Below are 72,089 nucleotides of genomic sequence, written 5' to 3' on the forward strand. Positions count from 1 at the left end.
TACAACACCAAGTCACCCCACTTGACTCCTCGTGGTATATCAGAAAACATGGCGAAGTCTTCCTCCAACCTGGAGGACAACCTATCGATCTCTGCTGATGCTTCTTGTTGGTCTTGCTTCTCCTCCTTGTCCTTCTTCCTGAGAGGACATTGGGTACTGTAGTGACCAAGCTCACCAAATCTAAAGCACTTGACCTTTGGCAGGTCCTTCTTCTTCTTTTGTTGCTCCCTATGTCCCTGACTGGGACCCTTTGATGCAAGGGCCACATCCAACTCTTCCTTCACCTGCTTTGATCCACTGCTTCTACCACTGATGGAGTTCTTCACTAGGTCTTGTCTCAACTCCTCCTGCTGCAAATCAAACCACGTCTTTTCCCATCTTGGAAAGTTTTCTCTACCCAAGATACTTTGGAAAAATACCTACCAAGCCTCTGAGACACTGTTGAGTGTCAATCACACTAGCTCTGTGGGTTGAGGTGCTTCCCGAACAACTGACAACCGGTCCTGGATCTCCTAAATCCTTGTGAGGAAGGGGTCTATGTGTTCCCCTTTGTGCATCTAAGCTTCTCCTCTAAGTACATCTTTCGTTGCTCGGAATTTCCCTTGTACAATGTGGAAAGTGTATCCTACATCTCTTTGGCCGTTATGTGTGATACAACATGATCCCTGACACCATCTAGGATCAATCTCTTCACCTGTTCCATCTCCTTTCTGTACTCCTTCAACTGATCTACATCTGTAGGGATAAATACCACTACATCTATGAATGACTTCAGCTCATATTCATCCAAAAGGAAGGACATCCTTGTCTTCCAGATGACATAGTTGGAAGCACCATCCAACCTGTCATGATCTCATAGTCTGAGAGTGGCCATCTCAGATAATGTCGAAAATCTCCTCTTCTCTTCTGCTCAGTTGTTGTTAGGCTACTCGCACTCCCTTCTGGAGTGAGAAAATCTGCTCACAACGATTGTTGATCTGCAAGGGAAATCAAACTTCTTGAGACTAGAAGTTCCTTGAGGGAAATTTTCCCTTAGTGTGTGTTCTTCTTCCACCCAACGCTAGTTCTGCTCTAGCAAGTTGTTGCAAAACTGTAACAACCCTGGTGAAAAGTTCATGTAATAAAAGTTAATAAAGGCTAAATAAGACCACGGTTAAGGGACACTTATTCCAAGCTTAATGTTGGGCAAAGATATCCTAATGGGCATCACTCAATATGTGTTTTGGCTAAGGAAAACTGGCAAAGGCATTAAAAGGAAAAAAGGAATTTTTGGCACATTTATTAATGAAAATAAAAGAAAATAGGAGAAAAGTAAGGTGAAAGGTCACAGGTTGCATGTGAGGAGGAAATTGAAGGAAAATAATGGAAAATAAAGAAAATAGAGGCCTCATTAATAAAAAGGCTTATGAGGATCAGTTGGCAACCTTTTTATCAGTTCAAGTTTGGAGCTCTCTCATTATTATCTCTCTCTCTCTCTCACTCTTGGTCACTTAGAGTTTTCTTAGAGCACTCTAGCCTTGGATTAAAGAAGGAAAAGCAAGCAAAGAGAAAGGAAGGAAAGCAAGCATCAAGAAAAGGAAAGCAGGATTCAAGCAACTTCAGCAGGTATACTTGCAGGTAACCTTTTGCATGTGTAATTTCCTAGTTGCTTTGGACATGCATGGCTTTGCATGTTGCTGTATGGTTCTCTTGTTGTCAGTGGCATGGTTTTGTCAGGTTATGACAATGGTTTTCAGCCTAGCCTTGCCTTTTTCGGATGCCATGGTATGTTGGGATGTTTACCTTGGTTTTGAGCTTTGGTTTTTTGAATGGATTTCGGAATCCGTGGTAGAGGTGGTCTCAAGGTTCATTCCCAAAGGCCTAGGAATCCCTTGACTAGTTTTGGCAGGACACATGGTAAAGCCTAAGGGAGAAGTCTTGATTTAGGGCCTAGTGATCCAGGTTTGGATTGTGATAAATCCTGAGAGACTGGTCTCGGTTTAGGGCCTAGTGATCCGGGATTGGATTGCGATAAAGTCTGAGGGAAAAGGAGACGAAAAATTCGTCAAGGATAGTGATGGATTTCGGATGGCATTCCAAGTTTGGTTCGGTGGTGATCAGAGCACTAGTTTTGGTGTGATCACAGTTTGGTGAGGGTGGAGGTGGTTTAACCTCTGGATTCCCTTAGTTGTTCTTGGATTGGTTGTTTTATGAGATCCCGCATTCATGCTTGGAATATGGAACGGGGGTGACTAGCTAAAAGAGAGATTTGGTTTAGCCATGTCTATGGTCGGGTGGTACATGGAAGTCCAAAACCTGGTCAGATTTTCCTATAATTAATCAAAGCTAAGTTCTCTTACTTTTGCACTAATTTATATGTGGATTTAATGGCTATCATATCTCTGATACTTATATGGTTTTATGATGGTTATAAGCATGGTTAAATGACCGGTTCATGTCATGGTTATTTCATGTATTTACTTGTCATTGTTAAATGGATGGATGCAAGACCTAATTGATGATATAATAGTTCAATGGAGAAGGATGTGGTCCTTCTGGTTATGTTTCATAAGTTATTTCAGTCATTTATGCTTTGTCTTATATACTAGACCTGTAGGTTGCATTGATGCCAAGTGTTTGACTGAATGTCAGGCCCGGTTGGAGATGCTCAGGCCTAGTCTTGAGGTTGATTTTTTATTTATCAACATTGTTATCATGCCTTTGATGTATTCTGAAGGTTGTAGCAAGTTCTTGATAGAGGTCAAGATTCTAGGCTAGGAAAGTGGCTCAAATATTGGGGTAAATGGCATAGGTCTATTGAGAAAATTCCACAGTCACTGGGACATAGGCCTATGAGAGCGACTTTGGGTTGATAGATGTTGTCATGCCTATAGCACAAGAGCGACTAGGGGTTAAAAGGATTAAAATATCAATGGGACTCAGGAACAAGATGTCTGAGTGGTTGAAATGTCTCCTAAGGGTGTTGTTGTTGTTTTGGATGAGTTTGTTTGATATGTTATGTCGGTTCCATTTCCTTAAGGTCACCAAGGAATTTGAATCCGTTATAGTAGCCTCTCTCATTGCATGTTTACCCTGGTTGACAGGTTGCTTGGGTGGACCTGGGAGGAGTGGGTGTTACAGATTGGTATTAGAGCATGGTTGTGTTATCCTTGGGTGAAGGTGCTCAGTCATGCATGCATGTAAGTTTCATGTATGTCTCTTACACTTGCATTCCATGTGCTTGTTACATTGCATCATGTTGATCATGATTGTAGTAAGGTTGTCATGAGGAACTTGATGTGATTTTGTGGGATGCATCATCAAAAGTATATAACTGGTTGCATATGGTTATATGTCGCTTGACTACATCCTTGTATGTCAAGTGCATTCTTGAATGTTTTTATTACATGTATCAGTGTTGTAGGTTGGTTACAAGAATTGATCACTTATGCTCAAATAGATGCATTCATACGTATTTGTTGTTGATTAGGAATTTCTCATGCATGTTGATAGCTGCATGTGGCAATGTGTGCAATGGAGTAATGGTTTTCGTTATGCATTAGGTCATAACATGCATTGTTGATATGACCTTGCATTGATTACTGGACCCTAGCTAGAATGGTGTTTATGTGTTGATACACTTATTTGATATATGTCTATATGTTGTTATGATTATGTTATACATGTATCACGTTGATTTCATGACCTTGCAGGAAAGGTATCCTCTTTGAATTATACCAAGGTACGTTGGTTTATTTTGATTTGGTTTAGCTAACATAGCATGCCTTGCAGGAAAGAGATCAAATGGCTAGCAAGGTGGTAGACTACATATAATCTCCCTATGCATCATATGGGCAACGTGGTGTGGAGAACTCATCTGACTTGGCAAACACATTGAGAATCATGAAGGAAGAAATAAGGATTTTCAAAGTAGACAATGACAAAATCATGCAGGCACAAGAAAAACAAGCAGAGATGAATGCGATACTTCTTAAAAGTTTTTCAAAATTGGAGTGACAGGGACCACTTCAGATTAACCATGGACACGAGGAAAAAACTAATAGGGCATATGGAAGTAGGTCTGATAGATCTGACACGATCAAATATGGAAGACTGTTGGACACTCCGAATAGGAGAGGTGATCGGCACAGGTACTATTCTAGTTCTAGTTCTGATAGGCATCATGATTGTCATCGTTATCATCCTTACAGGAGGAGTGATAGGGGATACTTTCCGGGTGAGTTTAAGAAGGCAAAGCCACCTACCTTTGATGGAGAGAGGAAGAAATTAGAGGATGCAAAGGCATGGTTGTTGGGAATGAATAAATTCTTCTGATTACATGATTATTCAGAAAACATGAAAGCAAATATAGCCACTTTCAGTCTCAAAGGTAAAGCGGATATTTGGTGGGAAGACGTGAAGAATGTCAAATATATACATGAGGAAGATTTGACTTGGCATGCATTTGAAAGGATCTTTAAGAATAAGTACTTCTCGGAGAGGTACTACAATGACAGAGCTAAGGAGTTTTATGAGATACAGATGGGTTCTATGACAGATGATGAGTATACTAGCAGATTTTTGGAGTTGTTGAGATATGTGCCTTATCTCAGGGAGGAGAAGGCCAAGGTTCAGAGATTCATCAGTGGATTGTCAGTTGCATACAGAGACCATATTGAGTTTGATGAGCCTAGATTGTTGGAGGAGGCCATCTGAAAGTTGAATCATTTTTATGAGTAGTCAAAGCACAAAGTTGAGCCAAAGCATGACTAAAAACGAAATGAGAAAGCTAAAGGAAAATAGCCACCAAAGAAAGGAAGACCTCAAGATGCAAGTGAGAAAGAAAATGCAGTTCCTTACAAGAGATTCAATACAGCTAAGAAGGGACATGGAGAGCAGCAAGCTAGAGGCGGTGGTGGGGAACCATTGTAGTATTGGATATGTGGCAAGGATCATCATAAGAGAGATTATCTGCAATATCAGAGTGGTGGTAGACCCCGGATCTACAGTGCTCAAGAGGCGCATACAGATGGTGATGTTGGTCATAACATTCCTCGGATCTATGCAGCTGTGGACAATAGGCAGGCAGATCATCAGGCATTGATCATTGAGATGGACGGTAAGCTTTATGATAAATTTGTTTCTATTTGATTAATCCTAGATCTAACTATAGTTATATTAATCCAGATCTAGTTGATAAGTGTGGTTTGAGGAAAGAAGTGCATGCAGAATCTTGGTTGTTACAGTAGGCTACAAGTACAAAGAAGAAAGTTCACCATTGGGTGAAAGCTTGTGCATTTGAGCAGCACATTTGAATGTATTGCCATTGGGATCGTATAGTATGCTTTTGGGTATGGATTGGATATACCTTCACAAAACTAAAGTGGATTGCTTCAACAAGGCCATTGAGTGTGTGGATGATAGAGGGGAAAAGAATACTTTACAGGGGAAGAAGAAGCCTACATCAGTGATGATGGTTACCGCTATGCAGGCTAAGTGTAATTTCAAAAAGGGTTGTGTGATTTTTGCAGTACACATTTCTAGTGACAAGGGTAAGGAGTTGAGGATGCAGATGTGTTAAGTAGGTACCCAATTTTGCAGCAGTTTTAGGATGTATTTCCTAAGGACATCATAGAGTTACCACCTCACAAGGAAGTAGACTTTTATATTAAGTTGGTGCCAAGGGCAGACCCAACATCAAAAGCACCTTATAGGATGAGCACACCTGAGTTGGTTGAGTTAAAGTTGTAGCTGAAGGAAATGTTGGACAAGAGGTACATTAGGCTGAGTGTATCGCCTTGGGGTGCATTAGTGTTGTTCGTGAAGAAGAAAAATGGTACTCTTAGATTATGATTTTAGTACAGGCATCTGAACAAATTAACGATCAAGAATAGGTACCCATTGTCGAGGATTGATGATTTGTTTGATCAGTTGAAGGGAGAAGCAGTGTTCTCTAAGATCGACTTGAGATCGGGATACCATCAGGTACGCATCAAGGAAGAAGATATGTTCAAAACTGTGTTCAGAACTAGGTATGGGCATTATGAGTTTAATGTTGTTCCATTCGATTTGACTAATGCTCCAACTACATTTATGTGTTTGATCAAGTGGGTTACGTCCTTATCTAGACAAGTTTGTTATTGTATTCATTGATGACATACTGGTATATTCTAAGAATGAGGAAGAACATGTTGAGCATTTAGCAACAGTGTTGAGATTGCTAAGAGAGCATCAGTTGTATGCTAAACTTAGCAAGTGCAACTTCTTTCAGATTGAGGTACATTACTTGGGGCATGTTGTCTCCAAGGATGGCATAGCAGTAGATCCAAAAAAGATAAGGGCCATCATGGAGTGGGAAGCTCCTAAGAATGTGGATGAGGTGAGATCATTTATGGGATTGGTAGGTTACTACAGGAGGTTCATCAGGAACTTCTCATGCATTGCATATCCTATCACATCATTGCAGCGAAAAGGTAAGAAGTTCGAATGGACAGAAGAATGTGAGGCTAGTTTTGAGCAGCTTAAGCAGTTGTTGACACATGCACCAGTGCTAAAGATTGTGGATCTGGACAAGGAGTTTGTAGTGTGTACATATGCTTGCAAGAGAGGACTTGGTGGAGTTCTCATGCAAGAAGGACAGGTAGTGTGCTATGAATATGAAGCGAACAAAGTTCCTTCTTCAAAGTAATTACTCTAGAAGACTTGGAATATAAAGATATCCATGAGGATAAAAATATTATATATTAAATGTGTGAATAAGAATGATGCAATGAGAACGAGAGGCTTGCTTAAATACCAAGTAAGTGTCTCTTTATGGGGATTCATGTCTCATTTAGACATGCCTCTTCAACCTAATTACTAATTAACTAATAATTATTTATGATTATTTCCATTTACATTATTTCCTATATATTTATTCATAACATTGCCTTCCTCCTCAAAAAGATTTGTCCTCAAAGCTTGTTAATGAAAAAGGCTTGATCTGTTTTTCGGCTTCGAATGTCTTTCTGTCTCGGAACTGTCATCTTTGTCGATACATGTTGACATGATGTTCTAGGTGACAAACAGTACTGTTGCACTGAGAAGGGATTAGACCATCCTAGATTAATCTTTTGTTTAATATTCTAATCAATGGAATTTTGTAACGACTTGTCATCATAGGACTGGATTGAGGTTACATCACTATTCTCCGGAACATCAGTTTGTTGTTTCTGGTTTGAATGGTCCTGATATGTAGCTTGGTTGAGTTGTCTACTCTCATGATTCAGATGTCGATAGGGAACTTTTTTGGTTTTACATTCCCTTATTAAGTGTGTGGAAATTTTTTTATTTACTTCAGGGGACGATGTTGTTGATTTGGTTACAAAACCTTCACTCTGGATGTTAATCATCTGAACTGCAACATCTAAGTGTGTCGTTTTTTCAAATGACTTGTCTTCTTGAGTCATCATATTCATTGGATCGATATTCGTTCCCTTATCTTCAACTTGGACTGTTACGACTGGAGATTTCGATACTTCTTCTTGAGTGAATTGTTCTAACTTGTCTTTCAATGCTTTCTTATCATCCTTAAGTGATCTGAAAATGAGATCTTAGATTAATATTAAGGTATTACAGACTCAAGTGCAGGATTAGCCTATATTACTTAGTGCAATGGGTCGAAAAAATTGTAAATAATATAGACAATGAGCAGTTAGAGAAACATAACAGACACACACACATAACACAGCAAATAATCAAGGAGTTCACCCAAAACTCTTGGACTACATCTCCTGGTCCAGCTTTCAGTGCTGACCTCTCTATGATGTCTTCAAGAGCAGAGTTTTAACAAATGTGAGCTCAAATTGAGTCTCAACGCAACAAGAACAAACAACAGGTTTTTGCTTGAATCCCTCAAGTCTTTTGAGTACATAGACTCTCCCTCTCGCTCTTTGTCTCCGTTTTCTCTCTGTCTCAGCATTGTCTACCTCTGTCTCTATCATTCATGGCTTTTTAAGTCAACCGACGCTTGTCTGTTCGTTTTCCCTTTCAGGCTCTCTGGCTCCCGACCTCTATCTGTTCAAATCCCCTTTGAGCGTTAAACAATCATTGTTAAACGTCTCCAAGTATGGTGGCCACCTGTTTTGTAACGGAAGGGACCATTGGTGCGTTGAAATCCCAAAAATATCATTTCTCTGTTTACACAGAGAAATACACAGAAAATGCTGAAAAAACCGCATAAACGCCTCTTATTGGACTTCAAATAATATTAATTCCGCCTTATAATCCTATCAGGTCTGCCTTTGGGTTGCTATTGCATGCCCACCGTTGATCTGTGTGATCTTTGATCCAACAGTTGATATTCATTTCGGGCGGCTTATGCGTATGGAGATTACCCGCCCAAAAAGGCAGTTTTCTCAAGCCACGTGTCGACCAATGGATGGGATCGGGTGGAGCCCGTCCAATACCACTTACCGCCTGAGGCCTGCCCGAAATCCCACTCATTACAGAACTCAAATAAGATAAAACTACATGTATAATCCTTTCGGGTCCGTTTTATCGCTCCGGGTGCATTTCCTTTGTATTTCGTTTATTTAACGAAAATGCAAAAATACATAGAAAAACCCTTTTTACTGGAACTCAAAATATATATATTCGCATCCATAAAACCCGTCGGGTCCGGTCCTTTGTATCGCTACGATGCGATATATCGCAATCACATATCACATGGTCTTTGGGCCTCCGGTAAGTCTTCCCTTGTGTTTTAGCAATGCGATATTGCAATGTAATCTGGGTCGTTGATCTGCGCGCTTAATCAACAGTTCTCATTAAATCGTGTTGATCGCTATCACGATCTCCATAGGGATGCCTCCAATGTACTCCACTGGTCACCTCCGATTGCGATATGCCGATTAGATTTGGACCATTGATCGGCCAGATCCGGCGGCTCCTATGCGATGTTGCTTAAGCCTCCGATAGACTTTGTTTTCGCCATTTCTTCGTGTTTTTCTCGTCCGATAGTGTTTTCCGCCATTCTTGAAGGTTTATCCTTTGTGATAGTGTTTAAGTATATGAAGACTTTGAGGTTTTTAGGATCCATTTTGGATCATTAAGTTTCTTAATTTGAGTGAGTAGACTTTGATTAGGGTTTCTCAAACGTAAAAGTTCTTTGATTTCTGATTTATCAACCTTATTTTCAATGTTTTGACTTTTAAGTTTTTCATCTTTTAGATCTTTAATTTGTTCTAATAAATTTTTATTAAGGTTCTTTAAACGTAAATTTTCCTCTTCTTATTCTCGTAAGTGTTTCTTGAGTTCCTTCTTTGTAACTTTGATCTTCTTGACTTGTGCAATTAATTTTTCAACGTGTTCTTTGAGGCAAGAAATTTTTTCGTCTTTCTCCATTATTTCTTTGTAATGCATATCCATAAGATTTTTATGTTCATGTTGTAACACTTTCTTGTTTTGCCGAAGTTTGGCTATTTTGCCACTCTTGATCTTCTAGCTACAATTTCTTGGTACACTGGATTACATCGTTTGGTAGAAGTGATGATGGGCTTTCAACTTGCAATGTGGATTCTGTTTTCTTCATTTGTTTATATCTTGCCATTAACTGTCTCATATTTCTTGCTAATAATTGTTTATCTACATCACTTAGTAGTTCAACTAAGGTAAAAATTTTGTAACATTTTGTGCAAACAATGTTTTGATTTCTGAATGATTCTTGACAATTAGGGTATCCTTTAGAACGAAAAGGACATATTGCAAAGAAACCACTACTTTTGCTAGATGACATCTTTTTGTTTTTTTTCTCCACTTATTTTATCTCCCTTTTTTTCTTACCTTTTTAATAAATAAATAAATAAAATGTAATTTTTTTCATTTTTTTTCTTAATTATGAATATTTTTTTTTTTATTTGACATTTTTTCTAATATATATATATATATTCTTTTCTTTTTCTTTTTCTTTTTTAATTTGAGCTTTTTTTTTATTTTATTTTTATAGAGTAATCTTAGGCTATTTCTTTCCTTTATATGTATATATATACTTGGGCTTTCGAACTCTTTTTTTTTTTTTTATTAATTTTTTTTAGAATTATCCCAATAATCTTATTATAATTTGTTGTACCCTTTTCTAATTATATATATATATATATATATATATATATTAAATTGATTTAATAATTTTATATCATAACTTTGAAATAAATTTTCCAAAAAAAAAAAATATGATGAGATGTGATGGACAAAATTACGGCAAGGTCGAATGGTGGGGGATTGGATGGGGAAGACACGATCGTGATTGGAAAAAATGTGTCGGTTGGATGCGGGAAATCAATGAGAAGGTGGCAGTGGTGATGGTTTTTGAATGCAGATGAGGTTGGCCAAGTGGATGTGTCGTGGACGACGGATGTTCGCAGCAGAGAAATAGTTGAGTTAAGATGTTCTAGCGATCAGTGGATGCGATAGATAACAGCAGACAGTGACGTGTACAAGCGATTGTGTAGGAAGACGGGTAGCAGAAGGTATTAGAAAAGGGCGAGGAGGTGGTGCCGTTTGCTGGTGTGTGAGGATGACGACTATGCCAGCTAATGTGGTTGTAAACGGTTTCAAGAGGACACTGTGTGTGGGCACCAGGGCAGTGTTGTGGATGTCGTCGGGAGGTTAGTCAGCGAAGAGCGGTGGCGGGGGCAGCTATGAGTGGTGGACGACTTCTTGAGGTTGCAACGGATAGTTTGCAGGGGTTGTTGGTAATAGTATATCGGGTGGCACAACGTGTTGCAGCAACGAAGAAGTGGCATGCCGAAGTTGAGTGCGACAGGAGAGGCGGTGGTCAAGGCGAGCAACAGTGGTCACGACATTGTCAGGGAGTGGTTGTTATGGAGTCGGCATTTGTGTTTTTTCCCTTTTTTGTTATTTCTTTTGTATATATATAAATATGTTTTTTTGGTTATATATATATATATATATATTAGTTTCTTGATTTTTTATTTTTTTTTAAATATTTTTTTTTGTATTTTTTCATATATATTTTGATTTTTATTTTTTATATGGCCAAAAGCCTAGTAGCAACTGCAGAATGGAGAAGCTTCTCTTTGTAGTGAATGCTTGATTGACAACAACAAAGTTGTCGGGTGTTTGATGGCCAAAGTCCTGGTGATCAACCAACGTGGCTTTGATACCAAATGAAGCGAACAAAGTTCCTTCTTCATATTAATTACTCCAGAAGGCTTGGAACATAAAGATATACATGAGGATACAAATATTATATATTAAATGTGTGAATAAGAATGATATAATGAGAACGAGAGACTTGCTTATATACCAAGAAGGTGTCTCTTCATGGGAGCCATGTCTCATTTAAACATGTCTCTTCAACCTAATTACTAATTTACTAATAATTATTTATGATTATTGTCATTTACATTATTTCCTATATATTTGTTCATAACGGAATCATGGAAACTCAATGAGCACGAGCAAAACTATCAAACTCACGATCTTGAGCTAGCAGCGATTATACATGCATTGAAGATGTGGAGGCACTATCTCCTTGGCTGGAGGATTACATTGATGAGCGATCACGGTGGGTTGAGGTATTTGTTTGATCACCTAAATCTAAATGCCAGGCAAGCTAGATGGTTCGACTTCGAGATTAGATACATCAAAGAGAAGGAAAATCGGGTTGCAAATGCTCTTAACAGTAAGGTACAAGTAAATCATATAGCAACTATGAGCTCTTATGGGACAAAGTTACACGATAGGATCTTGTAGGCAGGACAGTTGGATGACAAATACATGGAGATTATGCATAGGTTACAACAGAGCACAAGTACAGGTACATGTGCAGGTAGAGTTATAGGTGATTGGGATGCAAACTATCGTCTCACGGCAAATGGTTTGGTGAGATTTAGACACAAGATCTATGTGTCGAATTGCAGTGAGATCAAGAATCTTATCTTGCGGGAATTTCACACCAATCCATACTCGGGTCATCCAGGATATCAAAAGACGTTGACATTAGTAAAGAAGTTCTACTATTGGCCAAATTTGAAGAAGGAAGTGACAGAGTTCGTGGCTAGATGTTTAGATTGTCACGAGGTGAAGGTGGAATATAAGCATCTAGGTGGTTTACTACAACCTATAGTGATTCCAAAATGGAAATGGGAAGTCATTTCCATGGATTTTATCACAGGTCTTCCGAGGACAGTAAAGCAACATGATTCTATTATGGTCGTGGTTGACAGGTTGAGCAAGGTAGCTCACTTCATTCCAGTAAAGACTACATATTCATCCAGTGAGGTAGCACAGGTGTTCATCAGAGAGATAATGAGACTGCATGGTGTTCCAAAGAAGATTGTGTTGGACAGGGATGCGAAGTTCACTTCCAAGTTTTGGAAGGAGCTATTTGCAGGCTTGGGCATAGAGTTGGCCTTCAGTACAACTTATCATCTACAGACAGATGGACAGACAGAGAGGGTCAACAGGATCTTGGAGGATATGTTGAGTATGTATGTGATGCACCAACAGAAGAAATGGGAGGGGTATTTTCCATTGGTTGAGTTCGCATACAACAATGACTATCAAGAGTCATTAAGGATGAGTCCTTTCAAGGCATTGTAATACTCCCATCAGCTAGAGTGATCCAGTGAATAGGGTACTTATTGGAACGGATATGTTGGCAGACATGGAATAGGAAATGTAGGTTATAAAGAAGAAACTAAAGGCAGTGTAATATAGACAAAAGAGATACGTGGATCAGCACAGGGTGTTCAAGGAATTTGAGGTTGGGGAGCATGTGTATTTGTGCATCAAGCCCAACAAAATCTCTTTGAGGATTGGTTCATGTGCCAAGTTGGCACCACAATATTGGAGGCCTTTCAAGATCCTTGAGAGGATTGGACCAGTGAAATTCCATTATGTTTGCCATATTTCATTGCTTAAGAAGTATATAAAGGATGTCGATCATGTTATTGATTGGTCTATATTGCAGGTGGAGAAAGGAGAGTTCCAGTAGGAGACTATGTGCATATTGCAGCGAAAACATCTCATGCTCAGGAAAAAATTGATAGAGCAAGTTAAAGTGTAGTGGAAGCACTTTGGCCCTGAAGAAGCTACATGGGAGATGGCGGATCAGATGTGGGCCCTGTATCCTTCATTGTTTTCCGGTTGAGGCAAAGCAATTTTGGTTTGATGTTGGTATATGTTTGGCATATGTTTTGTTGATGTTTTGGTATATGTATGTATATGTATATGAATGTAAATATTGCCATGAGCTAAGTTATAAAGTTCCAATAAGCGGTATGGGTGTCATATTATTATGGTTGTTATATTGTCATGTCATCATGATGTTTTGCTTTTGAGCAGGTATGTTGGGATGTTTATCTCAGTTTGAGCTTTGGTTTACCAGATGGATTTCAGAATCCGAGGCAGAGGTGGTCTCAAGGTTCATTCCCAAAGGCCTAGGAATCCCTTGACCGGTTTTGGCGGGATACAAGGTAAACTCTAAGGGAGAAGTCTCGACTTAGGGCCTAGTGATGCGGGTTTGGATTACGGTAAAGCCTGAGAGACTGGTCCCGATTTAGGGTCTAGTGATCCAAGATTGAATTGCGGTAAAGCCTAAGAGACAAGGAGATGGAAAATTCCTCAAGGATAATGATGGATTCCAAATGGCATTCCAAGTTCGATTCGATTGTGATCGAAGCACCGGTTTTGGTGTGATCACGGTTTGGTGAGGGTGGAGGTGGTTTAACCTCTGGATCCCCTTGGTTGTTCTTGGATTGGTTGTTCTATGAGATTCCACATTAATGCTTGGAATATGGCACGAGGGTGACTGGCTAAAAAAGAGATTTGGTTCAGCCACGTCTATGGTCGGGTGGTATGTGGAAGTCCTGAACCTGGTCGGATTTTCCTATGATTAATCAAAGTTAAGTTCTCTCACTTTTGCACCAATTTGTATGTGGATTTAATGGTTACCATATCTCTGATATTTATATGGTTTTATGTTGGTTATAAGCATGGTTAAATCATTGGTTCATGTCATGGTTATTTCATGTATTTGCTTGTAATTGCTAAATGGATGGATGCAAGACCTAATTGATGATATAATAGTTCAATGGAGAAGGAGGTAATCCTTCTGGTTATGTTTCATAAGTTTTTAAAGTCACTTATGCTCTATCTTGTATCCTAGATTTGTAGGTTTCATTGATGCCAAGTGTTTGACAGAATGTCAATCCCAGTTGGAGATGCTCAAGCCTAGTCCTAAGGTTGATTTTTTATTATCAGCATTGTTATCATGTCTTTGATAGATTCTGAAAGTTGTAGCAAGTTCTGGGTAGAGGCCGAGATTCTGGGCTAGGAAAGTGGCTCAAATTTCATAGTCGCTCTCACAAGTCTACTGAGAAAAGTCCACAGTCGCTGGCACATAGGCCTATGAGAGCGACTTTGGGTTGTTGGACATTGTCATGCTTATAGAATGAGAGCGACAAAGGGTTACAAGGCTTAAATCATCAATGGGACTCAGGACAGGATGTCCGAGTGCTGACATGTCTCCTGAGGGTGTTGTTGCTGATGTGGATGAGTTTGTTTGATATGTTTTGTCGGTTCCATTTCCTTAAGGTCACCAAGGAAATTGAATCCCTTATAGTAGCCTCTCTCGTCGCATGTTTACCCAGGCTGGCAGGTTGCTTGGGTGGACCTGGGAGGAGGGGGTGTTACAAAAACTATTGTGTCCAGATAGAAATCTACTCTGCAAAAAACATTGGTTGCTCCCTCTGCCTCTGGAATTCCTCAATCTAGAGAAATTGAATTTTTTTATCCCTTTCTTGGAAAAATCGATTCTCCTCAAGAAATTCGACCTCTTAGCCAAGAAAATTGCACTGCCTCTGGGGTTTTGACCTGCTGCCCCCCAATGAACAACGAAACTCCCTCTTCCTTCGCTACTGAGCTCTCTAACTGATCATCTGCACTCTAATACCATGTGAAAATTCAGTGACCTGAATCCTATTGCAACAACAAGAAATAATTCTCCTAATTGTTAAAAATAATTCTTAACAACTTATTTACTGTTTGCTACAACAAATAATGAATCAATCACACTGCAACCTACATAAATAAATTGTGGAAGAAATAAACACTGGAAGAAATACTAGCACTCACATAAAATGACAGTTATTTTTGGACCAATGTCCCCAGAAAACCCAACTCAGGAAAACCGAAGCAGCAACTGATGGTTTTATTATTATGCAACAGCGAAATAATCTTAGTACAATTGGATGTCGAACTGGCAATCCTACAGAGAAAATTTGGCAAGAAAAATATGGTGAGAAATTTCCTCACTCCAGAGGCAAATTCGGGCTCTGACCTCATCTTAAATTGAGCCATCCAAACTAGCTCTGCGCAGTCACAGCATCACCCTAGCGTAGTTGCTCCTGCACTCAAATTGGAACAACTTCTCAATTTGTCTGATCAGCTTTTGTATGGGAAAATGACTCTCCTGGCCTTTGGAACCTTTACCCATCTTCTAGCACTGAAATTCCGCTTCTCCCTAGTAAAATCGAAATTGCCTCTAGAGGCTACTATGTTGCTCTGTGTTAGCGTCACTGTGGCTCCTTTGTGTCTCTGGAAATGCATTCACCTGAACTGGAATCCTTCCTCCGACTTCACTGTCCATTCCCCTCTCTCACTGCTTCAATTTCTCTAGCTCTCTCCTGCAACTAAATGTTGCTACTCAGGAAATCGATCTGCTCATAAATCAAACTGCACAAGTGATTTGTCCAAGGCCATCAACTTCTTATATTCCTCTGTTGAGACTTCAATGGCCAAAATTAGATCTTAATCAATGGTTAGGATTAACTTGAAGTCGATCTGTGTGAGTTTACAGAACATTCAATTAATTCGGATTAATTAGTCATATTCTTTAAGTCTAGATTTAGGAAATATTTTAAAAATGACTAATAATCTAATTAGGTCATTTCTAGGTGGAATTTCCATAAATGATTTCAGGGTTTTGGAGATCTCATGTATTCTAGCCTCTCCACAAAATTTCAATGCTAGAACACATCTGATGCTACAAAAAAACTAACATACAAGACATTATATGGCTATGAACTCCCACTGCGCAAGGAAAGGGTCATTCAAAGCATCATCCCTATTGTAATGGATGCTCATAAGAAATTTAAAACATCTTCAACTTCCTTAAGGACATCTCATCCATAGAAAGCAAATTTCCTAAAGCAATATGTTGATCAACATCACTTTGGAAACCAATTCATAGTTGAAGATATGGCTTCCTCCCCTAAAACCATACAAGTAGACACCTCTGAAGCAATAGAGTAAGTACAAGCTTGAATGGTGATTCTATTGCCCATGCAAAGTGCAAGAAAATGTAGAAGAGGTTGATGCTTATGCATTCAACATTTCCAAACAAGGGAAACTTTGTGATGGCTTCCATGTTTTTGGCTAAAAAGGGAAGTTGTTCAATGAAGTGGCCACCCAAACAAAGATTCCCCTCATGGATGAGGAAGGGAAGCTCATATTGAATCTTGGGGGAATTCTTGTGTTAAAGGCAAGGAAAATTTGCATTAGACGAGTTATAAAGTACAAGATTAAATGAAAGGACCTCTTAAGAGAATAAAATACATGGGAGTCTAAAGAATATTTGGTAGAGCACCCAAATTTTCACATGTTGTAATTCACCTCTTCTCTCGATTAACCATTGACTAAACGAAAAAACAAGACAACTCTCTTTTCATACTTCATATATTGTTTTTTGGTATGCTTAGTTGAAGTAGATGATTTTGGAATAAGTGGCTTAGGATTAAAATTGTTGTCCTCGTTCTTCAAATGATTAAAATCACAAAGTGAATCCATCTTTTCTTTGCATGTACTCGTCAAAGATACTTGGGAAGCCAAAAAATGGTTTGAGCTCATAAATTTGGACCATATGATGTTGCAACAATATTCAAAGGCATTTTTTTCTTTTTCCAAGCTATTATACCATTTACATTGCATTGTCATTGGGGCAACAATGCATATTTCCATTATTTTCCTTCATTGGCCCTCATTGCTTGATTTTGAGGGACAAAACTAATTTAAGAGGAAGGGCATGTTGTGTACCTAACCACATCAACTTTAGTATGCATGAAAATCTATGTATATAGGCTATTTTGTGTCTATGCTCATGATTTTGTAATATTATTCTATTTGTAAAAATACCACTTTTATATGGTTGTTGGACATTGGATAAACCAATGCTCCCCGTTTGTTTCGTGACATGGACTAAACGCATCTCGTGGATCCTTATCTCTGGCGATGCGATCATTGACTAACACCTGCGGATTTTGGTCTAACGACAATCTTGATTCCCAACAAGTGGTATCAGAGCATATGTCACGAGTTCAATACACACCCGGCTCGCATTGAGGGGGATATTGTTGGACATTGGATAAACCAACGCTCCCTGTGTGTTCCGTGACATGGACTAACCATCTCTTGTGGATCCTTATCCATGGCAATGTGATCATTGACTAACACCTGCAGGTTTTAGTCTAACGGCAATCGTGATTCCCAACAATGGTAAGGGCTTAATGACTTTACTAGCTACTTAAATCTCAAGTGATGGTGTTTTTAGGATTATTGCATCATTAGTTTCTATAAATGGGAGTTTTCATGTTCTCCTATGCATACTTGTCAAGAATTTTGGTACAATCAACATATTACTTGTTTACTAAAGGTATCTTCATGCATTACTTAGAATTGTAAATGCAATCCACCCTTGACCGTGCAAGTGTCCCTATTATTTTCCTTGATTTTGGCTCTTAATTTCTGTTTTTAATTTTGCTTATTTCCATTATTGTAGTGCTAATTTCATTTTGGACATTGGAACACCATAATTTTGAATGGTTTGCATTTTTACTCTACCTCTATAAACCATTTGGATTTTATATTATTTCCTTGGTTTCTTTTTGGTCCATTGATTGATATTTCATCAAGTGTCTGTCTAGCATAACTAGAACACTAGAATGGTATTTTTCATAATGTATCATTATGCCCATTCAATGTCTTGGTTGTCTTTAAAAATGAACTTTAGAAAAGGCTTAGACAAGTTCATTAACACATATTTTGGCATAAGTTGTGTATTATTTGGTTTTGGTGATTCTAGAGGTCTTCATAAAGGCTCGCATTGAGGGGGATATTGTCGGACATTGGATAAACCAACGCTCCCTGTGTGTTCCGTGACATGGACTAACCACCTCTTGTGGATCCTTATCCATGGCAATGTGATCATTGACTAACACCTGCAGGTTTTAGTCTAACGGCAATCGTGATTCCCAACAATGGTAAGGGCTTAATGACTTTACTAGCTACTTAAATCTCAAGTGATGGTGTTTTTAGGATTATTGCATCATTAGTTTCTATAAATGGGAGTTTTCATGTTCTCCTATGCATACTTGTCAAGAATTTTGGTACAATCAACATATTACTTGTTTACTAAAGGTATCTTCATGCATTACTTAGAATTGTAAATGCAATCCACCCTTGACCAAGTGTCCCTATTATTTTCCTTGATTTTGGCTCTTAATTTCTGTTTTTAATTTTGCTTATTTCCATTATTGTAGTGCTAATTTCATTTTGGACATTGGAACACCATAATTTTGAATGGTTTGCATTTTTACTCTACCTCTATAAACCATTTGCATTTTATATTATTTCCTTGGTTTCTTTTTGGTCCAATGCTTGATACTTCATCAAGTATCTGTCTAGCATAACTAGAACACTAGAATGGTATTTTTCATAATGTATCATTATGCCCATTCAATGTCTTGGTTTTCTTTAAAAATGAACTTTAGAAAAGGCTTAGACAAGTTCATTAACACATATTTTGGCGTAAGTTGTGTATTTTGGTTTCGGTGATTCTAGAGGTCTTCATAAAGATTCCAAACAAGTTTCCAATATCCTTTAGAACCTCTTCACTTCATAACTCCATAGGTAAAGAGTGAACACAAAACGTACCATTGCTTCACTTAAGTTCTTCTTTGTCAGGTCAACTCATTTAGTGTAATGTTTTGTATGCAAAGCAATTAAGTTCAAAAAAGCTGGACTTGTTTTAAATATTTGGTCCTTATCCTCACAACGCATTGAGATTACAATTAAAAAAAATAGCACACAGTTTCAAGTTTATCAAGCCTTCACCTTTTATGTTGTTATCCATTACCTCAAAGTATGTTTAACAAGCTACCATCACAATAAGCAACAAATAATTGCATGCTCTCCCATATACTATAGTGGCCCCCACAAACTTGGAGAAGTTATCTCTAACAATAAGTTTTCTTTCTCCCCATCACAAGAAGCAACAAATAATTGCATGCCCTCCCATATACTATATTTCCACCTACACACTTGAAGAGGTTATCTCTAACAATGAATTTTCTTTTTCCCCATCACATGATGCAACATATAATTGCATTCTCTCCCATATACTATATTGGCCCCCGCACACTTAGAGAGGTTATCCATAACAATGAGTTTTCCTTTTCCCCATCACAAGAAGCAACAAATAATTGCATGCTCTCCCATATACTATATTGGCCCCTACACACTTGGAGATGTTATCTCTAATAATGAGTTTTCTTTTTCCTTGTTTAGACATCCCTACAGATGCTTCAAGGTTGTTCCTTAATCCTTTTTCAATACTCCTTTTTGTTGTTGATCCTTGTTAGAAATATGCAAAGGGCCTTCCTACTTCTTGCTTGGGATGACATTGGCGCCAACACCTACAACTAGCAAAGTTTTGGGTCTCTATCCAAACCCTAGCGTATTCCCCCACTAGCTATTCTCCTTAGTCCAAAGTCATGTAATTTTGCTAATTCTATTGCATTGAGATTCCATATTTCACTAAGTTTTAAGGGTGGATTGACACTTCCTAATGCCATTGAGTTTGCATTATTGACACTTCCACACAAAAATAAATGGAGAGAGATGCTATCAAATGCTTTAGCAAATCAAAGTCATTCCTACCATACATGCTCTTTTTGTTGGATAATAGAATGAGACTTTACTAGGCATCTCTTTTGCAAAATACCCCTTTCTCAATGTATGAAAATAATTCTAAATGGCCCTAACAAAATCAATTTTTTTATTTTGTCCCCGATTCAGACATTCCAACAAAAGTAAGCATTACCACTATAGAACTACGGTTACCATGAAGTCGTCCAAACACTACTTCAAATTACACCAACAATCTATTTATTGCAATTTAAAATCCAGGTAACTTCAGAGAAGTTACACTTTTGAGCAAGCTTATAAAAGATTCCCGTTACTAAGCTAACAAAGAATATCCATAACAAGAAATTTGTAACCGCCTATTGGGTATTTGTCAAACATTTGAGAATATTCTTCTCGTGTTGAATCATTCAATAGGGTTTGTCCTCCTCGTCTACATGGAAAGATAAAGTTACAATAAAACTTATCACTACCTTCATCGGTTTGCCTTTTTACGTTTTCTCCACGTTTGTTAAGTCCATTTACTTAGGAGAGAGACCCTGCTAGGCATGGATTAAAATTTAAAACTCAATTAGTAAACATAACCTAAAAACAATTCATGCTTGGAATATGCTAATATGCTAAAGGTTGTGCCTTGACGCACGTTATAAATGTAGCGTAAGATGGACAACTGAATCTAATCACTCGGTGAATTCTTTGCAGCGTAACGACCTAAAAGGTTGCCATCCAAATTCAAAGATTGGACGTAACTAGATCACTGGCAGTATGCACAACTTCCCAGCACTCTAGTTCCACAATGAGAACATATAATTGGGCAACATCAGGTTGCAACATAAATTGGTTCTGAAAAGCTAAACCTCAGAAACAGCAACCTTACAGAAATACATTTTTTCCTTTTAAATTCTATCTGGGAAGTTCAGATTTCTGTGACATATATTGACTGTTAGATTCTGAACTGGGGCTATTGGCAACCCCCCTCTGAGAGAGGGAATCATGTGTATAAGAAGTACATGTGATAGAAATACAACATAGTAAGTTTTTCCCCATCCATTCCTCCTCGAGAAACTCCTCCTTTCAGTTTTCCACATAACTGAGGTTAGTTCTCTCTATCCTTCAGACTGAGATCGAGACGAAGAAATACCGGCCCATTGATTGTCAGATTCCATCTTGGAAAGCTGAACCCTCTTTCAATAAACCATCCTGAAAACATATCATTAAAAGTGATACATCTCTTGCCTATTTCAGTGGACTGCATGTCTAGAAATCCTGTGGCCTTTGTATCATAACTCTGGGAATAATCTCTTTTCATTGAAATAGCATATTCAAGAATCGTATTCCGAGACTTTGCATCATTTGAATTTGGCATTGAGATTGGTGAGAGAACAAGACTGATACAACAAGTAAGTTGCTGGTTATAAGATGTCTTCACTTGTCCATGCTGAGCTTCCAAGTAGAATGTATATTTATTCCCAAGAGAAAATGTTCGTGAATGGAAGTTCTGACCTGTGCATATTACTAACTCCAGTGGAAATTCAAAGTAAACTTGACAACTTGTTTCAGACGAGTGCATGGTATAAGTTTTCGAGTTTCCCCAGAAATTCTCCAGAATTAAAGTGTTCCGAGGGCGGAATCGGTTATGGTGTGTCTTTTCAAACATCATTTGCTGCTGCCTAGCATGTGTGAAACTTTTGAATTTCATTGCTTCCAGAATAAGTTCTTGACAAGCAGAACTCTCCATGCAAGGATTGCTGCCAACCACATCCATCAAAAAGTCACCAGTCATCCAAGGAAAGCGCACTACGACTGTGATTTCTAGAGCAGCTAGTTTCTTTTCTTCTTCGCTTTGGCAGTTAGCATTCAACCAATCAAGCAAGTAGTAGAACACGTCTTCCTCATAGGATATATTTAGAGTGTCACTACCCAGAACGACTTTAACTGCTTCGAGACTTAATGATAAGAATTCAGATTTTCTACTTGAGATGTCGGCAAAATACTGAGTTAAGCAGTTGCTGAAATGTTCCACTACTGGCTGTACTGTCTTGGATGCTTTCAAGGATTCGGGGAGCCCTAGAACTTGAAGACAGCCACTTACTGTATTGGGTAACTTCTGAAGAGCGTCAGCAAGATCCTTTATGCATGATGTGATGGCAAAACGATCGGCGAGACGCAAGAGGATGATTGTGCTCTCTGCATCTGGTGGATCTTTTAGATATCCTGTGTACATATATTGGACAAGGTGGTAGAAACACTGTAACTCTGCAAGAAAAATCAAAGAAATGAAAAATAGATTCTCTAAATCAACTGAGATAGCTTGCTAGTAAGCTGAAGTTAATTTGCTACTCTGTTTCTTTCATAAGATTATCATCTGATGTGAAACCTTACCAATGACACTAAGGGGTCATTATTGCCTAGCACATGGGGATAACATTAGAAACAGACACACAAAGATGAAAAACTATTGACATTTAAAACTTGCCTTCTTCAGTGAGCTTGATTGTCACAACATGTGAGTGCGACTCACTCATTCCATTTGAAAAGAGTCTCATGAAATAATCTGAATGAGCAGCAAGTAAAATAGAGCTCACATGTAACATTTCCATTTTACTAGCATCAACAACGCATTCTGATTCTGTAACCTGCACAAAGATTCAGATAAGTCTATGTACTGTTATCAATCTCTAAGCTGCTTCATATTGTTAAAAATTAAGTTATTTTCTTTATCTCAACCAAATGGTCAGGTGGACATTCAGTTTATTTTGTGTGCAAAACAAAGCAAACATTCTATATACACCCAATATCAAAAACATGTTGTCATTAATCAATTCCATATTGAGATATGGACATAAAGTTGACTATTCAGAATGACTTTAAATCTGTGCCAAAGTTCTCCAATACATCTTGGTTTAGGGATTCCAGTGTTTCAGTGAGCAAGCCTAAAGTTGGTGGGCAAGGAGAATTATTTCAGGGTAAATCCTTGTATGGCTGACAAATTACAATCATATAATTATACTATAAGCTCTCACAAATCTCCCTTATACATCTTACATGTACAAAGTTTCAAACAAATTTAAGAAACGGGTAAACCTATATCTAGAAAAGTCTTGAATTTGCATTTTTATGAAGCTAGTACAAAGTTCAAACAGCACAATGATGACACTGAAAACCATGATGATTAATTACACATAACATATGCAGGAGAAAAGAAATAAACGGCCAAAAAAAAAGAAAGACAGGATCAGAAGTCTTGCATGTATCAAAAATATTTGGTCCCAAATTCCTTTAAGAAAATTGTGAAACTGTTAAATATTAAAACATGATAGTAAGCACTTCACAAAAGCAGAAAAACTTTCAAGTACAGTAAAAAAAAATATGCAAAACCATGCACACAGAATTCTTGACAATATGAGGAAAGTGAAGGAGCATTTCTTGTTTAAGGAGCAAATTCGAGCTTCAACATTTTGTTGACATATTAATACTGAACAGTTGTTACATGGCACCACTATTAGTGTTGTTGGTTTGATTATATAAATGTTAGTGGTTTGTAATGTGCTAACAATGTTATTGGATGGGGTGATCGTCTGTAGAAATCCGGGACGCATGGGACTGAACATAAGGCACGTGGGGGTTTTTATGATAGAACGAAGGGGCAGAAGAGAAGCCTCATCCCCCCTCCATTTGCCCATTACCATAACTCGTGCCCAAATTGGGCTTTGCAACCTCACCCGTTGATAATGATAAGGTACGAGCAGAAGCAGCATACTCGCAAGTTTATGATGGTCATGGTTTTGACAAACAGAAGGAAGTTTCCATCTTCTGGCAAGGCTATCTCTACTCAACTCTGTGAACTCTATGGTAACTGTTTCTACAATGGCAACTGATGGTCATGGTTTTGACAAACAGAAGGAAGTTTCCATCTTCTGGCAAGGCTATCTCTACTCAACTCTGTGAACTCTATGGTAACTGTTTCTACAATGGCAACTAAAGTTGAGAACACTGGGAGGATGAGAAGTTTGTGCTGCTGATGGAGGTTATGGGGTAGGATTACTGGCTACCCACAGCTGAGAAGAATGAGGAAAAGAGTGCCAATAATCTGCGGGAGAGCCTGCTCACAACCTTACCAGGAGGGCACGAGGATGACAAACAAAAAAAACTCTGCTGATCACCCCCACCCCCGAAGTTACCACCTCCAACCGATGCTTTAGCCACATCAGAGGTACGCTGGCCAACCTCTCCACCTTCTGCAAAAACTTCACCTTTGGTTCTAAGGACGAGAATAATTTTGCCTTAAAGTCCCCCAGTCACATAGTTCAACGGGTTGAGAAGATGGAGAGAGAGGGCAGGGAAACAATCAGAGTCCGAAAGGAGAAGGATGCAGAGTTTCTCTCTAAAACCCCTATGCTTGACCCAAGCCACACTAGGAGTAAGCAGATCTTGTTTACCAGAATGGACACCTTTTTTTGGGTTACCAAAGGATATGTAGCTATAACCATTATGGAAAAAAAGAAGGATAAAGAAGTCCCTAGTAGTTAACAAACAAACCACCAAGAGGACATCAATGCTTACCTAAGGAGAGACATTGCTGAGATCAAGCTGTTAGTTTTTGTAGCATTGGATAGGTGTTCTAGTCTCAACTTCAGCCAAAGAGGCTAAGAAACACAAGATCTCCAAAACCCAGAAAAAGTTTCAGGAGAAAACACCTAGTGATAGCTCAATTAAGTTAATTGATCATAAATAAATATTGTTGAAATTTGGTACCGGAGGACAGGTGGTTCCTTTAGGCTTTGATCTTTAGCCTAGGGAAAAGTGTCCAAAAGAATTTAATTTTTCTCCTAAAGTAACTTTATAATTTTTATAAAGTTAAATCTAATTTAAAAGTGACTTTAAGTGATAAAGTTACTAAGTCTAATTTTAAAGTGACTTTTATAAAGTCAATGAAAAATTAGAAAGGAAAAGTGACTTTGGAAATAAATGACTAAATGGGTTTTTATTAAAGTGGGGTGAATTAAAAAATAGAAAGTGAGATTTAAATGAGCATTTAATCTCAGCCATTGATCTAAATCTATTTCAGCCATTGGATTTAGGGATCACCCAAAAGTCACTTAGGGTTGGGTTAAGGGAGGAAAAGGAGGAAAAGATCATTCATTCTTTCATGAGCAGATTGAGAGAAGGAAAGCAAGAGAGCAAGGGAGATTTCTGGACAGCTGAAAGCGGAGTTTCAGCAGCTGAAAGCGGAGTAACAACAAAGCTGAAAGCGGTGTAACAGCAAAGCTGAAAGCGGAGTAACAGCAAAGCTGAAAGCGGTGTAACAGCAAAGCTGAAAGCGGTGTAACAGCAAAGCTGAAAGCGGAGTAACAGCAAAGCTGAAAGCGGTGTAACAGCAAAGCTGAAAGCAGAGTAACAGCAAAGCTGAAAGCGGTGTAACAGCAACAGCCGCAGTGTAACAGCAACAGCCGCGGTGTAACAGCAACAGCAGCGGTGTAACAACAACAGCTGCGGAGTATCAGCAGCGGTGTTTCAGCAAGGCTGAGATAAGTTGTAAAAGTCTGTTTGTTGATTTTTTGCTGAACATTTCTCTCACTGTAAAAAGGCATTTTCCAGAAATAAAGAAGAGCTCTCAAATTGGTTTTCCCCAAGAGTTGTAGGGGGTTTTTCCAGGGTCACATTGACCAAAAATCTCAGTGTTTAAATGTGTTTTAATGGCTGTTTATTACTGCTGATTTTTATTTCTGCAATTTCCAGCATTCTGTAAAATTTCCAGAATTTGTGTTTTCAGCAATATTTATTTTTTCCAACTTGTTGAATGTATGGTTATGGGAAAGGGCATTTAACTATATGGGAGAAATAAGGAGAAACTGAAAACCGGGGTGGGAAATGAGAAATTTCTACATGGTATCAGAGCTTGAGTGCTGAAGGGCAGTTTGGGACAGCAAAAGAAAAAAATTACAGTTGCTGATTTTTCACTCAGAAAATTCCAGCAAGCTGTTTTTTTATAAACAGCAGTTTTATCTTTACCACAGCAGTGCTATTTTTCAGTTTTAGGACAGCAGGATGTCATTGGGATTGAGGGTGGAGGATAGGTTGGATGGGCATACAAATTACAGCGTTTGGAAGGAGAGAATGCAGAGTATCTTTGAGGAGGCAGAAGTCTGGGATATCATGGTGCATACAGCACAGAACCCTGTTGTTGTGCCTACTGATGCTACTCAGTTGGCTGCTTATAATAAAAAGAACAACAAGGGTAAGAGGTTGATTCTAGACGGAATCAAAGACCATTGCATTCCTCATGTGAGAGGAAAGAGCAATGCCCATGAGATGTGGACAGCATTGTCCAATCTCTACCAGAGTACCAATGAGAACCGGAAGATGGTCCTGAAGGAGAAGCTGAAGAACATTAAGATGGGTAATGATAGTGCAGCTGGATATCTCACAAAGATTACCAATGTGAGAGATGAGTTGGCAGCGATTGGAGAGGCCATTCCACCCACTGAGTTGGTGCGGATTGCAGTGAATGGCCTCCCCCGTTCATGGTTGAACTTTGCTGATGGGGTGTGTGCACGTGAGACCCTTCCCACATGGGAGAGGTTTTGGGATGATTGCATTCAGACAGAGATCAGGAAAGGACAGCTTGGGGCAGCCAAGCCAGTTGAGCAGGATGAGGACGTAGCACTGGTGGCAGGAGGCAAGAAAGGCAAAGGGAAGAAGCAGACTTCCACAAGCGGTGGTGGGGGCAAAGGCAAAGGTAAAGGTAAACAGGGGAACACACAGAAGGACTATTCCAAGGTGAAGTGTTGGAATTGTCAGAAGATGGGACACTATGCAGTTGTGTGTCCGGAGAAGAAGAAGAAGAAGGGGAAGAACCAGGACGTGGCAGCTTCAGCAGAGATTGAGGACTTTGTAGGTCGTTTTGACCGGGAGTTTGCATTCACTACATGTGAGTCCTCTAGTGCAAGATCACCTGCCACACAGGTTCAGAGGGAGCATGCTTTTCCCTCGACTAGTGGAACATCTTCAGGTATCTGGTATGTGGACAGTGGGGCTTCACGTCATATGACAGGAGTCCGTGAGTACTTCTCAGAGCTTTCAGAGAGTGGCACTGATATTGAGGTAGTACTCGGTGATGACAGAGTTGTTAGAGCAGTCGGGGTGGGGACAGTGACATTTCAAAGGGAGTCCAAACCTCCCTTGAAGGTGTCAGAGGTTCTTTATGTGCCAGGGATGAGGAAGAACCTCATATCTGTCTCAGCTTTGGAGGACAGAGGATATGAGGTACTGTTCAGGGAAGGACAGGTGTTGATGTATCCCAGGGGCACTCCAGCTGATTTAGCTAGAGTGATAGGTGTACGCCATGCAAAGGTGTACAAGTTTGCATTCCAGCCCCTTTTGGCATTGAGCAGTAGTACCGACAGCAAAGCTAGTAGTTCTGAGCTGTGTGAGATTTGGCACCGCAGGATGGGACACATGTATCATGGAGCCTTGAGGACATTGCGGGAGATCACTACAGGTGTGCCAAATTTCAGTACTGATCACTTTGATACTTGCAGAGGTTGTGCGATGGGCAAGTTTGCCAAATCCCCTTTTCCCAGCAGTGACAGCAGAGCGACTGGGATACTTGATTTGATTCATTCCGATGTGAGCGGTCGGATGTCTCATGTTTCCTTGAGTGGATATGAGTACTATGTTTTATTCATTGATGATCACTCCAGGAGGACCTGGATTTATTTCTTGAAGACCAAGAGTGAGGTCTTCAAGCGGTTTCAGGAGTTTAGAGCTCTTGTGGAGACACAGACAGGTCAGAAGATCAAGTCCCTGAGGTCGGACAATGGAGGAGAGTACACCCTTGGAGAGTTTGTTGACTATTGTGCGGAGGCAGGCATTAGGAGGGAGTTCACTGTTCCTTACAACCCCCAGCAGAACGGGGTTGCGGAGAGGAAGAACAGATCCATCATAGGGGCTGCCAAAGCCATGTTACATGATCAGGGGTTGCCATTGTTCTTGTGGGCAGAGGCCTGCAACACAGCTGTTTACTTGCAGAACAGGAGTCTGCATCGTGCCTTGGGGCACATGACTCCGGAGGAGGCTTTCTCTGGGAAGAAGCCTGATCTTGGTCATCTTCATAGCTTTGGATGCATTACATACTCCTATATACCCAAGGAGAAGAGGACCAAACTAGAGCCCACCGCAGAGAAGGGTATCTTTGTGGGCTACAGTGAGACCTCAAAGGCCTTTCGGATTTACATTCCTGCACAGAGGAGAGTTGTTGTCAGACGGGATGTGAAGTTCGAGGAGGACAGGGCCTTTAGGAGGTCACGGGAGTTAGAGTATCTGGATCAGCCAGACCCTCAGCAGCAGTTGAGTCAGTCGCAGGGATCCAGTGGGCAGGGATCAGGAGGATCCGGAGGTACATCCATGAGGATGTCAGGTCCATCAGTGAGCAGTGGCTCGCCGAGCCAGAGGGGTGGTGCTCCGGGCAGCATGCAGAGCAGTTCACTAGGGAGCCCACTGATGGACAGTTCACACGGTACCTCAGCTTCTACAGGTTCAGGTGCAGGCAGGAGGGCAGCAAACAGACAGTCAGGAGTTCAGGCTACTGATGGTGATGAGGAGGAGTTTCATTCTCCTATGGGAGAAGCATGCTCAGGGAAGAGGAAGCCCAAGTGGCTTCAGGACACCTTGAGAGATGCCACATCTGTTGCTGAGCCGAAGAGGCCGGTCAGAGAGAGTAGACCACCTGAGAGGTTTTGTAGTTATATGGCGATGGTTACCAGCATCCTTGACTCTGAGCCTTCTAGCTATGAGGAGGCAGCTAGCCAGCAGGTCTGGAGAGAGGCCATGCAGGAGGAGTATTCTTCTATCATGAAGAATGATGTTTGGGAGGTGGTGCCGAGGCCTGAGGGCAAATCCGTGGTTACTTCCAAATGGCTTTACAAGGTAAAGCATGCTGCAGATGGCAGCATTGAGAAATTCAAAGCAAGGTTTGTGGCTAGAGGGTTCTCCCAGGTAGAGGGAGTTGATTATGAGGAGACCTTCGCTCCCGTGGCTCGATATACTTCGATCCGCTCCATTATATCGATAGCAGCAGAGATGGGTTGGAAGATCCACCAGATGGATGTGAAGACCGCATTTCTCAATGGCTTCATACAGGAGGAGGTGTACATTGAGCAGCCACAGGGCTTTGAGGTGCATGGGAAGGAGTCCCATGTGTGCAGATTGAAGAAGGCCCTTTATGGCCTGAAGCAAGCTCCCAAAGCTTGGTACTCCAGGATAGATGCATACTTGCAGGGGATGGGTTTCACAAAGAGTGAGGCAGATCCGAACCTTTACTTTATTGTGATTGGTGAGGAGCCTCTCATTCTGGTGCTGTATGTGGATGACTTGATCATTACAGGTGCAGAGAGACTCATAGAGCACTGCAAGAGAGATCTTGCGGCGGAGTTTGAGATGAAGGACATCGGTTTGATGCATTACTTTTTGGGTTTGGAGGTGTGGCAGGAGGAGGGGCATTTCTTCTTGGGGCAGGGGAAGTATATTGTGGACATCCTTAGCAGATTCCACATGGAGGATTGTAGACCCATGTCGACACCGACGATCACCAACTGGAAGAAGCTTCATGCTTCGGATTCCGAGTTGGTGGATCCCACATTGTACAGGCAGCTGATTGGTTCCTTGATGTATTTGGTCAACACTAGACCAGATATCTGTTTTGCAGTCAACACGATGAGTCAGTTTATGTGTGAGCCTAGGAAGGTTCACTGGGTGGCTGCAAAACACATTTTGCGGTACTTGCAGGGGACAGTGGATTATGGTCTGGACTACAGGCAGGGAGATGGAGTGAGATTGGCAGGATACACTGATTCTGATTGGGCAGGTTGTGCTTCTGATAGGAAGAGCACTTCAGGGTGCTGTTTTGGGTTGGGTTCAACAGTAGTGTCATGGTTCAGCCGGAATCAGCAGTCAGTAGCACTGAGTTCAGCGGAAGCAGAGTATATGGCAGCCAGTCTAGCTAGTTGTGAGGCCATCTGGCTTCGCAAGATGTTGTTTGGCTTATTTGGTCAGCCGTTGAGACCTTCAGTGATTTACTGTGATAATCAGAGTTGCATTAAACTCACGGAGAATCCAGTATTTCATGACAGGTCAAAGCATATCGGGATCAGATATCATTTCATCAGAGACTGTTCAGAAGGGAGTTGTGAAACTTGAGTATATTTCCACTGATGAGCAGGTTGCAAATATTCTTACCAAAGCCTTACCACGGGGCAAGCATGTCTACTTCAGAGACAAGATGGGTGTGGTGAGGAACACCTTCCTCGGTAAGAGGGAGTGTTGAAATTTGGTACCGGAGGACAGGTGGTTCCTTTAGGCTTTGATCTTTGGCCTAGGGAAAAGTGTCCAAAAGAATTTAATTTTTCTCCTAAAGTAACTTTATAATTTTTATAAAGTTAAATCTAATTTAAAAGTGACTTTAAGTGATAAAGTTACTAAGTCTAATTTTAAAGTGACTTTTATAAAGTCAATGAAAAATTAGAAAGGAAAAGTGACTTTGGAAATAAATGACTAAGTGGGTCTTTATTAAAGTGGGGTGAATTAAAAAATAGAAAGTGAGATTTAAATGAGCATTTAATCTCAGCCATTGATCTAACTCTATTTCAGCCATTGGATTTAGGGATCACCCAAAAGTCACTTAGGGTTGGGTTAAGGGACGAAAATGAGGAAAAGATTATTCATTCTTTCATGAGCAGATTGAGAGAAGGAGAGCAAGAGAGCAAGGGAGATTTCTGGACAGCTGAAAGCGGAGTTTCAGCAGCTGAAAGCGGAGTAACAGCAAAGCTGAAAGCGGTGTAACAGCAAAGCTGAAAGCGGAGTAACAGCAAAGCTGAAAGCGGAGTAACAGCGAAGCTGAAAGCGGAGTGACAGCAAAGCTGAAAGCGATGTAACAGCAAAGCTGAAAGCGGAGTAACAGCAAAGCTGAAAGCGGTGTAACAGCAACAGCCGCAGTGTAACAGCAACAGCCGCGGTGTAACAGCAACAGCAGCGGTGTAACAGCAACAGCTGCGGAGTATCAGCAGCGGTGTTTCAGCAAGGCTGAGATAAGTTGTAAAAGACTGTTTGTTGATTTTTTGCTGAACATTTCTCTCACTGTAAAAAGGCATTTTCCAGAAATAAAGAAGAGCTCTCAAACTGGTTTTCCCCAAGAGTTGTAGGGGGTTTTTCCAGGGTCACATTGACCAAAAATCTCAGTGTTTAAATGTGTTTTAATGGCTGTTTATTACTGCTGATTTTTATTTCTGCAATTTCCAGCATTCTGTAAAATTTCCAGAATTTGTGTTTTCAGCAATATTTATTTTTTCCAGCTTGTTGAATGTATGGTTATGGGAAAGGGCATTTAACTATATGGGAGAAATAAGGAGAAACTGAAAACCGGGGTGGGAAATGAGAAATTTCTACAAATATTTCCCAAAGTCTAACTTAGGAAAAGTGATTAATTAACAGTGATTAATTGAGAGATGTGAGGATTCTCTAGAAACTCACACAGATCAAGTTTGAGATGATCTTAGCCATTGATGGGGATCTAATCATGTCCATTGGTTCACCAGCGAGAGATTATAAGAGCAACTTGATGGGTATATGGAGAACACACTTGAGAGATCGAGTTCCTTGGCAGATCAAGCTACCCAACTGCAAAAATCAAGCAAAAGAGAGAATTTCAAGTGAGAAGCGACGCACAAAGGGAGCAACATAAGTGAATTCCAGAGGAATTTCCAGATCCAAAGATGCAACAGCAAAAGGTCGAGTCATTCCACTAGAGGTTGTGCAGGGACTGCGCAAGCAATTTCAATGAGGCAGTTCAATTCGGCTAAGAAGGAGGTCGATTCAGTTGCCGGAGGCCAAGATAATTTTCCAAAGGGCCGAAGAATCACTTCCAAAGGCAGCAGCAGGCAGGATGACTTGATCAGAGGCAGATTCAGTTTGTGCATGTGAGGGTCTGCGCAAGCACTACGTAGAGGCCTATGCAAGGGTTCTTGGAGGGCCAATTTTCTGAAGCAAGTTGTGTCGGGATTGCTTATGGAGAGAGAGAAAATTCTCTCTAATAATTTTGGCCAGATTATTTGTTGAGGATTGCCAGTTTGGCATCCAAATTGTACTCAGAAATTTCACTGTTGCATAATAATAATAAAACCCTCATCTGCTACACCGGTTTTCCCACATTGGGTTTTTCTGGGGACATTTGTCTAAAAATAACTATGTCATTTTTATTGTGTGTGTGCTATCATTTTCTCAATTTCCAGTTTATTTTTGTAACGTATTTTATTTGTGAAAAATTGCAGTGTGATTTATTCATTGTTTGTCATAGCAAATAAATTGCATAATTAATCAGTTAGGAGAATAAATTTCCAGTTGCTGCAATTTAAGGAAATTTCACATGGTATCAAAGAAATGTTGAAGACAGATCAGTAGCTTAGTAGCGAAGAGGAAGATATTTTACAGTTCAAAGGGAGTCTGAGTGAATTTTCTCCAAGTTTGTGCAGAGGTCTAGCCAGACAATGTGAATTGATAGGCAGGAAAAGTTCAAACAAGCTCAGTAGTAGTTTCAGCAGGTAGTGGTGTTAGTAGATTAGAGATTTTCGTAGAGCAGATTTGGGCGCAGTTGGTTTGCAGCTAGACCAGCAGTAGCAGATTAATGCTAAAAGGAAGAGAAAAAAAGCACACAAAATTATATTTAATATGTCTTCAGTAAATTTTCCAAAATCCTCCAGCATGGTTGCAGACAAATTTGATATTCAAGGGGCTACAAAATTGTCTTCCAGATTGGAGGAAGAATTTGCTCAGTTAGCTTGCCTATCTAGCTCAACTTCACAGGGAGTTTGGTATATAAACAGTGGAGCGTCAACTCACATGACAGGAGTTAGAAATTATTTCTCCAGTTACAATAAGGAGGAGATGGACTTCCTGATAACAATGGGAAATAGGACTAAATGTACTCCAATGGGAAGAGGCACCATTGATATTCAGAGGGAGTCAGGAACAAGCACCAGTGTTACAGATATATTGCATGTGTCAGGATTAGGCATGAACCTGATTTCAGTATCCCAGATACAGGATAAGGGATATGATGTCCACTTTGTAGGGAAGGTGGTGTTGATTAAACACCAAAACTGAAAGAAGGTGAAATAGATTGGGGTACGAAGCAACAGATTGTACAAGTTGCAGTTCAACTCTCCAATGGAACTAGTAAGCAACGACATTACTGGTGGGAAAGACCTGAATGAGCTATGGCATGGGAGGATGGGGCATTTACATCATGGAGCACTTAGAATGCTCAGGGAGACAGTGACAGGGGTTCCAAAATTAGGCATGAAACACGATGATGTGTGCAAAGGGTGCGTGCTTGGGAAATATACTAAGGCAGCATTCGCAAGAAGTGACAACAAATCAGATGGTTTGTTACAACTTATAGACTCGAATATTTGTGGCCCTACGTCCACTAGATCTCTCGAAGGGTACGAATACTTCGTTTCGTTACAAACAGTGACTTCAAGGGTTTCTGTGTGAAGGAAGGCATCAGGAGGGAGTGGACAACTCCATACAACCCACAGCAAAATGGGGTAGTAGAGCAAAAGAACAGGTCTGTAGTTGGGGCTGTAAAGGCAATGCTATATGACCAAGATTTGCCCAAGTTCTTATGGGCAAAGGCATGCAACACAATTGTGTGTATACAAAACAAGGTTCCTCACAAGACATTGGGGAAGATAACACCAGCAGAAGTCTTCTCAGGGAAGAAGCTAGGAGTTAGTCACTTTAGGATCTTTGGTAGCATAGCTTATTGCCATGCACCAAATGAGAAGCGTACCAACTTGGATCAGACTGTAGAGAGGGGTATTTCGTTGGGTATAGTGAAACCTCTAAGCTAAGTCACCTAACACGGGGATTCGGGATTTGTAGGATACAGGGATTCGAGAGTCGGATTCGGACACGTTGACCCCCCGGAACAGGACACGTAGGATTCATTATATATTATTTTATTAATATATATATATATATATATATATTTTAAAAAAATATATATCAATGTTGTAGTAATCGTTATCGAGATAATATCGGCGAGGGAAAAAAATCAGAAAAAATGATAAAAATCAGGAAATAATCGGTAAAAATCGTAAAATACAAAAATATTCATTTTTTTTCAATTTTTTTAATATCTAAAGCATCTACAACATAAAATAAATACATTGACACATAAATATGATAAAAGAACTAATATATAAGATGTGTAATATCATTTCTAGTGCTACATCACACGTAACAGTGAATCATGTCTTGAATAGTCAGTCCTGACTCCTGAGTCCCAACTCAGCCTCAAAATATCAACAAAAAATATAATAATGTATCTCATATCATGAGTCATAATGTCATATTATATATACAATGAAATGAACCAATAACTAATACCACTAATTTCCTCTGCCCCTCTTGCAAGAAAATGCAATAGCTTTCCCTCTAGATGTAGATGCCAATGGAGTTGGTAGTGGACTCTGTTGTGCTCTAGAAGCTGAAGAACTAGGAACTACAGGAAGTAGACCACGTCCTCTACTGATGACAGGGGTAGCCTGGGTAGGTTGTGTCACCTCCTCCTCCTCCTCATCATCATCAAAAAATCGGCAAAATTAAAAAAACAAAAAACAAAAATTCAAGATTTTTTCCCAAAAAAAAGTGAATTTTTCGTAATAATCGTGATAATTTCAAGTTTTCGCGATTTTTTGCCAAAAAAAAAATCACGTAATAATCGGGCGATAATATCGCCATTTTCAAAAAACCACGATTTTTCGATATTATCATGATTATATCGCGATTTTCGGGACACTGATATATATATATATATATATATATATATATATATATATATATATATATATATATATATATTAATTAAAAATTAGATATTTCTTACACAAATTCTCATTAATGATACAAATTCATTGATTTCAAACATAGATCTTCATCTAGATGTTAGTTTTACTGTTTACAAAGTAAGTTAGTAACATTATAGCATGCATAGTACATACAAAATTCAAATACATGTGACATAAATCATGATTCAATGATTCATAAATGAAAGACAACTTACAATATAGTAAGATAAAGACACTAAAAACTGTAGTTTTCTCATTAAGTCATCAAATCAAAATGTGTAACATAGGTAGTGCAATGCCAATGGCAAATAGAAATAGAAAATATAAAACAACTACAGGAATACAAGCGTCAAGGCAATAGGTAGCCCATGACTCATGAGTCATCAATCCTCATAGTCATCATCAGAATCAGCATCAATGTCCTCATCATCATGGTCACCACTGTTCTCCTCTGCATCCTCCTCCTCCCCTATATCCATAGTCGCCTTTGCATCTGCTGGTGTGGAGGATGACCCCTCTAAAATATCACCATCATCAAATCTAACAGGCTCTAACACTGGATCATTGAGATCCATGTTGGCTAATGCCAACTCAACACTGTTGTCCAGATCCATATCATCAAGAAAGACATCCCACATCTTTGTCTTTCACCTCAACCACTCTTCCCTCTACCTGCAAATAAGATGAAGGTTGGTGTGCACATACACCATTGTCTCTGCCCTGGACTGCTCAAGCCTGCTCTTCTTCACACTATACAAATTCCCATATGTGCTCCAATTCCTCTCGCAACAAGAGGATAAAGTCACCTGAGAGAGGAGCCTCATGGCTAACTGCTGAAGAGGAGGGCTTGTTGCCCCATGATTTGCCCACCAAGAATAGGGCTTCTTAGCCCCCCTGTCTCTAATCACATCATGTCCTGCAAATCGACCAGTGCCAATGGAAAACTCTACAAAGGCATCCTCCACCTCATCAATGGATGCTCTATCCTGGAAAACCCGCCTAAATGCATCTTTCCTCCCTTGTGAGATTTCACCATCCATGTGAGGAGGGAATCTGCGGAAAGGTCCACCATTCAGCGACTCATGGCTGTAGTATTTTGGGTTCAATGAGTGAACCAAACAATGTAAAGGTGTGCAATTCTTGTCCCATCTGCTGACAAGAATATCCTGTATAGTACCACAGAAGGCCTCTGGTGATGTCTCGTACTCAGGGCACTCACTCTGTAGAATAATGCTCCTCACAGACTCAATCATTGAATCCCATCTCTCATAAACCTCTCCTAGGATGGGTTTGTCTGTATCTGCAAATCGAAGCAAAGAAATGATAGGGTCCATGATCTGAATAATTAGATCTACCCTGTCCCACCAAGCATCATCTAGCACTATGTCCTTCACTCACCCATAAATTGTGCATCCTTGTATTCACTCACCCATAAATAACTCACCCATAAATTGTGCATCCTTGTATTCACCAAGTGTATCCACTACTTTCAAGACACCAGTAAGACACCATGAAGTTGATGATTGGGTGTCGTGCTGAATCTGTCCATCCATCAGAAACAATGCTAACCCCAAATGTTGGCCATGATGCTTTAATAGGCTCAAGCATTTTTTGCACCTATTTTTTTGCCTTCGTCAACAATGTGGTTCTAATCTTCTCTGAACCAAGGGGCACATACCATGATGGAGGCCCGTGAGTTAAAGCTCGACACATCTCAATAAATAGAGGTGAGCGTGCAACATTAAATGATATTTTTGATAGAAAAAGAAGGCAATGGTGAGATCAAGCTCTTCCCGTTTCTCTTTTTGAAAAATCTTGTCCATTGGACCAAGTGAAATTGCTCTTCTTTTTGCTACTTGTCCCCCAATAGAACTCTCAAATGGAAATTTGGCAGCGCCTTTCCTCAAAAAGGGAAGGGGGGCTTCATTCTTGGTTTTTCTTGATTTTGCAGCCACATTTGCCATACCAACAGAGAACTCTTTTTCCATTTCTTTCCTCTTTTGCAAAGGAACAACTTTACAAGCTCCAATTCCACAACCTGGTAAAGCCAACAAATGGCCTTTCACATGGTAATATGTTCTTTTGAAAGAAATGTGGCAAAAGTTGCATCTCCATTGCACATTGCCTCCTCCCTTCCCCTTGGTGCTTGTCCCATCCTCTCTTGTTGCATATTTCCACAAGGGATATTTCTCAATGTTGTCTTTAGGAGGAATTCTTCCCTCAACATTACTTGCAGCAGACTCTGATGATATTGGGGGTGGAAGGGCATCTCTAATGGAGACATTCTTCCCCTTCCTTTGCCCCCTAATTGCTGCCCTTGATTGAGCCATGAATACTATAAAAAAAATAAAAGAAACATGCACAAATTTGTAAAAAAAATTCATCTACAAACTGTTGTAATAGAAATGCATAAAAATAGAGATGAAATGCACTTACCTGGTGCTTGAATCTCCTTGCCGAACGCTCCACACCCTTGGCTGCTTGCTCCAAACCCTTAGCTCCTTGCCCACAGCTCAATGTTTGAAAAACTGAATGAGAGAAATGGCAAATGAGTGAAAGAACAACGCTTTTTTATGCCCATGGGTTTCCCTTTTTTGGGAGTCGAATCCCAAAATTGGGACACATACAGGATTTGAGCATGTCCCATTAGGACAAGACGTGTCCCATTTTGGGATTCGAATCTCCAACGAATCGTGTCCGATTCGTGGGATTCGGACACGTAGCCTATTTTCAGCAAATCCAGTTTCATAGCCTCGAAGGCATACATGATCTACATTCCTAACAATAGGAAGATTATCGTGAGATGGGACATAAAATGTATGGAGTATAGAGCCTTCAAGAAATCTCACGAGATGTCAGCGAGTGATCAGAGTGAGCCAACATAAGCTCCATTGGTCCAGCAATAGGGGAAGCCACAGGAATAGTCGCAGATACCGCCATAAGGACAGTCACAAGGATCTAGTACTGTTACCAGTGCCAGCACATCCTCAAGTGCAGGGGATCCAGTGAATTCACAGCAGACGAAACAATAGAGGCAAGATGAGGAGTCGGTTGATCCTCCCACCACTAGTGGTCGAACCAGCAAGGAAATTTGTCAAACATTGAAAGATGTAAAGGAGTTTATTGGAGTTCCTAGGACGAACAAGAGAGAACGCAGACAACCAGATAAGTACCAAGCATTGGTGGCACAAGTTGTAGAGCTTTCCAGTTATCAAGAGGTTGCACAGCATCAAGTGTGGATAGATACCATGGTGGAAGAGTATAGCTCCATCATGACAAATGATGTTTGGGAGGTAGTACCTAGGCCTGAGGGCAGGTCAGCTGTGGGCTCTCGATGGATCTATAAGAACAAGTACACTGTAGATGACAATGTGGAGAAGTACAAGGCTAGATTCGTGGCAAAGGGGTATGCGCAGAAGGAAGGGATAGACTATGAGGAGAGCTTTGCCCCAGTTATCTAGTCAATTATATCTCTAGCAACATAGATGGGATGGCATATTCACCAGATGGACGTCAAGACAGCCTTCTTGAACGGGGTGATAGAGGAGGAGGTATATATAGAACAAACAAAGGACTTTGAGACATATAAGAGGGGAACGCATGTATGCAAACTAAAGAAAGCTCTATATAACAAACTCCCAGGGCATGGTATGGTTGGATTGACAGCTACTTGCAACAGATGGGATTTGTCAAGAGTGACACAGATCCCAACCTTTACTATTTAATGGTAAAGGATGAGCCATTCATCCTAGTGTTGTATGTGGATGACCTCTTCTTGACAGGGTCATCAGGGCTCATAGAGGATTGCAAGAGGAACCTGGCAACGAAATTTGACATGAAGGATTTGGGGTTGCTGCATTACTTCCTAGGCTTCGAAGTATGGCAGAAGGACGGGGAGGTCTTCTTTGATCAAGGAAGATATGCTACAGAGATTCTGAAGAGATTCAAGATGCGGGATTGTAGACCCATGTCTATGCCTATGATCACAAACTGGAGGAAGATAGATGCATCAAAGGACAAAGACGTTGACCCCACCTTGTATAGACAGCTTATCGGTTCCCTCATGTCTCTGGTCAACACTAGGCCAAATATTTGCTTCGCAGTCAACACTCTTAGTCAGCTTATGGTCAAATCGAAGAGAGTGCATTCGACAACAGCGAGGCACATTCTAAGGTATTTGTGCGGCACAGTTGAGAATGGTTTGAGGTATGCTTGAGGTGATGGTATCAGGTTATGTGGATTCACAAATGCAAAGTGGGCAAACAGTGCAATGGACAAGAAAAGCACATCAGGGTGTTGCTTCTCAATTTAAGCAGCAACAACAACATGAGATCAATCGCAACACAATGCAGAGTTGGCGGCAATGCAGGATGGCACTGTACAGTGTCAGCGGCAACGTAGATGCAAAGTGGTTCAGCTACAGAGTGGTAGATGAATCAGAGTATGTGCAGTGGTTTGGTGGGCAGTGGCAAGGTGTCACAGTTGTCAAACATCAGCAACATATGGGAGGATGTTATGAGACAGAGAGAACACCTTTCTCGCTAAGAGGGAGTGTTAGTTTTTGTAACATCGGACAAGTGTTCTAGTCTCGACTTTGGTCATAGAGGCTAAGAAACACAAGATCTCCAAAACCCAGAAAAAGTTTCAAGAGGAAACACCTAAAGATGGCTCAATTAAGTTAATTGATCAATAATTAAATATGTCCTAAGTCTAACTTAGAAAAAGTGATTAATTAACCGTAATTAATTGAGAGAGGTGAGAATTCTCTAGAAACTCACAAATCGAGTTTGAGATGATCTTAGCCATTGATAGGGACCTAATCATGGTCATTGGTTCACCAACGAGAGATTATAAGAGCAACTCGATGGGTAGATGGAGAACACACTTGAGAGGTCGAGTTCCTTGGCAGATCGAGCTACCCAGCTACAGAGATCGAGCAAGGGAGAGAAGTTCAAGCCAGAAAGGGTGCCGAAACAAAGAGGGACCAACAGAAGTGAATTCTGGAGCAATTTCCAGTTACAGAGAAGCTGCAACAAGAGGCTGAGTTATTCCACTAGAGGCCGCACATGGATTACAAATGCAGCGTCAGTGAGGCAGTTCAATTTGGCTAAGGAGGAGATCGATTCAGTTGTTGCGGCCAGGATATTTTGCAGTGCACCGAAGAATCACTTCTAGAGGCAGCAGCAGGCAAGACGACTTGATCAAGGTCTATGCAAGCACTATGCAAAGGTGCACAAGGGTTCTTGGAGGGCTAGTTTTCTGAAGCTAGTTGTGCCGGGATTGTTTGTGGAGAGAAAATTCTCTTTAATAATTTTGGCCAGATTATTTGGTGAGGATTGCCAGTGTGGCAACCAGATTGTACTCAAAAAATTCACTGCTACATAATAATAATAAAACCCTCATTTGTTGCACCGGTTTTACCACAATGGGTTTTCCAAGGACATTTGTCCAAAAATAACAGTGTCATTTTTATTGTGTGTGCGTTATCATTTTTCTTCAATTTCCAGTTTATTTTCGCAATGTATTTTATTTGTGAAAAATTGTAGTATGATTTATTCGTTGTTTTTCATCAAATAAACTACATAATTAATCAATTAGGTGAATAAATTTCCAGTTGTTGCAATTTAAGGGAATTTCACACAAGCAAGCCATTCACATGAGTTAGATAACTCTGGAAGGGTTACTAAATGATGAAGTAGGAAGCCACTTGGACGAACCCATCCTCATCAATGATTTTGAATGGACAACCATATAAATCAAATGACTAGTAAATTTCATTAGACATCGATACACTTACCTTATAATACATCTCACATTGCCAACATTAGAAAAAAACATAAAAATTAACTAAATTATAACTTTATTATTATTATTATAAAAAAAATTGTTCTATGAATTAAACATTTATACATTTAAAAAAATGTAACAATATTCTTAACTATGGAAATTCACCCCCACTTTACGATAGAAATTCTTAACATGTAAATAGACTTCGTTACAATTCCATGAGCTAATACTGTGATTTATCAATACCACATGCCCAAAAATCCACAATCCAATTCATAGTCAATATATATATATATATATATATTTAATTTTATAACATTTTTTAATTAAATTGACAAGCAAAACAGACATAGCTACTTTTGAGATCAATCTCAACCCTCTATCGTGACTATTACTAAAAAATCCTGTAAATATTCTGTAGAGGTTAAATTGATACCATCTATCTATTAATTATTGATAATTAAATTAAAATTTTGGAAACCTTATTCCAAAATAAACATGCCTATCCACACATAAATATTGCTAGCTCCTATATTTTATATGTTCATATATTACACTCTATACCTTTTTTACAGAACTGCAAACTTGGGACAGTCTACTTTGCTTTTTGGAGATTACCCTTGACTCCATCTTTCTACTTTTGAGGCAGGAATGTCTGTTTGTCATAAGGTCAGCAGTGTTTTGTCATCTTTGCTCTCTTTCTCATGCATATATTATTAGTTTGCATGCAGTTTTTACTGTCTGAGTTTCAAGGATCCATCCCTGCAAGACCAGTTGCCTGGGTAGACGTTGACGGGTTTTTGTAACACTATCTTTAGTTACCCAAAAAAACACGTGACGAATGTAACATAAAGTTTGAACTTGGTAGTTAATCCGCCATAACTTCCTTGGGGTGTTATAAATAATGAATAGGTAATGCAAGATAATTTAGCCCATTATTCCTTCCACATCGTTATAAGCTTTACTTTTAATATTCTTTCTATTATCGTGTGTTTCTCATATAAATGTGCGCACTTAACAAAAAAAAAAAAATATGGTGCGTTACCTGTAATGAATAGGTAATGCAATATACTTTAGCCCATTATTCCTTCCAGATCATTATAAACTTTACTTTTAATATTCTCATCATTATCTTGTGTTTCTCGTATAAATATCAATGTGTACACTTAAAAAACTAACATGGTATGAGAGCAAAGGACTCTGAAGAACATAATGTTTGAGATCAGTGGAAAATAAATTATCTTAAAGATTAATTAAAGAAATATTTAAATCAGAGAAGATATATGTATCATAAATAAGAGGTTTTATACACCAAATGATATTTAGTTCTTTATCATAAATAAATAAGAGGTCTCATACACCAAATGATATTTAACTTTATCTTAATCTTAAAATAGGAAAATTATTATTATATTCAAATTTTAAAACTAAAATTTAAACTCGAGAATAAAGTGATGCCCTCAAAGGATAAAACGGGAAAAAGCCAATTATTTCTACGTAATCAATCTGCAACGTCAGCTGGACATTCTCAACAGCAGCGGAGTCGATCATACCAACGAATGACTGCAGCCTCTAGAGGCTGTTAGGAATGACGTCTTGCAACAAATCTTTGATCGAGTATTTATGGTGACCACCCACGGTCTTTTGCAAGATATTTTTTTGCTCCTTGTAGGCACCAGGGCATTTTTTGTTGTGACATGTATCAGTCCACAATTTGTTGTTAAAATAGATTTATAGTATTGTGGAGTGCAACTATACAGAAGGTGAATTTGTACATATATCACAGCATGCATTTTCTTTTGCAATAGGAAACTCAAAATGTGAAAACCAAGCAGTCTAACATGGCACCCATCCCCACGTTTCCTATCCAAGGGGGACTTGAGGGACCCATCCCCACGTTTCCTATCCAAGGGGGACTTGGGGGACTACAAGAGGACGTCGCTACTAGAGATGGCACTGATATTCCCACGTCTCTTGGATGTTTCACCCCAAAAAATGTGGATGTGTGGGAGAGAATCGTTGATGGTTTTTGGGATGTTTAGACGCCCCTTATCCAAATCTGTGAACAGCACATGTGGCACAGACTCTCCAAAAAGCTATTCACTAGCTGGTTTAGCGTTCGGAATCCGGATCATGACAATATTATCTTTGCAATGCATGCTAAAGGGATTAGTACGTTTTCGTAAGCGGAGATATTTTTCCATCCCATCCCCGACTCTGGTAATTTGGAGATACCTTCCAGCTGTCCTTTAAAAAAGCTGCCTCCAATGCGACATGGCCAGTAGGCTTGCAGGTGAGACATGAGAACGAGACATGAGGCAAAGGAACATGGACATGGGGCAATAATAGGCGGGATTTAGTGATTAATGGCACAACCTCGTAACGACATTGGAAACAAGGTTACATCAAAACGCAACAGAGTCTAGCAAGCTTGTTGTCGCGTAGCACAACGTTAACATGCCGACAACCAAAATTTTTCCTTAGATAAGATTCGTAACAACAACGTGAGGCATGTGCAACTGTGACACCCACCAAGAAATAAGAATGTGTTTAACCCCATTGCACACAACGAAGTCACCTACTGTTTAAAGATATTTTTCAGTTACTGTCAAGATTCGTAACAACAACGTGAGGCATGTGCAACTGTGACACCCACCAAGAAATAAGAATGTGTTTAACCCCATTGCACACAACGAAGTTACCTACCGTTTAAAGATATTTTTCAGTTACTGTCTAAAGAAAACAAAAGTTAGCGACTAAGGCAACAATAAGCATCAGAAGCATTTCGTGAGTCATAAAGGTTCCAGTGCTAACTTCGTTGTTTGGCACAACAATGTTGGTGTGTAACAGACAACTTCGAGAAAAAACATTCTGTAAAGAACATTAATGATTGTGGTGCAAAAGAGTGTCGAGGTAGCCACAATGTGTTGATTTGGGTAGCATCAGATGTGCTCTAGGCCTCAAATTTTGCAGGGAGACTTGGGCACATGTATTCCAAATAACGGAGAAAGTGTTTTGAGAAATTCCACCCACAGACACTTTTATTAAAATAATGAATATTTTTTAATGGGACCCTAAATCTAAACTTAGGAAATTAAAAATATTAATGTGTATTAATATAATTGTGGATGTAACTTCTAAAAGAAAACAAGGATCAAGCTAAAATGATCTTAGCCATTGATTAGCTTTTAATCTGGATCGTTGAATGTCAACAAGAAGATTATTTAAAAGAGTTTGAGGGTCATTTGGAAAACGCACCGAGGGATCAAGAGATCGAATTTCTGAAGTGAGAAGTTCTCAAGAGGAAATTTTAATCAAGTAGATTTCTTGCAGTTGAGGGGCAGTGAGTATCCGGAAGAAAGAAGTTTTCCTGGGCCAGAGAGTACAAGGCAAAGAAAGGGCAGAACGACATCCAGAGAGAGGCAGACGCTAGCCCACGCAGAGCTGACGTAGTGGCAGTGCCCTTAGAGGGAGATCGGATTCCTGTTGAGGAAATCAAGTTTCAATAGCCAGGAGTCAAGGTGTGAGACCGAGAGGCAGAGTTTCGGATTTTCCAGCTAGCAGAGGGTCCAGAGAACGAGCAATGTGATACCTAGCAGGGGTGACACAGAGGCTCCAGTTCAGCGTGATCAGACTCAGATTCTCCCAGTGACGGGGTGAGATCATTTCACCATTCATTTTTTCTAGTTTCTTTCTGTATCAGGTTGCTAGTTGAGCATCCAAGAATTGTCCTCAGATTTTCTCCTGCATAATAATAAAACCCTCAGATTTGTTGCACTGGTTTTCCTGCATTGGGTTTTTTCTGGGAACATTTGTCCAAAAATAACAATGTCAATTGTTTTGTATTTTCTTTCTTGCTCAGTCTCTTGTTTCCGCATATAATTTAATCAAGTGAATACTGCAGTGTATGTATTACAATATTTGTCGTAGGAAACTGCAAGTGATTTGTTTCAAGGAATTTAACAAATAGGAGTAATATCATCAATTGCTGCAGTAGGGATTCCGGTTGAGGAATTTTCACATGGCATCAGAGCTGCTGGTGAAACAAGAAGAGCAGAGCCGGTAGATCCAGCACTGAGCAGAAGATAGAGTTCGAAAAAGATGCAGGGGGAAGCAGTTCGAAACCCCAGAGGGTTTGCACAGTCCAAGCCGGGTGGGCAAATTTTCAAGGCAGTCTCTCTCTAAGTGAGTCGACAAAGAGGACTTCCAATTCGACTTTTTGTCGAGGCAGAGGGAGCAGCGCTGAAGCCTCAACGTGAGGAGAGCTGGTGGGACGCAGAATTTTCTGCAGGCAGTTTGTTGGGCGGAAGATTGTCAAAAATAAAGAGAAGAAGCATGGCTGAGGGACTTTCTTCCTCAAAGAATTCCTAGCCAAGGAATTTGAAGTCTCTAGAGCTGAGTAGCAACAAGGGGCAGCGGTTTTACTAGCTCCAGTAGGGAGTGCGTAAACTAGCCCAGCAGCAGCATAGAGGAGAGAGGAGGTCATTCGACTTTCTATTTTTGGCAGAAATGGCAACCAGTGGCCTGAGGGATCAAGAAAGGTTGGACAGAGCATCCAAATATGTCATCTAGAAAGCTAGAATGTCATTCCTTCTAGATGAGCATGCCTTCAAGACATATGTCGACAGCGTGGTGGCTGAACTAGCAGATACAGATCCGCTGAAGAAGTACAAGACAGAGATGGTGAAGGCCAAGAGGATGATCCTGGATGGAGTCAAGGATCACGTGGTGTGTCACGTTGCTAGCAAAGGGAATGCTAAGGAGATGTGGGATGCCTTGGCCACGTTATATCAGGGGTCTCCCGAGCAGCGGAAAATATACTTGGAGGAGAAGCTGAGATCTACTCAGATGCAGAAAGGGAAGAGTGTGGATCCATTCCTCATGAAGCTGAAGGAAACTCGTGATGAGTTGTCTGCTACGGGGCATACACCTCAGGATTCAGAGTTCGTTAGACTAGCCCTCAATTATGTCTTAGATGAATGGAAAGTCTTTGTCCAGAGTATCTTGGGCAGAGCAGCATTGCCGAATTGGGATAAGATGTGGGCAGCTCTAAACCAAGAGGAGCTGAGGAGAGACTTAGTCAAGGTTAAACTTGATGGAAGCAAGAACAGTGGGTGGAAGCCTAAGGAGGAGGAGGATAATGCAACCCTTGCATCGAAGGGACAGCAGGAGCAGCAGAGACGTAAGAAAGACATCTTGAAAATCAAGTGTTTCAAGTGTGGTGAGATGGGTCACTACGCTACTTAGTGTCCTCTCAAGAAGAAGGACAAGGATGAGAAACACGATCCGAAAGTTACGCCCGTGAAGATCGAAGAAGAGGAGTTCATCGTGACAGCCGAGATACCTCTAGGAGGGAGGTGGGTTGATTTGGAGCTATAGTTCGAAAGAGCTACAGATGGGCAGGATCCTTGAGGAGTCCACCTCTTGGATCAATACCTTGCTACGGGAGCCAGTATTGTGGTAGGTGGATGGACTAGTGTCGGATGGTGTCGAGGAGACAGTTGCAGTGGCTAGGAGCGCCAGAGTCTGAGCAGCACAGAGCAGAGTTGACAGCAGTGCAGATGGCATAGAGCAACGGTCAACGGCAGCGCAGTATATTCAAAGGGTCAACGCAGACACTAGCAGCAGGGAGGCTTCAACATTCACATGGTATCATACTGAACAAAGTTAGTTCAGTAATTTTGAATGTTTTTCCATTGCTGATGGAGTAGCATCAACAGCTTGCAATGCAGTGGCAGTGCTAGCAACAGAACAAATGCAGCACTTGAAAGGGAGTTGTAGTACGAATGCAGTGTTGACAGCAGCAGTGTCAGCACCAGTACAGTTATAGCAACAACGTCGTAGTTGGTGGACATCATATCAGACATCAATAGCACAGAGGACGATGCTTCAAAGTCGAAGCAGTATGTAGTGGCGTATATTGTTACAACACATTCCTCGCTAAAAGGGAGTGCTGATTTGGGGTAGCATCAGATGTGCTCTAGGCCTCAAATTTTGCCGAGAGGCTTGGGCACATGTATTCCAAAAAACCCAAAAAGCGTTTTGGGAAATTCCACCCAGAGACAATTTTATTAAAATAATTAATATTTTTTAATGGGAATTAAAAATATTAATGGGTATTAATCTAATTGTGGGTGTAACTTCTAGAAGAAGACAAGGATCAAGCTAAAATGATCTTAGCCATTAATTAGCTTTTAATATGGGCCGTTGAATGTCAACGAGAAGATTATTTAAGGGAGATTGAGGGTCATTTGGAAAACACACCGAGGGATCAAGAGATCGAATCTCTAAAGTGAGAAGTTCTCAGGAGGAAATTATGATCAAGTAGATTTCTTGCAGTTGAGGGTAGTGAGTATCCGAAAGAAGGAAGTTTTCCTAGGCTAGAGAGTACGAGGCAAAGAGACCACAAAACGACCTCCAGAGAGAGGCAGACGTTGGCCCACACAGAGCTGATGCAGTGGCAGCGCAAGCCTTAGAGGAAGATCAAATTCCTGCTGAGGAAATCGAGTTTCAGTAGGCAAGAGTCGTGAGCCAGGGTGTGAGACCGAGAGGCAGAGATTCAGATTTTCCAGCCAGCATAGGGTCCAGATAAGGAACGTGATACCCAACAGGGGTGACGCGGGAACTGCGTAGGATAGATGTTGTTCTGCACAGAGGCTACGTAGAGGGTACGTAGAGACTCAAGTTTAGCGTGATCAAACTCAGATTCTCCCAGTGACGAGGTGAGATCATTTCACCATTCATTTTATCCAGTTTCTCTCTGTATCGGATTGCTAGATGAGCATCCAAGAATTGTCTCATATCTTCTCTTGCATAATAATAAAACCCTCAAATCTGTTGCACTGGTTTTCCCGCAATGGGATTTTCCGGGGACATTTGTCCAAAAATAACGGTGTCAATTGTATTGTATTTTCTTTCTTGCTCAGTCTCTTGTTTCCACATATAATTTAATTAAGTGAAGACTGCATTGTATGTGTTACAATATTTGCCATAGGAAACTGCAAGTAATTTGTTTAAAGGAATTTAACAAATAGGAGTAATATCATCAGTTGCTGCAATAGGGATTTCGATTGAGGAATTTTCACACAGTGTAGGGTACTTCAAGACATATGTGGGGTTACAACATTATTATTAGTATACCCAGCAATAGCAATGCAAGGTGTGAATAGAACCTAATCAAATTGGACAACACAGGGGACAGGGCACAACATAAAAGATAAAATTAGAACCAATTAGCTGATGGGCTTACAAAGCCTTTGTCAAAGGACAAACGTCTCGATTGTTGGGGCATCCCCTTCTACTGCCTTTTTTGCCACAGGATGGGTCATTTGATGCGGCATTGTCCCATGAGGCGTGTTGCTAGTATGCACATTATGAGAAAGCGAACGCGAATGGAATGCACTACAATCTGCGAGAATACAAGGAATACACACTCTCCACAAGGTACTGATTTTTCCCCTTCCCGGTTTTATTCCTCTTCATCCCCATTGATTATGTCCTCGCCGTCCCCCCCTCAGGATACCCCACAAACATTTTGTGGACCTGTTAATGTTTCGCCCCCCCCCCACACTGTCATCAACCTGTCTGAAAATAATACCATTCCTCCACTTACTGGAACTCATTTATCTTCAGCGCCCCGAATTGTGACCTCTGGTACACCCCAATTATATATTGGCCCTGGATAGCCCTGCTCCCCTAATCCTCTCCTTAAAATCTCCCCTACGATGCCCCCTCTCAAATCGGTCACACCTCCACTGCCTCCCTGCTCGGTCGAACCTTCCTTGGAATCTCCACACAATTCAATTGGAAGCGACTTAGACTTTCTTATGATCAACCTCGACTTGAACATTAAAGCTTTGACCATCCACAAGGTTGCTCCATCCCGATCCTCTCCTTTCATTAGTCCTAGCTCTGTAAAGAACATCACTATTCGAAAATTACATCGCAAAGGCAGTCAACATTTTCGTGGTCGTTCTGGCCCCAATTTTGATGAGTTACAGGACTTTTCTGGACTGTTTGAGGTCCCTATCATCCCATCCACTGACCCTCGGTCACTTAGAGCATCGCAACCCGTCTCTACGCCTCCATGATGGGTATCTTCTCATTGAATATTCGGGTTTTAGGGGACCGCTCCAAACTATTAGGGATCAAACACATCATCCTGGAAACTCGTCCTTCTATCATCTTAATTCAGGAATCCATGGTTGATTCCTCTCGCGCCATCAAATATTTCATGCAGGTATGCCCATATTGGCACATTGCTGCGGTGGGATCTACTGGCACTTCAGGAGGTACCATCACCCTCTAGGATCCAAATCGGGCACACTTTCATGCATTTGGGTTTTTTGCAGGTATTCTACTCACTGGATACTTTCGGGGATTTCCTGGCCGCATCCACATACTTAACATGTATGCCCCTTGTCGGGATAGAACTCTATTTTGGGAGAAAATCGACAGATCAAACATTTTGAAGATTAATGGCCTCATTCTAGCTGGGGACCTCAATTCCACATTAATGGTGCATGAATCATGGGGTTTGCACAGTAGGATTGATCCATTGGCGGACAGGTTACATAAACTATTTGTGGACTGTCATCTGGTAGATATTTTCCCTTGTCCTCTTGTCTCGACATGGACCAACAGGTGAGCTGGGGATAGTTACATTGGAAAAAGACTTGACTGCTTCCTGGTTCACGAGGAGTTGTTTGAATGGTTGGGACATCTCCAGTCCTCTATCCACAGAACATACATTTCTGATCACACTCCTATATTATTGAATTGGCAGATGGAGAACATCCGGAAAGGGATCCCTTTCAAATTCAATAAAATTTGGTTGGAGGACTCCGATTTCATTGAGCTCATACGCACGATCTGGTCTGATTTGTTTGAACACTACGAAGGCTCCAAGATGCATACTATGGTATATAAGCTAAACATCATCAAATCGAGGACTAGAATTTGGGAGAGGCACAAGAAGAAACAAATGATTGCCAAGTTGAAAAACAGTTCATAGTTGATATTAGATTTTGGATCGTCCTTGGAACATATCAACCCAACACAACAAGACCTGGATAAGCTAAGAGGATTGGAAGAAAGGAAAAAAGAGATATTGCACATTCAGGATGTCACTTGGCATCTAAAAAGCAGAGCAACGTGGCTTCGGGATGGTGACATGAATACCAAGTTCTTCCATAAATACGCCTCCCACCGGAAAAATTGCAACACAATTTGGCAGATAGAATCCTCTGATGGTAAAAAATTTAATACAACCAGGGACATCCAAAGAGAAGCTGTCAGGTTTTTCGAACACTTTTATCAAGCCAGGGGAGAGGTTGATTTTGAAGACTAGGTTTGGGAAATTAACCAATATTCCACTATGTTTGATGATGAAGCGAATGAGGAATTATATAAGCCGGTCACTTTGCAGGAAATTGAACAAACACTGAGCTCTTTTGCAAAAGACAAAATCCCCGGCCCAGATGGATGGACCGTGGAATTCTACATACACTTCTTTGATCTGTTTGGAAAATGCCTCCTGAATATTGTTGAGGAGGCCAAACTGTGCAGGCGGATTTCTGGTGCAATCAATTCCACATTTCTCGCTTTAATCCCAAAGAACTCTTCTCCTAAAACATTATGGGATTTCAGGCCAATCTCTTTGTGCAATATCCTCTACAAAGTTATCTCAAAGGTGATTGCCAGGCTCATAAAAGGGGTATTGTCCAACCATATCTCCAGAGAATAGTTTGGGTTTCTTAACAACCGCCAGATACATGATGCGATAGCCGTGGCACAGGAAGCCATTCATACAATCCATTCGAGAAAAAAGGAAGCGATGGTCATGAAAATTGATTTACACAGAGCATTTGATAGTGTGGATTGGTCTTACATTAGGCTTATTCTATATAAGGTGGGACTCATAAATCATAACGTCGAATGGATTATGGCTTGCATCTCTTCGGCATGCTTTGCTGAGATCATCAATGAACTCCTAAAACATTTCTTCAAAGCTGGTCGCAGGCTTAGACAGGATGTTCCCTCTCTCCTTTAATCTTTCTTCTTGTTAAGGATGGAATCAGTCTTAAAATAAAAGAAGCTCTTATCTCAAAGGTGATTGCCAGGCGTACTAAAGGGGTATTGTCCAACCAGATCTCCAGAGAACAGTTCGATTTCCTCAACAACCGCCATATACATGATGCAATAGTCGTGGCACAGGAAGCCATTCATACAATCCATTCAAGAAAAAAGGAAGTGATGGTCATGAAAATTGATTTACACAGAGCATTTGATAGTGTGGATTGGTCTTACATTAGGCTTATTCTGTATAAGGTGGGACTCATAAATCATAACATCGAATGGATTATGGCTTGCATCTCTTCGGCATGCTTCCCAGTGATCACCAATGGTTTCCCAACACATTTCTTCAAAGCTGGTCGCAGGCTCAGATAGGGATGTTCCCTCTCTCCCTTAATCTTTCTTCTTGTTATGGATGGAATCAGTCTTAAAATAAAAGGAGCTTAGTCATGTAGTATCTTTCAAGGAACCCAGATAACGAGTATTGTTAACATTACTCATTTGTTTTTTGTCGATGATATCTTAACCTTTGGAATCATTTTGAGAGCTCAATGGGAAGCTCTGTTTTACATATTTTCTAGATTTGGGGCCGCCTCTGGTCTACAATCCAATGGCGGGAAATCCACACTATATTATTATGTAGGAAACATGGCAGACATTGAACACATTGCATGAAATTTTGGCATCATAATAGCACCACTACAGAATGAGATTCACTATTTGGGATATAATATCAAGCCATGCAACTACAAAATTTCGGACTGGAGCTGGCTGATTGATAAATACAAGCAGAAACTCTCAAACTGGACACATTTATCTCTAGGTGGCAAATACATTTTAGTCCAGGCAACACTTCAACAAATTTATGTTTATTGGGCTCACCTATTTGGATTCCTAATACAATTGTCAAAAAATTCACCTCGATCATGACAAATTTTCTCTGGCGAGGACTTGATGTATCAAGCAAAATGAACCTATGCAAATGGTCAAAGTTAACAAAGCCCAAGGAATTTAGCAGATGGGGACTGTTAGAACACCAATCTTTTGGAACAACGCTGCTCATAAAATCTTTTTGGAGAGCTATTACTGGCAGGGGCATTTGGCAAGATATTGTACATTCAAAATATATGCCAAACAACACATTGGAAGATATCTACAGGAACATATCGTCACACAGGAAAGATGGATCGATAATCTGGAGAAGCTACATGAAGATAATGCCTTGGTGGAGGTCAAGAATGGTCTGGGAATATGGAAATGGGGGGGAATTATGATTGGCTCTCTTAACATTAAAGGTCTGGCAGGTACGCAGGTTCTACAGGAGCAAACGTTGAACTCAATCTACAGAAGAGGTATCTTCTTTTTATGTCAAGTAATAAGAGACATAAAACATAGTTGTCCCATTTGGAAGTCTGCATTGGAATTGGGATTGCCACATGTTGTGGAACACACTTGGCGACAATACACAGACTCACTCAGTCAGGCTGGACTACTTCACAATTTTCAGGGAGACACTATCACATGGGGAGGGAAGATACATAACCAGACACCCTTGGTTGCAGACACATAAAGATCTTTGATCACACAGCGACACAATTTCAATCAATGCTCCTGGTTTTACAAGGTATGGAAGATTAATATCCCTATAAAAATCATACTATTCAACTGGTTGGTGTGGAAAAATAAAATCTTGACTTGGGATAACTTACTTAAGCGAGGATTTCAGGGACCTGGCATATGTATTTTTTGTAGAAACTCACCTGAAAATGTTGATCACATTTTCTTTCAATGCCCATATACTGCTCACATCTCGGGGATGATCGCTAGATTTTGGCACTGCCCGTGTATCTTGAATTCAAATCTGCATGACTTGATCACACATTGGAATGCTAATTCTACTGAGAAGGTTGCTATTCCACTTTTCACAAATTGGGAAATCTAGAAAGCCAAAAACTATTACATATTTGAAGGCATTCCTATAGACATATCTAAAATCTGCCACAAGGTGAACAATTGGATGGGAGGATCTCCACCTAAATTGACAACCAGGAATCTCGATAAGATTAGAGTTGCCCCTTCTATCACTTTGTCAGCCGGTTGGTTCAATGGTGCATCACAAAGAGGTATATGTGGTTGTGGTGTGGTTCTTATGCTGGACAAACATACTCGATACAAACTCTTTTGGCAGGGAGGCCCAGGCACTAATACAAGAGCATAAACTATGGCTCTCTAGGGACTACTCTAGTTCATTACAAAAATGAGGTGGCTCAACATCAATATATATGGGGACTCAAAATGCCTTATTGGAGGTATTCTGGCAGTACATTCATTTGATCCTCCACTACTTGCAAGTTGGATCATGAGGATCAAACAGAGACTTGCCGCCCTCTCCTCATATTCCATACAACATGTATTGAGAGAATTCAATATGGAGGTGGACCAACTGTCTAAAAAAGTCCTACAAGGACAATATGGGTGGATGCATTATAAACACATCTGGACCAGAACATTCTCGGGGATGGGGAAATCAATTTGCCATATTGATCATGTCCTAGCTTGCTTGTTTTCAAGTTATGGTTGTGAAAGATAGATCAGTGTTTTTCAGTTCTCTGGGTTTATCTTACTAGCTTACTTGATTTTGTGACAATATGTTTTTTTGTTTGCATTCTGAATACTGTTTGTGTATGTATGGATGTTATCATTGCTTTTTGGCACACAGAAGGCCCTCACACATTTTGAACAATTTCAGTTGCATGGAGACCCATTCGGATATATGTACTGGTCTTTAAATATAATTGAAAGCCAGCTCTTTTTCCTCTAAAAAAAAAAAGGACAAACTTGTAAAATTTTCATGACCACCTTGGTTTGAAGGATAACGAATTGGTCATTAGGGGGGATAATACAATATAACAACCACTGTTAACATTTGCTCATAAATAAATTGTGTTAGGTAAAATGTTAATGTAACTCTGTCTTAGTAATAAAGTAATTGAGGGTGATTAAGTAAATTAAGAGTACAAACAAATTCTCATAACTTTGGAACTTATGTCAGTTATGTCTAAACGTATGTACTTAATGACATCTTTTTACAATGGATAATCATCTAGCATTGTGCATTTCTTTCTTCAATATTTTCCTTAATGGTTCAAGTGTTGAGGTGAGAATTGCTAAAGGAGCCCAATTGAGAGCAAAAATGGGTGATATCCTATCCCAGGTTGGTAGCTCAAGTGGTTGGGAGCATGGTTTGATCTCCCATCCATCCAAATTCAATTCCATAGGGCATCTTTGGCCCGTTGTGAAAAGGCTCAAGGAGTAGGTTCCTCCACCCTCGTGGAGTCTCGGATCTTGCTAATTCAAATTCCCAGTATATCTGGCTTCTGAGTTGGTGGATATACTCTTGGTGTTATAGTGGCAGTTGCTAGGTTTGATCTTGGGCTTCCCCCCGATTACTCCAAAGAGTCACTGATTCACCACGGTAAAAATCAAAATCAAAATCAAAACTCCAAGGGACATGTTAGGAGAGAATGTTTCTCCTACATTTGATAGCTAGCCAATCAACTATATAGCTAGCAACCCCTAATAGCCACCACTAGCTGATGATATGCCATATATCTATGTCACTTGCATCAACCATTTGTTTCTCACCCATTCGACATGAGCACATGGACGCGGGTGGGCCTCCACTCAAAAGGTTCTTTGATCATTTTGCAACTGGGTGCTTATACTTGTTTGTTTTGGGCATTTGGTATAGATTATGGTGACCTAGAAAATTGATAGACTTTGACCGTGATCTTATTCTCTCACCTTACTTGGGGGGTTAATCTTTGATCCTAATCTAGTGGGACCTCCCTCGGGGTCCTTGTGGTATAGGAGGGACACTACTTGGAAAGCCCTAATTGACATAGTGTAGTTCCATCTTCCCATATATCATACTTAACACCTTCCATCTTACATTACAAGGCCATATATCACCTCCATTCTTCAGGTTCAACTTGTCATTAGTTCTTAACTTCTTTGGGATTTGGCACTCATATGTTCACATACCTGGGTAGGGCCCGAAAACTTTGCCCTGGGAGGTTGATGCAACTAAAAGAAATAGAAAGAGCATATCATGGCCACAACAAACTAAAGAAAGAAAAATCAAAATGCAAAAGGTGGCCAGGGGCATAAAGATTAGCATGTGGGAAAAAGCCTAGCATGAGCTCTACCTCACTCATGTGGCCATCACCCGGTTCCTGAGCACTTATTGCTCCATTGCATCAAAGAAAGGAACCCTTGCATGTCCCAACCCCGATGAGCGATAAACTGACTCATCTTAAAGGGGTAATACAATTGCTACATCATTCAAAGCAAGCTCTAACCCTTGAGCTATAAGTAGTAATACAAAGAAAAATCAAGAAGTAAAAGGCACACAAGAGGGGTGGAAAAACAAAGGCTAAGTTGGTAACTCATGCATCCATGAATGCTCCCTCCTCACATCTATACACTCAGGATGTGGACACACCCATCAATTGGTCCCTTTGGCCATGGCACTTGGCCATGAAGTCTTATCCCCTCTATTACCATCATTACTATTCACTAACACCTATCAATTGAAGGGTGGACCAGGGAAATGTTACTTCCCCTTAGGGGTTAGAAACACCTAATAGGGTTGACCTTTAGCCACCCCTACCTAGGGAGAAAACACCATTGCGAGATCAAGGTCCTGATTTTGGAAGGGGATCCTTATTTGAAGTATTAAATTGCCCTTAACATTCAAGTTTGGTTCACTTAGATGCACTAATGATCTTTGTCCCTGATCACTGGTTGCTTTCACTAGAATTCATGTTGTTCTTGTCAGGTGGTTTAGCGGCCCAAATCTTGCGCACCTCCTCCACAGGTACCGAAGCCCCTCTAGAGAAGTATATTGGCACAAACAGGTAAAGCATTGAGATTCTTGGGCCTCCTAGCAACAACATCGAATGACACATGTCCCAGAACACCTCCAGTACCCAGAACGTTGGTTGACCTTGTCCCATATTTGATGATTCTTCGAGATGACACATTGGACCCAGCATGCCCTAGGCCGACCTTGACACCAATTGATGGATGGCACATGATTCAAAGCCCAGAGTAGGATGGTCTCACCATGAGAGACTAGGAAGGGCTTGTTGCACTTGAAAGGCCCTTAACATTGGAGAAAAGGAGGCCACTTTTAGCAAATGGAGACCCATGGAGACCACTTTGTGGTGCCCTAGCTAAATCTTAGGACCCCACAGGAGGCAATGAGGTGGATTTGAGGGCCAACCCTCAAATCATGGAATTGACATGCTTCTACATCATCTTGGACACCTCATCACCGTTGGACATGTTGTTTGGAGCTCTCTCATTGGATGATGTCAGCCCTAGAGACCTTACAGCTCACATGTGTGGGCTAATTAGGGCATATTTCATAAAGCTAATGGGTTGGCTTGTAACCCAAGCATGGTTTAGCATCAAACTTATTGTAGGGGCTTTTATTAGGCAAATTATTAGTCCTATTCCTCATATAAATAGAAGAGAGGCTCATTGTTTTAGATCGTCATGACTTGCGACATAATTTTGGCCTCCTAGAGATTTCGACCTTCTTGGATTCTTGTGGAGATGTGACTCTATGGTGTATTTTGGCATATTGGAGCTATTTCTTCACATTGGAGATGTTACTTTCAATCAATAAAGGATTATTCATGCATTTCATCTTGTAAGTAAGCCTTGTATTTGATAAATCTTTGATCTTGTGTCTGATGTATTTAATGCAATTTTATCTAGGATTTTTCTATTGTGCCATTTATTATGGAAGATCAAGCGTATGGTATTTAGATAATGACATTGTATGTATTACTCGTGTATAAGATGTGACTAGAAATCCCCTTGGTGGATCTTTGGAATAGCTCTCCCAACTAAACTTGAATCCCTCACAAAAGTAATAGCTCTGGTTTTGAGCTAGGGCTTCATAATTCCCTTACTATTTCCCAAGATTTAGCTAATTTTTCACTCCCATAGACTCCATCATTCCAGGGATTAGACACTGGCCTTGTCACTTGGTTGATCACTCACAAATCTAACCCTAAACTCACTTTCGCTCTCCCTTTTTTGATTTTCAACCCTCTTAAGGTAAAGCAGCTAGCTAGAGGTAGGGTGAGAGTTGACCTAGAGTTGGAATTTTGGCCCATGGAAGGATTCAACATTGAAAGGAACCTTGATTGCCTCAAAATCAACTCCCTTTAGTGGCCAATCCATTCATTCTAATGCTGAATTCTCTTGCACTAGGTAGATTTTGCCCTAAGAAACCCTAGTTTGCCCTAGGCTTCAACTTAGGGGCTTGTTGAAGGTTTCTTGGTCCATTTGATTGTTGATATTCATTGTTGGAAAACCTTTCCTTTACCTCTTCATTCTGGGCTAATCCATTTGGCTTGTTATCTCTCAAGCCCTAGATCAATTTTTCCCTAAATAGGCCTTATTAGAGGATGTGAATTACCCTTTTCTAGCTTATTGAGCCTTGTCCTTAAGAAGAATTGTCCTCTATAAGCCTCTCTTGTCACCTTGATCCTTGAATTTGATATATCCTTAGGTGACCTATTTAAAGGGAAGCTTCCTAGTGGTGAAAGTCCACAAAGAGTAGGAGGTAGTGGTTGTGGTGACAATGGGCCACACCTCATTGTTGTCCCTTAGTCTAGTTTTTTCCTTGTAGGTTACTCCTTACAAGACTTGCTAGATTTGAGGCAACATGATCCATTGTGATAAGGCTTGAAAAGTAGGTGCCCCCAACCATGTGACGTCTTGACTCTTGCTAAGTAATAAGTTACTAGTATATTTGGCTTGTGGGTTGTTCGATATACTCAGTGTTATATTGGCATTTGGAAGATTTCATCCTGCGCCTCACCCACATTAATCCAAGATATTACCAATTCACCATGGTTAAAAAAAAGGGGGGGCGATAATCCTATCAACTAGTGCAACCATATAAGTCAAATAGCTGACAAATTTTGATAGGTGATGCTGAAACAACATAAAATTGTCGTGTCTCCTGCATGGACTTCAATAATATTAAATAGAACTTCAAATCTTGTTGTTAACTTTGCATCTTGGTGGAATAAACTACACTATAGTTGCCAAAAAAATCCACAATAATCTAAACTACACCAAAAAAAATTGTGAAATATATTAGAAAATATTTAAAACAACAAGAGCAAATATCAAAACAGGATCTCTTTGAACAAATATTGAACATCAATAAAGACTTCGAAAACTGCAAAATCTTCAGCCATGTGTTGGAAAAATTAAAATTATATGAAAAAAAAGAAGTAAAAAGGTAGGAAGTCGTCTAAGGAAAAATTCATAGGGTGTGATGGAATCAAGAGGTTTACAAGCATTCTGGTTTCTTTAGGATAAGTCATTGCCCCTGTTATGACGCAAATTGTACACCAAAATGCAAGGGGTTGTCACTTTGCTCCTTGCCCTCTCCTTTTAAGTTGTCTCCTAACTGGAAGCTAATGGGGGTAGTCTCTATGGAATGACGTGATGGACCACCTACTGGGAACCAACAAGCTTAAGGAGACACCACTGAATGGCCTAGCAACTTGGTTAAAAATTGAGTAGCAAGTAGATTATCAAGCAAAATTTTGATTAGATTTCCCAAAATTAGATTTCAAGACCAATGCCTCAAGATTATTTACTTGCTCAAGTTAAATTTAGATTTCAAGTTACCGGATGAACAGTTGCTGCAGAATGCAAATCTATCCTGAATGAAGTGCAAATCCTAGATCTAAGTGAAATGCAAGATCTTGGTTGATTTTAGTTAAATTCCCTATCTAGGTGAATCCTTTTTCTCAAATGTTTTGAAGTTAGTTTCAAATGTAGGTTGTAGATCAGCCCACAAGAAGGAGGCTATGGCCTCATTAACGATACCTCCCGTGAGGTTCTAACCACCAAAGTGCCTTCGTTCCTACAAGGAATTGTCCGCAAGAAAACTACAAGATCACCTATGTTAACCAAAAATGGGGGTCTAAACTTCGCAAGTTAGGTGAGAAAGGTTTGTCCTATATTCTTACAACCAAGCTCATGCTTGGAGGTATGTTTTTAAAAGTGCACTTATACCCTAAAATGGAATGCAAGATATGAGCGATTCCTACAATGAGATTATCAAAATGAATTAAGTACTTCCACAAGATAAATTACTTGAGATCAAAGGCTTATAGTGATATTCAATTCAAGAGAAATTAGGTGAAGAACTTAAAATTTAATTATCTCAATGAAGCAAGAGAATGAAATTTTAAAATTAGCAAATCCAAGAGCTTATAAGATCTTGTTAAAGATCTTCTTATGATGAAGTAATTTACCAACACAGAAAAGACTTACAGCACTTATCACTTAAATCATAAGTTAATGAAGCATATTAGATGATTTCAAACACAAGGTTGACAAGCTCAACAAGAGATTGCTAACAGTGATTTTCAAGAGGACTAATGCAATTATACCAATTAGATGTCAATATGCTATAACAATGCAAGTATGCAATATGTCAAATACAACTAACAATTCAACAATGAGATAGACCCTTCAATGCCAATGCAATGTTTTGCAAATGATAAGAGATGCAAACGATAGAGACTGGCAACTATGCAAGTGATAAGTAATGCAATAACTATGTAGTGCAAGGAAATGCAACTGGCTGCATGATTGGAATTAGTAACCAAAACAGGGCTGTCCAACAGTAATGCCAATTACTCTGCTTTCCTTACAGCAGTCAATGTCAAACAAGATTAGTCCACAAGAAATATTTGCCAAGATGCAATAATCAATATTACTGCCAAATAACATATTAGTGCTAGGATGCCACTTGATGATCAGACTTTCAACAGTTGTTAACAATTTAAGATCAGTCCACTATTTGCACAATATTAGTTCCAATAAGACAGTCACAACTCAAAACCTCTAACTATTATGCAACAAGTCTTTAGGCCTATTAGACTTATTAGAGTTTAGTTCTTGATACTTGTTACAAATCTGATCGGATTATCTAACAATGATATCAGTCCTCCAAATACCAAAATCAGTGACCAAAATGCATGAGCTAGGAAACACAACAGAGATTTAAGTCCTTAAGTGATTAGTGAGCCTTTTTAGGATTGTTTAGATTGCTTTCAAGATCTGTTCACAATGATTATATGCCATTAATTATATCACATATATCATTGTTATGATGTCATTCGGATCTGGTTATTAATGTAATGATCAAGAAAAGAGGAAGGGTTTATAGGAATCAAATCCTTGAAGCCTGGTGGCCTTCCCTTTTGGCTAGTGGAGTACGAAAATGATGATGCTTGAACCCTTTAAAGCCTGCACTCACAAATATTAGCCTTTCAAACTCAAATGAAAAGTGGATCAGCCTCTAAAAGGTATGCGGCTAGGCCTATGAGGCCTAGTTTGGCTAACAGCCAAGGTTCACTCGCTTCCTTGGCCTATGAAACCCCTTCCAAAGTGATTGCAGGGCCACAAACACAAAAGTTAGCCACTAAAACTAAGTTCTTTCAAGCCCTAGGAACTCAGAAAATAAACAATGGTAAATTGGCAATGAAGATCACTTGTAAACCCTTGAGAAATATGTCTTTAGGCCTGCAACAAAAGCGTTAGATGATAGATCAGAAATAAGGCCAATGAGAATAAGTTTAACCCCCAAATCCAATGCAGCCCTCTTGGGGGAGACCTAAAACCCATGCGGCTATGTCTTGGATGACTTTTGAGGCCTGTAGATTTCTTTGAGGAGCTTAATATGGCCTGCGGCAAGGCCAACTTTGCCTTAAATCCTCTGCGGCCAGACCTTAGTACCTTCACATTCCTAGCAGCCCTCCCAAGATGCAAATAATGGCCCTGAAACCCTCGACGTCTAGGGTTTTTAAGGGTTGAAGGCTTCTAAGCTTTAATTTCTTTCTTGATCTCGTGAGCATCAACCTACTGTTGGACACCTATTCCTCAATGGGTTAGTGTGGAAGCCGAATAGACAAAAAGATTTCCAAGAGACCTTGGGATGTGAAACCCAACGGTCAAACCATGTACTATAAATGTATATCTCTTGTCAATAAAAATTATACTCTCATGTTTTATCCTTCAGATTCTCTTGCTGCCACATGTGTGTTTAACATGGTATCAGAGCAGGCGTATTCCTGCCCTGCATAATTACTTTGAGCCATTTGTTTTATGGCCTTTATGTGTAGGTCATTTCTTCCATCACTTATGCATTTCATGAATATTTACTCAGCCAAATTCTAGCTACAACCTCTGTCATTTCTCCAGCCCTATTTTTAGCATTCCTAAAATTAATTGTAACTCCTTGTCTGCACCCTCTGCGCTCCCTGGGCTGTGCATAATTGACCTCTTTGCGCTCTCTGGTCTCTTTGCCTGATATTGGTGTAGGTTTGTCACTAAAAAATAACTCCAACATTTCCTGTTGTGCATTTCCTACGTTGTCAGATATGTGTCAGTCTCCATCTGGCCATTTCTTCCATTATTTGTCAAGCTTCTAACCTGCTTTAGACATTTCTGGCCCGCTCAGACCCATCTCCTATTTGTCTGCGTGCACATATAATGCCTAGTTTGGAAGTTGGTTGTGTTGTTAGGATCGTTCATATTCGTCGCTGACTGTAACGCTTTGTGCTCCAAAGCCTTTGCTGACTGTTACGCTCTTACGTTTAAACGCTGCTTGAATACAGAACCTCCTGGCTCCTGTCGTCCTCATGCACCAAGGCGTTATTCCATAATCTCACCATTAATTTCTTATGCTCTACTGTGCATCTGTGGGATTGGTCAATCGTGATAGCAATTGCCCCTCGTCTCCAGTAATTAGTAATTACGATTTACTTCCATGCTTTTGGAAACACGGAGGATGTTCTCAAATTTCTCATGCAAGTTTTGAATCCAGTTGTCGTTAGGTTTATACCTTGCTCTGTGACAACGTGATTCATGTAGTCTTCTAAAAAAAGGAGCATCCAAGGGACCAACAGGCACTAAGAACAATCATTCATCCGTGAAGGCATCTTGTTTAGCAGCATCGAATACGCTCAAGACCTGATCTTTAGACGGGGGCTCATGAGCAACCTTCGCGCTTATGACCACATTGCTTAAACCGAAGTCGAAACAATCTAGAACTGCAACTTCGTCATCTCCAGAAGGTGAACCGATAGGAACACCTTCACCGGGGACAGCTAGAGCAAGCGGTGCAGGATACCAAGACACTAGGCTTATTTATAAATCTGTTGGAGTGTTGTATATACCTCTGTTGAATGCACTATAAAGTTTTGAATGCCTAGTTGGGTGTTTGTACCGTATTATGCACGACGGTCCTGCATGCTCGTGAGTTATCACCTACTACTTGGAGACACCTAAACTACTGTTAAGTTGAATGCGAAAAGAGAAACTGTACAAAAGGCCGACATGGGTTCTTGGTAATTGACATGGGTTCTTGGTAATTCAAAGGTAGAAAACTGTCCAGAACGCCTAGCTTGGTGTTCACACAGAGTGACTTTTTTGAGAATGTTTAGTCTATTTAAGAGCAAGAGGGGGCAGAGCCCCTGCAGGGGTATTACAGCGATATACATGTAAATGAATGATGCAAAGGTACGCAGGTAAAAAACGAAAATAGAAAGGGCACTTCACTTTGAATTTGAAATTGTCAAATATGACAGCTGTTTTTATGAATGTTTGAATTTGAAATGTCAAATATGAAGAATGCTTCTATGAATTTTCAATGAACATTTGATTGGATGCACGTCATAGGATAAGGATTAATGGGATCCACGTTATAGGATTCACAATGGTGGGAATAGATCAATATGGCATCTGATTTGAGTTATTTAATGTCCTGGGTTGTATCCGATTGAGACTCACTACTGTAGCGACTTGTCAAGAAAACACTGTACATTCACTATGGAAAAAGGAAGATGAGTACGCAAATATTTGGAGCCTATGCTTTTGAAGAGTGCCTTGCTGGAATATCTTATTTGTATGGATGATATATCAGAGCCTCCTTGCTGAAGATAATCCCAGGTTCCTCTATCTCTGTGTATTGTAAATTCTGTTTGTGAGTTAATGAGATATCTGATCATATGTAATAAAAAAAAATGTGTAGAATGTGTTCACAGTCTTCAAGAGTTGTGCCAGATGGTCCATTGGAATGCTGCCCCTATTCGTTGTCTTGGTGATTTGTAAATTCAAACCCTGTGTTGATTTGAGCATTTGATACACAAACTGTTTGTTAAAATACTACAGTGGACCAAACCATACAAACTCAGGACTCTTTGTGGTTTTCTCTTAGTTATTCTGGTTGGGTTTCCTATAGTGGACCATTGTTTTCTTTGAAGAAAGAGGCAAGATCAGAGAATATTTGTTCGTATCCTAGTCAAAGTATTTATATATGAGCATTCAAGTCCTGTCCATGACATGGTGTTATAATTGTTGAAGTTTTGATAGCCATCATTTCTGCTTTGAAAGTGAAGGAGTATTTGAAGGATCCAAGCAAGTTTGCAGTTGTTGCTGCCCCAGTGTGGCATTGTATTTAAAACTCATTATAGTGCATTGATTCCTTGATTCGACTGCTGCATAAGAGTTTGGTGGGTTGTATAAAGGCTGTGATTGTTTTGACAAATAAAAATAATCTTTTGTGGAGAAAAGTTTAGTCGGTTGTATTGTCAGAACATAGTGTTGATCATGAGTAAACTCTTATTTTGGTGCTTGCTGGTTGCACACTGATCATTTGCTGCACATTTATAAAGGATATTGCTATGTACTGTGAGTGGGTATTACTTTTCTGCATTGAGTAGTAGTTGTGATCAATTTTTAAGGTGTAAATCTGACATTGAAGAAAAAAATGGCCAGAATCAATGAAGTATTAGAGTTCCTCAAAACTCTCATATTGTCTACTAATCATGATACATTAAAAGTCAACAAAGTTTCTCTCACAAACATTTAGGTTTGTCTACAAAATGAACAAGAGAATTGATTTTTCGCAGCTCGAATCTCAACTACAGCAAGAAGAACTAAAACAGAGGATTCATTCTGAACATGTTTCTGTTCAGAACATTGAGACTGCAACCCATCAGAAGCAAGTCAATAATGTTACAGTTGGTTCAGATTTAGTACCCAATAAAGCAGCAGTTGTACATGCAGATGCAGAAACTCAATCTGCACTTCCCAAGCCCATCATCAGACCTTGGGAACAGCTTGTCCACAACAAGCACAAAACTGGTCTTGGATATGAGAAGGACTTGTCCTTTCATATTCCAGACTACTCAAAGCCCATTCAGTTTCAGAGTGCTGGATTCATTCATGACAGTTCACCTCCAACTATTCTAGATTCTGCCCCTCTTCCACAGCAACAACAACAACAGATTGTGAAATGCCAACACTGTGACCGAGTTGGCCATTTGAAAGATCATTGTTTTGATCTTCATCCATGTAAGCATTGTCATAAAACCACCCATTCTTCACACAGATGCTTCAAAAACAAACGTCCTGCAAGAACAAAGATTCATCTTGGATGGATCGCTTCTTGGCAATGGGCATCAACAGCCAAGAAGATATTCCAATCACATGTCAGAACTTGTTCCAGAGTATTGAACAGTCTTGCAGTTGAGTTTTCTCCATCATCTCACCTTGTATCTGACAGGGGGGAAATGATGGTCATCTACAAGCTTCAAAGTCACATCAAGCGAGCCTGAGCCACAACCTGCCACACCAATTTTAGAGTTGTAGCCAGAAACAAAGATGCCCCTGAGCATGCCTTCAGTTGGTAATCTGGGACACTTCCTCTAGCAGAAGACTTCAGCTTCTTGCCAGCTTCGGAAGAATTCCAAGAACAAAATTGGGGACACTTCCTCTAGCAGAATACTTCAGCTTCTTGCCAATTTTGGAAGAGTTCCAGGAATTGCATTAAGCATTCCAGAGTTGTTGGTCATCCTTAAACCATCACAGGTTGAGACTTCCCTTTTCAGGTTGAAGTTCTCCCTTTTATGCGAGGTGAGACCTCCCTTTCATGGTTGAAGGTTTCCCTCTTCAAAACAATAGGAGCACTTCCTCTAGCAGAAGACTTCAGCTTCTTGCCAGTTTTGGAAGAGTTCCGGGAACTGCACTAAGCGTTCCAGTGTTGGTGGTCATCCTTAAACCACTGCCCTTTATACCAACATTTCAGAGAGCACATTCAGCCTAGTGCTGCCATGCATTTTTGCACATTTTGTATTACAGCTCTCTTCTTGGACTCATACATAACCCTTCGGATTAAGGGGGGAATGTTGGACACCTAATCCTCAATGGGTTAGTGTGGAAGCCGAATAGACAAAAAGAAGTCCAAGAGACCTTGGGATGTGAAACCCAACGGTCAAACCATGTACTATAAATGTATATCTCTTGTTAATAAAAATTATACTCTCATGTTTTATCCTTCAGATTCTCTTGCTGCCACATGTGTGTTTAACACCTACAAACAACAATTACATGAAGAAACCCTAGCCTCTAGACTTAGATTGGCAAGACCCACGTTAGGAAACAATATACATACACAAGAAAATCGAAATATAAACAAGGGTTAGTAATAAAATTTATCCACAAATTATTTGAAATTACAAATAAAACTTTAAAACCCTTCAAGGATAATCAATCTATGAAAAATATTTTGAAATTTAATTCAAAATAAAACCATTAAGAAAAACCCCTAATAATTATATTACAAGAATAAAAATACAATACAAGGGTTAGTAGATCTATTTACAAAATATCTACAATATTTACAAAAATAAAATTGCTCTTATTAGCATATTAAATCTTTGTAGCACAAGTAAATAGATGAGAGAAATTAATTAAGTTTAAATTTTGGCAAAACCCCCTACATCAAAAAATTCGTTAGATTAAGACTTGGAGCTAAACAAAATGTTATCCCCTCACAGTCTGTGAACTTGGGGTTTCCAAGGGCTGGAGCAACCTGTAGCTCAATGCACTTCGAAAAATAGATTATTAAATCAAAGGGGTTCGATTCACACAAGAGATCTATAAATCTGGAGATACCTACCAAACTTCGCTAGATCTAGAGTGCTTACTCTAGCCCAACACCTAAAGCAAGATACTTGTGCTAATAGATGTTCCTACTACTGGCAATTGAAATAATAATCATGCAATGTAATAGCTCAAAGCATAGAAAAATAATTCATCTAGCACATACCACAGATCAACAAATGAGAAACACCACGAATTGAACCCCAAAGTCTTATGCTTTATTATTCAAAAATAGTTTCAGCAGAGCTTAGCCCAGTACAAAGATCTTCAACAATAGACCATGCTACAATAGGAGTTCAAAGGCTTCCTTATATAGAAAATTTGAGAGGAATAAACCCCCCCAAGTGGAAACAATGGCTAGTTGGGTTGATCCTCGTCAAAATAATCTCATCCATCGATCTTCTTTTGAAATAACTTGATCTCCTTCGTTGATGGAATTTTATTCCTTTAATTTTGAGAAAAAATTCAAATTTCTCTTCAAACCCCTTTTTCCTAGTCCAAAAAATAATATTTTGGACTTTTATCCTCAAAAAATTCAATTTGACTTGACCACCAAGGTCCAAAGGGTCAATTTCTCTTAAAAAAAATTGATTTTTTCCTTGGTGGAAGACCCTCAAAATTTAATTCTTTTCCAACCCACGATTTTTTTATGGTTTTCCACTTGGAGAAAATTTAATTTCTCTTATATTAATTTTTTACTCAAATTTAATTAATTTTCTGTTTAATTATTTCCTTTTATTTTTGACAGGAAAACTAATTAAAAGACTAGCGGGGAATATTTTTCTATCCACCCTCTAAGTGGATCTAAAAAATAATTAAGCCATGGTGTCTAATTATGAGTAACCATGCACTAAATTATTCCAAGACACTTTTACATCAAAATATTACAATATCAACCCTTAGAAGGGGAAATACACATTTGACATAGACCCTCAAGACTTTACCCAATTCTGCAACAAGACACATGATCTAGTATGAAAAATACATAGACTCGATAAACACTAGGACTCACCTAAGCCCTTATCAAAGAATTCCACCCTAGCTTTGGGGTATATCTGGGAGAAAAACTCTGCCAATTATTTGTGTTTACAAACACAGATAATTTGGGGAGGTTAAAAAACTCCCTAGAGTGAAACCCTTTGACAAAAATCATAGGCTTACCTAGGTGTTGTTACATGGCTTAATAGTCATACTAGAATCATTTACAATATAAAAGCAGAAATTGGGTTTACAATGATAAAACTAAAGTCGAATGATGGCAAAGATCGTTGAAAAAAAATTTCCACTGCTTTGTACCCTGCTTCTTGGACTGTTGACACGTGTGGTCAACAACTCCCAACAATGTTTCACCATACTGTGAGGTGCAAAATTTCCCTATAGCGCTATCATAATTTCGCTTCAAATTATCTAGAGAAATTACTCTCAAACTATTCTTCTGCATTACAAATTTGCACATCACCAACATTGCCCTTTATACAACACAAGTAACATTGTGAAGATTAGGACAAGTCCTTCTGACATTGTTAGTTTTTTGTAGCATCGAATGTGTTCTAGTCACGAAACTTGGTGGAGAGGCTAGAATACATGAGATCTCCATAACCTAGAAATCGTTTCTGGAAATTCCACCTAGAGATGACTTAATTAGATTATTAACCTATTTTTTAATGTTTCCTAAGTCTAAACTTAAGAAAACTGGTTAATTAATCAGAATTAATTAAGTCAAGGTGAGAATTCTCTAGAAACTCACATGGATAGACTCTGATATGATCTTGGCCCTTGATTAAGTTTTAATCTTGGTTGTTGGTGCTCCAACAGAAGATTATAAGAAGTCGATGGGCACTTGGAGAATACACTTGAACACTTGTGAAGTTCAATTTCCTTGGCAGTTTGATTTCCAGAGAGCAGCAGCAGTTGCCGGAAAGCCAGAGATCGAAGCAGAGACAATGAGGGGCCAAGAGAGTGAGGCTGGAGGAAATTTTCCAAATCCACTGAGTGCATTTGCAGAGGCCAAAGTTTCTCTAGGAGGCTGCGCAGTCCTAGCGCAGAAGCCTCAGAAGGCAATTCGATTTGTTGAGAGGGAAGACGTCTTTAGCTCCAGAGGTCGGGGAGGAGTCCTAGAGTGTCGAAGAAGAATTTTCCCAGCCAATAGTAGGCAGCTTCAGGTTGACGCAAGTCCTGGGCAGACCCAGTTGGAGGGCTTGCTTTTCAAAGGCAGTCCAGTGTCAGAATTGCCCGAAGTAAGGGTAATTTCCCTCTAGATATTTTTGCCAGTATTTTTCTCTATAGGATTGTCAGATTTCGCATCCAGTTGTACTCAGATTTTCTCTCACTATTGCATAATAATAAAACCCTCAGCTACTGCACCGGTTTTTTCCAAGTTGGGTTTTTTTGGGGACATTTGTCCAAAAATAACTGTGTTAAATTTTTATGTGTGTGTGCTAGTATTTTCTCAGTTTCCAACGCTATTTTCTTCCGCAGTTTATTCGTGAAAATAAAAGTGTGAATTATTTGATATTTTCCATAGCAGATAGCAGATAAATTGTTAAATAAATTAACAATTAGAAAAATAATTTCTAGTAGTTGTGATAGATGAAATTTTCACAGACATCCCCATTGTTACAAGAGCTAAAGTTTGCAATGCAAGTAAGGTGTATCGACCTTGAAACATTTTTCTTTCTCGATTTCAGATTCTGAATGGAGATGTGAAAATTACATGTTGGAAGGGTTGTAGTGGCTGAATTATTGAGTATTCCCCAATTGTCTATCCTTTCCTAAGCTCCTTTTGAATTTCATGTCTAAGAAACGCGCACATGCCCAATGGATACAGATTCCATGTGAAAGATCTTGGAAGACCAACGACGATGGGTTCCTGCCATCTGCAACCCACCAATAGCCATGATACTACATGAACGTCTCTAAAAACAATATTTTATTTCGGTGGGAAAGTGGTGATCGCCCATTTGGAGTGGTTTTAACCCTCATGAGAGTTTAACATTGGATGATGAGGATTAAAAGGGAGGACAACAAGTGAACTCACCCACACCTTTCCAATTCCAAAATATAAACACCTATCAACATATATATTTCTTCCAGAATGCGACTTCCAACAATGCTATGGAAAAATTATTTGTTATTAAAATACCAAAAGGAATGTTGATACAATAAGTTGACAGAGAAAAAGATATGGTTCTCAAGTATGAATGAGAACTTTAGGGTTTCCATGCAAATTTATGTTGGCATGTTTCCCTAGACATTGTTTAAAATCAATACAAGGTGATGAGTCATAGTTGCCTTAAAATCTAGCAAGTCTTATAAAGGGATACCCTACATGGAAAGCACTAGACCAAGTGACAACAATGACGTAATGGCCCATCGTCGCCACAATGAACAACCCCTACTCTTTATGGATTTTCACCAATGGGAGGAGTCCTAAGGTCACCTACAAGAGATATTCTAGGCTAGAGGTTCAAGGTGAGACAATAGGCTTCAAAGGATGCCTCATATTAAGTACAAGGTTCAAACAATGATGAAGAGCCAATTCACATCCTTTAGAGAGATCAAACTAGGGCACGCTATACCTATGGTTTGATTGATAGCATGCAAAATGGAATATCTTAAGGTCAAGGTATCAAGGAAAATGTTTTCAATAATGAGTACTAGCAATCCAATGGATTATGAAACCGTCAAGAAGCCCTCAAGTTGAAGCTTAACCAAACTAGGGTTTCTCCTAGGGAAAATAGCTAGGGCAAGAGAAATTATGGTGAAAATGGATGGATTAGCCACAAGGGAGTATGATTTTGAGGCAACCAATCCTTCTCTTAACATTGAATCCTTCTAATACCAAAACCTGCCCCCCTAGACAATTTCGCACCAAGCCCTAGATGAGGTCACTTATCCTTAAGAGGGACGAAATTTAGAGAGATAAGGAGAGCAAAATTCAATTTACGAATGACATAAAGCGTGATCATCAAAATGATAAGGCCATTACCTATTCCTTGGGTTGATGGAGTCTATGGGTGTTAAAGATTAACTAAATCTTGCAAAGGAGTAAGGATATTTTGATGCCCTAACACCAAAACCCTAGCTATTATCTTTGTGAGGGATCAAAGACACTTGAGAGAGCTATAACAAGAATTCACCAAGGGAATTACCATTCACATTCCATACATGAATAATGCATACAATTAGGATATCTAGATTCTATACAATTAGTCTTCAATAATCAATGGTGCAATAGAAAACACTAGATAACCACTACATTCTATACATTAGACATAAAATAAAAATTTCTTCAATGAAAAAGTACACTTACAAGATGAAATGCATGAACAATCTAATATTGATCCAAGATAACTTCTCCAAAGACAAGAAAGTAGCTCCAATATGCAAAGTACTCCATAGATCACATCTCTCCAAAGATACAAGAGGCCAAAAATTGTGAAATTTCCATGAATGTACCAACTGGAAATTATTCTCCTAAATGATTAGCAGTTAATTTGTTTATAACAAATAGCAAATAACTCACTAATGCATTCTTCACAAAAAAATACGTTGCGGAAGTAAAATAAGGAACTGAGAAATAGATGCAAACACATAAAAATTTGACGCAATTGTTTTAGATTAAAAGTCCTCGGAAAATCCTCCAACGGAAAATCGGTGCAACGGATGAGGGTTCATTTTATTATTATGTAGCAAATTTGAGAGTACAATAATCTGGACGCCCAACTAGCAATCCTCCAAAAAATATATTGGCCGAAATAATCTAGAGATCCCTATTCTCCTCTGCTAAACAACTCAGCCTCCCCTAGCCTGGAATTTGCATTGTTGGCTTTGGATAATTCGCACTACCTAGAAATTAGCCCCAAGTGAGTCATCCTACCTCCCTTTGCCTCTAGAAGTGACTTGCTCTACCTCCTAGAATTTAATCCATCCTCTGGCAACTAAATCCTCTCTCTTCTAGCAACTTGCTCAAGGGTTTCTGGCTATTCGCACTGGCTTCTGCGGCCCTTGTGAAAATTCGGAAATCCTGAATCCTACTACACCAACTAATCAGGTTTCTCCTATTTGCTAAATCAACTGAACAAATTATTAGTTGCCTACGGAAAATATCGAAACTAATACACTACAACCTTCACAAAATAAATATTGCGGAAGAAAAATAATGTTGGAAGAATAGATGCACAAATACACAAATAACATTGTTATTTTTGGACCAATGTCCCTGGAAAAACTCAACTTGGGAAAGTCGGTGCAGCAGCTGAGGGTTTTATTATTATGCAATAGTAAATCTGACTACAAATCTATGGAAGCTCAAATCTAGCTTTCCAACAGAGAAATAACTGAAAGGAGATCTAGTCAGAAAAATCTCACTCCCACTGTGATCCAACACTGACCTTGGCTCAAGATGATTTGCCTATTGTTGCCTCTGCATCAGCCTAGGTAGATCTGTGTCACCCAGCTCGGACCAGCTCTCTCTCGCTAACTGATCAGCCGCTATTTGAAAAATTGATCTTCCTGGCCTCCAGGCTCCCACTCCGGCTTTTGGCACTAAATTTTGACTTCTCCTCAGCAAAATACAAATCTCCCTCTGAAGCTCTGCGTTGCCTCTCTATGGCACTCACTGCCTCTCTGCTATGCACTCACCAGACTGGAGAAACTTCCTTCCGGCCTTACTATCCCTGCCCCTCTCTCACTGCTTCGACTTCACTGAATCACTTCCGGCAACACACAGCTGCTACTCTGGAAATCGATTTCCTAGCAAAATCGAACTGCATAAGTGTGTTCTCCAACCCTCATCGAATTTCTTCTTATAATCTCTCGTTGAGGCTTCAACAGCCAAGATTAAAACATAATCGATGGCTAAGATTAACTAGAAATCGATCCATGTCTTCTTCTAGAAGATTCTCACCATGACTTAATTAATACCCTTTAATTAATCAGTTTTCCTAAGTTTAGACTTAGGCACCATTAAAAAAAGATTAATTATTTTAATTAAGTCGTCTCTAGGTGGAATTTCCATAAACAATTTATGGGTTTTGGAGAATACATGTATTCTAGCCTCTCCACAAAGTTTCGTGGCTAGAACACATCCGATGCTACAAAAATCAACAACCCTCTTTGCAGTTAATTCAACCTCTTGTCTCCTGCCACTTTGGCACTGGAGAAACACTGAAAAATTCTCCAGAATCTTGCTCCCAAATTTTCTTTTCCACCCTCTCTTTGATGCTCTGCCTCTGGCTCGAACTACACCCTCACTAAAGTTGTGAACTGGGTAGCTCAATCTGCCTTAGCTAACTTGGTCCA

At 39.8% G+C, this 72,089-nt stretch overlaps 1 protein-coding gene across 1 annotated transcript; it reads right to left on the reverse strand.

Moving 5' to 3' along the window:
* Positions 1 to 20,511: 20,511 nt before the first annotated feature.
* On the reverse strand, positions 20,512 to 22,616 carry LOC149153443 (BTB/POZ domain-containing protein POB1-like). Its single transcript, XM_089441216.1, has 2 exons — positions 22,439 to 22,616; positions 20,512 to 22,218 (listed from the first exon to the last, which is right to left on the reverse strand). Exons 1-2 carry the CDS (start codon positions 22,560 to 22,562, stop codon positions 21,059 to 21,061), a joined length of 1,284 nt encoding a protein of 427 aa, XP_089297342.1. The 5' UTR covers positions 22,563 to 22,616; the 3' UTR covers positions 20,512 to 21,058.
* Positions 22,617 to 72,089: the final 49,473 nt, after the last annotated feature.

This window comes from Pinus tabuliformis, chromosome 9 (assembly GCF_031772625.1).
Source record: "Pinus tabuliformis cultivar Carrire ecotype Pingquan chromosome 9, CPIR1, whole genome shotgun sequence".
In the NCBI taxonomy this organism is placed as follows: Eukaryota; Viridiplantae; Streptophyta; class Pinopsida; order Pinales; family Pinaceae; genus Pinus; species Pinus tabuliformis.

Coding starts and splice junctions, on each gene's coding strand:
- LOC149153443 (XM_089441216.1), bottom strand. CDS start 22,562: ATGGAAATGTTACATGTGAGCTCTATTTTACTTGCTGCTCATTCAGAT. Junction 22,219..22,438: donor AATCAAGCTCACTGAAGAAG/GCAAGTTTTAAA, acceptor TTTTTCTTGCAG/AGTTACAGTGTTTCTACCAC.